The sequence below is a fragment of the Sceloporus occidentalis genome, unplaced genomic scaffold (genome assembly GCF_023333645.1).
Source record: "Sceloporus occidentalis isolate IW3139 unplaced genomic scaffold, rSceOcc1.0.p SCAF_11, whole genome shotgun sequence".
Taxonomy (NCBI): Eukaryota; Metazoa; Chordata; class Lepidosauria; order Squamata; family Phrynosomatidae; genus Sceloporus; species Sceloporus occidentalis.
In genome coordinates, this window is record NW_028316991.1 from 11019146 (window position 1) to 11082500 (window position 63355).

The 63355-nt window shown below is 41.2% G+C and overlaps 3 protein-coding genes across 4 annotated transcripts; 2 read left to right on the top strand and 1 right to left on the bottom strand.

The window, feature by feature from the left end:
- The first annotated feature begins 16221 nt into the window (after window positions 1-16221).
- On the top strand, window positions 16222-20249 carry LOC149305560 (G1/S-specific cyclin-E2-like). The gene is made up of 11 exons (XM_089477575.1): window positions 16222-16235; window positions 16427-16511; window positions 16809-16865; window positions 17242-17396; window positions 17841-17976; window positions 18094-18240; window positions 18358-18453; window positions 18804-18938; window positions 19219-19330; window positions 19876-20033; window positions 20136-20249. Exons 1-11 carry the CDS (start codon window positions 16222-16224, stop codon window positions 20247-20249), a joined length of 1209 nt encoding a protein of 402 aa, XP_089333701.1.
- A 1776-nt stretch (window positions 20250-22025) lies between these two features.
- On the bottom strand, window positions 22026-42119 carry LOC149305561 (integrator complex subunit 8-like). Its single transcript, XM_089477402.1, has 27 exons — window positions 41990-42119; window positions 41388-41562; window positions 40100-40240; window positions 39506-39577; window positions 39217-39268; window positions 37782-37964; window positions 37558-37665; window positions 36863-37012; window positions 36216-36316; window positions 35366-35507; window positions 34498-34568; window positions 34097-34272; window positions 33577-33710; window positions 33319-33429; window positions 32351-32552; window positions 31991-32112; window positions 31260-31441; window positions 30044-30077; window positions 29541-29597; window positions 29401-29462; window positions 28455-28573; window positions 26227-26330; window positions 25667-25717; window positions 24898-24971; window positions 24005-24069; window positions 23458-23501; window positions 22026-22142 (listed from the first exon to the last, which is right to left on the bottom strand). The coding sequence occupies exons 1-27, from the start codon at window positions 42117-42119 to the stop codon at window positions 22026-22028; spliced, it is 2979 nt and encodes a 992-aa protein (XP_089333528.1).
- Window positions 42120-42916: 797 nt separating this feature from the next.
- LOC149305562 (NADH dehydrogenase (ubiquinone) complex I, assembly factor 6-like) lies at window positions 42917-60692 on the top strand. Of its 2 annotated transcripts, XM_089477399.1 has the most exons (9): window positions 42917-42945; window positions 44270-44369; window positions 45132-45254; window positions 46072-46128; window positions 47727-47829; window positions 48500-48633; window positions 55619-55720; window positions 59667-59723; window positions 60564-60692. In XM_089477399.1, the coding sequence occupies exons 3-9, from the start codon at window positions 45168-45170 to the stop codon at window positions 60690-60692; spliced, it is 669 nt and encodes a 222-aa protein (XP_089333525.1). In that variant the 5' UTR covers window positions 42917-42945; window positions 44270-44369; window positions 45132-45167. The 2 variants fall into 2 exon arrangements, with proteins under 2 accessions (XP_089333525.1, XP_089333526.1); XM_089477400.1 differs by lacking the exons at window positions 42917-42945; window positions 44270-44369; window positions 59667-59723 and having other exon boundaries at window positions 45138-45254.
- The last annotated feature ends 2663 nt before the right edge of the window (window positions 60693-63355 follow it).

The window sequence follows — 63355 nt, forward strand, 5'->3', positions numbered from 1 at the left end:
CTTTGGGGGCTTAATGCAGTTTTATTAGCCTTGAATAACGTTTGAATTCCTTTTGTAACTCCATTAAGAGCCAAGTTACATGAAATGCCTTACTCAGCAGTGGGGAATGTAAAGGGCTGCATTTCATTTCTTGCATTTGTGTTAAATTCTTAACCCTTTTGCTGGCATCAAACGGGTTAAGGAGGCTTGAACACATAACAACCATCTTCAAACTTGTTCAAAACCATAACTATTTAGTGTCCAGCGATGAAGAAGCTTTCAGAACCCTCATCATAAGCTTTGAATAACTCATTCAGTTATTCAACACACACGCTAACGCCGTGTTCATCACGCTGCATTCACTGTCCGCTATAAAGAGCCAGCTCGGGCCTTCTTACAAGAGAAACCTGTGGGGAATGAGCTTTTTATAATGCATAAATATGATTAAGACTTTGTATTTAACCTCATTCGGGTGAATATCCTAAAATTCACAGTTAAATTGTCCTAGCTTTGTCACAAGTCTTTTTTTTTTTTTTTGTTTCATCTGTGCTCAAGCAGGGGCATTCTTGAAACAGATTCCTTAAAGGGTGGAGATATATATCGTGTGAACCCCTGACTAGCGGTATACGTCATGCAAATCACCATTATGCCTGCAGCTAGTCATGGAGAATTGGAGCTTGTACCGTGTGTTTAACGTCAGGTATGCTCCGCAATGGAGGGCCGCAGGAGACTTCTCAGCGAAGGTCAGGGGTTCTGGTTAGAAGCATTATGTGGATTTTGGGGCTAATGCAAGTCATCACCCAAAGAGTATGTGTTCTGTTAACCATCACAGTATAACTGTGTTAGGAGGTGATCAGTAGATGCGGCCACCTTTACTGGATGTATGAGAAACGTAAACATTTTCCACGCCTGATGCTTATTCTGTGTACAATCATAGCTTGTAACATTAGGATGTAAGAAGGGTTTACTTTGCGCAAAGTCTTCTGCAATTGTTCCATTTTTGTTAAGATTTGATCCTAAAGACTTACTACGTGCAAACCTTTTTTCTTCCAACGTAGAGATTTATGGCGTTCTGCGCTTCTGTTCTCAAATGGAGTATTTTAATAAGGTCAGTCCGTTTTTTAATATACATTTTACTTTTAAAGTGGCGTCAAAACTACGTTTTGACGTATGCTTAATTAAAAAGCATAAGAAATGTTTTGAATCTCCCAGAATTAAAGGAGCTCCTTAATATGGCGGGGGGGGTGCGGGGGTTAAAAAAAATTTAATAATAATAAAAAAAACTTATAGTAAAGTGTAAATAAAAACACGAACGTATTAAACAGTAAGTACCTGGCATTTACCCGCATTCACCAGGGCATTCGTGTTGTGCTGGTAGATTTGGCACAGGTTGACCACTGTAACCAAATCTGTCAGACATAGATCTCCATGTTTAGTTGTGTGTGTGTAGTGTGTTACATGCATGCCATCATAATGATGACTCATGCGCATGAGATGTTGCTCATAAATATGGCTTTTTAGATGAGTTTAAGGTTATACAAAGATCACACACGGTTCCTCTGTGTAACCTCCTTTTATTTTTGTGTCTGGATGGTGGAATGTGGGGGGTAGACCTCCAGATCCGTGCCACCGTTTAGAATGATTTCGTATGTCTGTAACAATTGTTCTCAGGGTCGATATAATGCAGCCGAACATTTGAAATGATTTAGTACTTAAGTTGAGAGCGTTTGTGGATATAGATATAGAGGTGTGTGTGTGTATATATAGATATAGAGGTGTGTGTGTGTATATATATATTACACATGGTGTTTTATATGCATGTTGTGTACATTTTTGGTCATTTTGTTACATTTTCTGTTTTTGCTTGGCGATTGATATTTTTATGGACTGTTTTTGTTACCATCACTATGGTCTTCACAGCAGTTTTAAGATCTTTTTTTTTCCCCACTGCGGGGGTCATAGAGATCTTGTACGTTAAGGTTCAGAGTTATAATTGATTGGCTGAGCTGTGCCGGAAGATGGCACCGTGTATTCCTGTATATATATAGTAAATATAAAGAACATGCAGGACGTCTGCATAGTTACACATTTCAATATATGTAAAGTGATATGTAGCATTTATGATGATATCATTGTTAGTTGTATTTTGTTTAGACTGCATGTCTCCGGCTCGGTACATGCCGTTGCTGGTTGCCGCTTTTGTTTGCGTTCTTCTGGTGCTGCCCTCGAGCCTTGATACTGCAGTGCCTTTTCTTGTGACGAGCTAGAATTAGCAAACCACTAATGGAGGAACCGCTGGCCTCCGGTTGCATGCCCTGGACCCTGCTCGAAAATGTTGGCAGGCGCTTCATGTTTGACTCCAGGTTAGAGCTTTGTGGCTAATCGAGTCTCCGTATGGTTTTCCAACCTGTGCCTGTTACTCATGGCGCAAAGTATGTCAAGTGTGGGGATCCGTGTCTGTTTCGCTCCCTTGTATAATAAAGTTTGTTGAATTCACCTCAGCTGTTTACCTGAGGCCTGAAATACGACCCGGCCTTGTCTTATCTGTACAGATTCATGCCAGTCCCACGGTCTGCAGCGCTTCTATTCCATTCATCTATCAGTCAATACATATTTATATCTGCTTTCTATATCAGATGTATTCTCTCTAGAATGACCGCATCGGCCATGTTTTCCAGGAGACGTATACTTTTTACATATTGCTGACCAGCCCAGGTAAAGTGCTGTCCTGCAGTATGTGGGATGTACAGACTTATCCAAGGGAACTAATTAGTCGGATATACATCCCACATACTGCAGGGCAGCACTTTACCTGGGCTATATGTAAAAGGTATATGTCTCCTGGAAAACATGGCTACTGTCTTTCCAGCGGCGGCCCTGCCGGTTCCTGAGTGTCGGTCAGCCACCACGTTTTGTTTTGTTGAGAAGTCTGTTGAAGAAATGTTATTGCCCCCACACTGGCTTGTTATGGTTAATTGTGCTGCAGACTTCATTATAAACATTACAAAAAGAACGACCAGCGCCAAGATGTCCGGGATTATGGTTCACAAACTCCGAATGAACGGTTATGTTTGAGGTTAGCTGGTACACCCTTTCTGTCAAACAATGTTACAGATAAAACAATAATTATTCGGCGTTCAAAAGGGAAACGGAGGCCGCGCGGTGGTCAGGTTGACTTTTTGTCTTGGCTGGTTTTTTTTTCTAGTGTGTTTAACAATTTTTCCGATGTTTTTGTTAACGGCAAAACGCGGAAGCAACTTTTGGACATAATAGTCCGAGGGGGTCGGTAACATGCAGCGATTACCAGTTCTGGACCGCTGTGAATAAATGTTTTACGATTCACATGGTTGGAGGGAAAATGAATGCTGTCTGCAGATCGCTTCGGTTATAAGACGATTTAAAGGGCCCAAAGTTATTTAAAGAATGCCTCTGTAACCTGAAATTTAGATTTAGAATCTACCAGAGCAAATGATTAAAAGTAACCCATCTGCTCCTCCTTGTGTGTATTCATAGTGTGGCCAGTACTTCATACACATTGCGATGGACGGTGACAACGCAGACCAGTATGGAACCAGTTATATGCCGTATTTAAACCCGATGAACTCTGCGGTGTAACAGTGTCAGACTAACTAAGCAGCACGAGGACCTCCGGGGTTAATATCCTGCCCAGTCTGGGTGTGAATGGAGTCAAACGTTCCTCTAAAACAGCCCGTTCAGCATATATTTCAAAGCAGATGGCAGCAGGGAGAGGGACAAAAAGCCATCTGTATGGAAACTGCAGCTTTGACCCTTTCACTGCCGTAGGGTTGAGACTTTACAATGAGTTCTGCCACCTCCCCCTTCTTCCCTGTCATGCTTTTTTTTATCTTCAGAAACAGATTATTAATGGGGTGTATGAATCTTTTAAAAAAATTCCTTGGAATATCCATCTTAAATATTTACTTAAATAAGTTACTTAAATATTTCTAGATACAAAATGAAAACTGTTAAGTGATAACGGGGGCACGCTGTATTTTCCCAAAAGTATTATCACATTCTATTTTGACAAAAAAAAAAATATATTTATATATATATATATAAATATATATTCTTTTCGTTCATATATTCTGTTTAATGTCTAATTTGCTTCATCGTAATGAAACTTCTCCAATCCGAGTGGCTCGCTGGTATTTGAAGAGTTAAGCCCTGCTTTCTCTGCCATGTGACGTGTCCTCGTGGGCCAGATCATGTTTACTGGTTCCATCTATCATGTCGCGGAGGGCACAGTTGTTTATGGCACCTGCCAACTGTCCATAAACTGGGAATCACTTCTGCTTTGTTGACGAACAGCATCCTAGGTGGCTGGCTGATCGTTGAGCGGGAAAGTGTGACAGCTGTCGTAGCCGTACAGTGGCTCTACACATGAATGAAAGGGATGCCATTCAGCCATGCAAGATGTTGTAGGTCAGTCTGTATGGCGGGAGAGTCTAACTCATACTCGCTTTAATAACTCCAGGCTTTCCTGATTTCTCTAAGTCGCAGTCTTGCTTTTTTTTTTTTTTTAACATTTCTAGTACTGATCTATGACATGCTCTTCGTTCCTGTACGTTTATATGGCATGCTAAGAAGGGACGGTCTAATGCCCCATACAAGGCCCAGCAATGAACATGTATATTAAAGTGGGGGAGGGGCAGAAAAGAGGCAAATACATGGGGGAGATTTTGCAGAATCCCATCCATTTGCAATGGGGAGGTGGGTTAAATTTTAAAGGGGGGCACTCCTCGTCACATGCATTAATGTGTATATGATGGCTGGAGCGTCTATTTTTATCATCTGTATTTAGAAACGGCAGTAATGGCACAAAATGTTAAATAAGAAGCCATCAACGAGAATATTCTATAGGCTTCCAGGTGGATTACGCCACAAGTAGAACTTTGGCCCGGGTAAGTACATGTACCTGTGCTGCAGGGCATATCTCTCAACACAACTATTGTCCCATTGAGGTTATGTCCCTGCGGTGTAAATATTTATTAAGCAAGGCATTATACCACGGCCCAGAATTAGAGTATCAAACACATGCTGTCTAAAGACGGCATGGAATAACCCTCCAGTTGAGGTGGTATGGTGCCAATGCAGTAGGTCACAAATGCCTAAATTAGTACATATGAGTGGATCTTATCAGCGATGCTGTACTTGCAGAATTGGTAACATCTACAGAACTTGGAACAAAATGCAAGTTTTGACATTGCTGCCACTGCTTGCTTGAAAAGTTCTTTCAATGATGACGGCAACGCTGCTTTCGTTATGCAGAAGTCATATTGTTAAAGAATCGAGGCTTGTGATTCTCATACACAATCGGTCTTGCTGGAATCTTTGTGGAAGTCTGGCTGTGCATTTCACCACGAGCTGTACGGTTACATCATAAGATGATTTGGTCCGTGCTGTTAAAGGTATTGAAGAGGTAGGGCCATGACTGATAACGGCTTAGTCCTGATTCATAAATCACCAGTTGGCGGCTATTAAAAAAAAACAGGTGAAACCTGAAACACCTGTGTGCGTACTTTCAATGGATTTTTTGTAAAATAATGTTTTATGCAAATCAAAATGTGTATACTGTGTAGACCCTCAAACTTTTTTTTTTTAAGCACTTTGATGCTAAACTTCACATTCTTCATTTTTGTTCATCGAAACGTATGGCCTTCAGCGCTACAGATGGTGAAGATTTGCTGCTATTCTCATGTCGCGTCAATATGACGGGTGTAACGAGAATCCAGAATTCTTCTTGTAAGTGGATAGTGCAGGTATTTCTAATGCAAAATGAGTTTGTTTTTTATTTGTTTTAAAAAAAATTGTGCTTGTACTAAAGCTCTGTTGGATTCCTGCCATTACATGGTGACTGAAGTTTGGTACATTTCTAGGGGACTTGTCTTGAGCCAAAAAGGCCTTGACGGCTATTAAGTTTGAAAACTTATCTTGGACAAAGAGCTGAATTCACTAGCCATGTAGCATCTCCAAGGATTCCAGGGCGCGTCGCAGTCAATAGTTTCTCTAGAGGAGAGAAGCGGCCTTAGTTCCTTTTCCCAGTGACCTCTGTGGCCTGAGCTTAGCCTCTTATGTGGCAGCCCGTGCAGTTTAGAGAACGCTTGGTATTTAACGCATAGTAAATTTAACATAGCGATCACAGCCTGGCTAATATATTCTCTTAATGACACTTTTTGCAATGTTGTTTTTCATTTTATTTCCAGTTGGCATATGTTCTACTTTATATATATATATATATATATATATATATATATATATATATATATATATATATATATATATATATATATATAATTTTAAAATTATTAATTAGTTAATATTTTATAAATATTGCACTACTTTGTTATATGCCATTCATACCCTTCCCTTGCTTATTTGTGAGCAAGGTTGTTGTCAGCATGATTTCCGTGCGTTACAGATGGGCAGTACTATACCTACACTTCTGACTGTAGAAATACAACTCCCAGTGTGCCTTGCCGCCTATGAGCCAACATTACCCATTTACTGTATGTGGGTGAGTTAAAGGGGGCAAGCAGGAACAGTCTGGCCATGTGGCACACGGGTCAAATGATCGGTGGGCTTCTGGCTGACTGTGCCCAACCCTTGCCCCAGTCTAGCCTCCAGTGACAAATTGGGTCCTACAGTGTGCAGCCAGTGGGTAATCATGCGCAGCCACACAATACACGAGCATAAAAGAGTTGGGTGCCGCCGCGCATAACTAGCTGCTGGCCATACTGGGACCATCGGGCAACCTTCTTGGTGCCAGTCCTGGTGACAAGAAGTACTTTTTGAGTGGTTTAAGAGTATACGGTTTGGTATTTTGTGGCTTCACTCTTAATACCACGTAACCACCCCTGGATCTACTCTTACCAGCTGGGAGATTTTGCCTTATCAGTAATATCCAGCATTCACTGTCAACTGAATCAGGCCGTCCAGCCATATACGTTTTTATATTTTATCAATATATATAATTATAGAGAGAGAGAGAGATGTTTCAATGGCTCTTCATTTTTTCTTTTAACTATAAACTTTAAGGAAATAATAAGAGTGGATGATGCGGTCACTTCCTTACCACATGTAAGATTTCATGCAAAGTAAATATATTTTATATTGAGGTTCTTTGTTGGTACAGACTGTTAATGGGACACAAATATTGTATGATTGTGTTTTTGTTCTTCTTGTATCAGTTATATCCTTTATTAACTTGAGACTGTTTTTATATTGCTGAATGGAATATATATAACACATTTTATTTGCCTATTAAGGACTTGAAGATTTAAAAGGGACAGTTCCAGTACTAAGAACCTAAAATCTATGCATTAGCGGCAGCTGTTTTCTTGAGCCATGTCCTTTTTTATGATATAGTTTATTGTAGGTTTTGATTTTCTAAGAGTGTGTGTATGTGTTAATTGTATGGTTCAGTGAGATAAAACAATAAGTGGGAAAAAAATAAAAAAATACAGCACTTTGCCAAAAAAAAGGTGTAGCATTATTTAAACTAACACTTATGGATTGTTAACTGTTATACATTTCCAGTGTCCTTTTTATGTTATGTTACTCTGTATCACAATAAATAAAGTATGTATCAATGATTGTGTGTAGGTTTTTTTTTTCATAGGAAGCTGGTCATTTGGGTAACAATGTTGTGATTTTGGCTGAAACGTCTGTGTGTTATGTGCACCTTTATGGTACTTCTGACAGGTCCCAGTGTCAACTGCTGTTACATTATGGATCATTATCTCTGTGTTTTATAGCCCCGAAGTGGACTGTTTTGGGGCTGGTTTGACTTCATGCTCACCCAGTTAGCCCAGGTTGTAAGTGCAAATGTCTGACCAGCAAGGTGGCTGGGCCAGTGTCCCCTTACTAGTTGATCAATGAGCCTGGGTAAGCACCATTTACGTTGGGGTCATTCTAATTCTACAAAGTGTAGGACTGACCCATAATTTATTTAAAAAAAAAAAAAAAAACAAACCCCAATAATTTTATATAGATCCAATTTTAGAAAAATAAATTAGGGAAGAGACACTTGAGAGATCTGAGAAAATCCGGCATGACTCAGGAAAAACTAAATGTTTTTATCTGCTAAACGGTAATGGCAAGAACTAATTGGGTTAAACTCCTATAGAATGAAATTCAAGACAAATTGTAATCACTAGTGTAAAACACTGGTTTTGAATATTAAAGGCAGCTGTCTCTGAGCAGATGAATGATGGGGTGTGTGGTGGGACTGCTGGAACCCTGCAGGGGAAGAGGCTTCTTAAGCTTGGCATCAGGTGGCCACATACAATAAAGGTTGGGCCAGCACTGCCAGCGCAGATCATGATTTAATAACGTGAGTGTTGCCACTCGTCCTGGTTTCACTGGGATAGTCCCGTAGTCATGGACTTACCTCTTTTTATGTTCTGGAAACCACTGGCCTAGTGGCAAATAGGATGCTATTTGTGGACAGAGGTGGGGTTCACCCGGGTCACATACTGCTGCGTGACCCCACAGTATTATGTGCAAGCTGTGTTAAAGGTAGACTGAGGCTTCACTTAGGGTGAGTGAGTTCCATGGGGGTGTGAGTGTCGTGTGTGTGTGTGTGTGTGTGTGTTAATGTGAGTGGGAATGTTAGTGTGGGAGTGTCTGTTAATATGAGCGTGTGATAGAGTAAGTGTGCAAATGTATCTCACCTGTCTCTCCTGTGTTCTTTTCACTCATCCCATTCCCTCTATTATTTTCCCTTCTCTCCTTTTCCTCCTTTTTTTGGCTTTTTTTTTTCCCCCCATCTCTTCTCGTTTTTGTCCTCTCTCTCATCTTTCTTTGCTTTTGCTCTAGCTCTGTTATCTTGGCCCAGTCTACAAGATGAACACCCCAACTCCTATCATACTACCTTTTGGTAAACAAAAGTATGGCTCGGTTATACTCCACCAGGCACTGACATTGACTAATCGAAGGCCTTCACTGGCATTGCCATAAATAATCACCTCGGTGTAATGTTTGAAAAGGAATATCACCCAAATGTTACATGACTGCCTACAATGGCAGCCTCCAGGTCATGCAAATAATGGATGTTTATTGGAACAAAATAAAATAAAAACATGTTTTCTTCAATATTAAAGCACATTACTGGATACAATCCCTTTTAAAAACTGTTTTTCCTCAAATAATTTTTTCCTATGAGATTAAAAAGGTACATGGAAACTTAATACAACATATTCTTATTTTATACTTTACCAATTACATTGAGAATTCAAGATCTAACAGGATTGTGGGCCTTCAACAGTCTCTACTACCTCAGGTCCCTTCACTGATGGTGCCACAAAATGAAATACATGTTTTTTGTTGAGTAATCAGTTCTGGTAGTAAAAAGAACATGGTATGATGTAGGATACGTAAACTTTTTGAGAATTACACTATAACGAGTTAACATTTTTCCATACGTTTATTCTATATGTCTAATATAGTACCGCAGTAAGTGATACTGAGAGGCAGAGACATATTTACCTTTGGTGCTGCCCTAGCCAAGAAGAAGGGAAAAGAATTTCAACTAAAAAATGACCTGCAATTAACTGATTTTGGGTATAAAGGATAATTTATGAAAGGTATTAATCGCAATAAGTATAATTAACCAGGAACAAGATAAATTAAATAAGTAAATCACAGTAGCTATACTTCATGCAGCACGGGCAGAATTCTTCAAATAGGCAAACTATCAAAAATAATAGTCATCAAAAATTACTAAAGTGCCTTGGCCACATTCCAATGGATCATCAAGTAGAATTCTTCAGATACACATAGTGGAAAATCAAGAGAAAATGTGATCGGAAATCAATGAAATGTCTACATAAGTTTCCAAATAGTCACCTAAACAAGCAATCAGTAAACATGCCAATTGGCCAACGTCTTCCCACCGGTCAAACGTAAGCGCAATGGTGTACACGGCTCCAGGGGGCAGCCACCTGTACTTTATGGTAATATAAATATAAAGAAAAGTGGTTGGAGGCAGACAATCCAGTAGTCTCTGAGAGTGAATTACCAATTGTATAAATGGAAAGTATCTGAAGTATACCCGGTACCATGTAACAAGCAAGAGTAAAGTCACCAGATTCTGTGTACACCTCGGTGGTCACTCATCGCAGCGCTCTAATTCCCCTTTCAATGACTGTAATCCTCACTACAGAGTGCTGGGATATGATGCTTTGTTCTGGCGCTTTGTGTCTTAAATGCTTACGTCGTGTAAATGGGCTGATTGGAGAACAGATCTTCCCTGTAAACAGTTCATTTCACTGCAGTACACTTAGGTGGATGAGTGGTTGTGTGACAGCGAACAATTGTCTGCTGTGGATATTACTACCGTTTTAAAGAAATTACTGATTCCAATCAACCTCTGGTGAGCTGGCTCCATTCTAACCGCTGGTTTCGAGCTCCCAGAATAACCTGACATCTGAAGCTAGGACAGTACAGCCGCATGGTGTGAGTGCGCGTTGATCCTCCACGTTGTCTCACACCTATTGCTAATAGATTTATAAAATCAAGCACTTAGAAAAGATACAAAGGCAAGCATTGGCAGAACGATGGGTCGAACTGACTTTAAACGTGGCACGTTTCATAGGATGCCACCTTTGCCACAAAAAGGTTGGTGAAATGTCTGCCCTGCTACATCTGTCCCAGTCCACTGTAAGTGCTAATATTGTGAAGTGTAAGTGTCTAGGGGTAACAGCTTATCCACGAAGCACTACAGCACTCACACTTACTGAATGGGACTGCTGAACTGCTCCACACATAAAAATTGCCTATCCTCTGTATCATCGCTCTCTACAGAGTGCCCCTAAACAGCCTGCCTGTGCAACCTCTTTCCCTTAAACAGCCTGCCCCCAAACACTTAGACATTCATTCACTCATTTACCCACCCCCTTACCTCACCTGCAGGTTTCTCTGGTCTGGGGGTTGGCCAAACAACACTGGTGCCGCGCTGAAGTCTATGCGGCCCGATTGCCATCTAACCCGGGCCTGCATCTTACTGCTTCCCCTCTTTTCTCGCACAGGGAAAGCAGGAACCTGGAAAGCAAAAGAGAGTTTCTTCATACAGTGTGAGCACCACAGCGGTAAGCTGTGAGCCCGTGTTAAGCAGCCATTGGGCCACATAGACATCAACATGGCCCCAGTGCTGCTCAGCAGGCCCACCAGGCAACCTCTTTCCCATTAGGCCAGTCGGGCCCTGGTTTCCATGGCTAAGCAGCTGCACACAAGCCGAAGATTACTGTGTAATGCAAAGCATTGGCTGGAGTGGGGTAAAGCACGTGGCCACTGGACTCTATATCGGTGAAAATATATTTTCAGTAGTGATGAATCACGCTTCACTATCTGGAAGTCTGATGGACAAATCTGGGTTTGGTGGATGCCAGGAGAACGCTACCCATCGGAATACATAGCGCCTACTGTGAAGTTTGGTAGATGAGGAATAATGATCTGGGGCTGTTTTTCAGGGTTTCTCATGAAGGGTAATGTTAACGTTACAGCATACCAAAGACATTTTAGACAATTGTAAGCTTCCAACTTTGTGGAAACAGTTTGAGGAAGACCCTTTTCTATTCCAGCCCCAGCGCACAAAGCAAGCTCCATAAAGACATGATTGGATGAGTTTGGTGTGGAAGAACTTGATTTTCCTCACCAAATATTTCCTGGGCTACTTTCCATTCCCAGTCCGGCCTTGATGGAAACCCCTGCCATGAAGCATGTGCTGATAAAATAAATTCAACACAATGTAAATCTCAATTGTGACATCCACACAATACATATATTTTTCTTGTCAAACAGCTAGAATAAGTATAGCAATTTATATATTAATACCTCCTCTCCCATGGACGTGTTCTTCGTCAATCTCCTATTAAATAGTTCCTTAATTCTTTACTCTGCCTCTTTCATATTTATTTTTTGCTGGGAACACTGAATTTTTATGTGACCCATAACATTTCCATATTGGTTAGAACAACAAAAAATTTAATGTTTTGATTAACTAAGGTGTGCGATTACCCGTGGTTAGTAAATTTGCGGTGGTTTGTACAATATTCACACGTTGAATGGTTAAATATGTGTTTCTACAATGAAATCAATGTTTGTCAATGAAGCAGAGTGAATTTGAAGCAAGTTGCATTAGCCATTTTCAAAACCAAGGGAGCAGTCAGTCTATTCTGTTTGCTGATGTTAATGCTACGGAGTAACACAGAAGCTGATACTTGGCTTTTCTTATGCCACACAAGCCTTTTAAATGAAAAGCAGCTGCATACGTAAATTCAAGCGGCAGCATTTAGATCACGCCTCGCTCCAGAAAGTCGTGTTGTTAAAGATGTATGAGACAAAATTAACTTGCACTCACTAGGTCTCCTTTGTTAAACTCATGGTGTGTGGTCTCTGGTTAAGAACATGAGTTCTTACACGTGGAGTCCATTGTGCCAAACCTTTCTCCAAGAAAGTGAATAACGGATTCCCCTGCCTTCTCCTGGGGTCACTCTCTCATCCATTGTGTCCCTGGCCAAAAAATGCAGGAAGGACAGATCTAAAAACTTGTCCTACTTATTCTACAAATCAAGCCCACTTACACTATGGCGTCTGTGCCACGCCAGCACAGCCTCCACAGACTGATTTAAGAATGCTGTACAGCATAGCAATGCAGCGAGGATGGCGGCCCTGGAGGGGGAGGCCAAGTTAAATACACCTCGACCCGCATTCAGTCCAATCCATCAACGTATATTGTTTGTCTTCAATTAAATACATTTAATCAAAAAGCGCAACATCACCGTCACACATGCACAACTGCAACTGTGCAATGATAGCTGTGCGGTCTCTTTATAGATATATACAGACACAGGTATATCTATACACACACAGATATATACAAAACCAATAATATGCTATTGCACTCCAAACCAATTCTGTTATAGCCTGGTATATGGATAGTTACCAGCACCCTTTTTCCAATATATATATATATATATATATATACATACATATATTATTTATGCCATATACAGTAAGGAAGCAAAGGTTTTAATGATCCAGCTCTAAGCAGCTGATCCCTTTAGAATATATAGATATATGTGTATATATACATATACATACACAGGCACACGTGTACCTATATACACACAAATATATATATTACTTTTGCCATATACAGTATCTGTATAAGGAAGCAAAAGCATAAAGGATCCAGCTCTAAGCAGCCAGTCAGGCGGCTCCGTTCGCTCCAGCTGACCGACACTTCCTCTTGTGGCTGTCCCACGTGTTCCTCCTGCTGAGTACACCGCATCGTGTTTACATTCTGCAGCCGGCCACGTTGTTCTCATTCTCGGCTTCGCTATTGGTTGACGCTTGACGTAAGCCCCGCCCGAGCAAAGGGGCAGGGGCGGGGGCGCGGCTAGTATTCACAGCTGCCGCGGTTTAGCGGGAAATTCAAAGCAGCGATCTGCAATGCAAAAAGAGCGGGTTCACAATCCCGTGAGGGGGGGAAAAAGCCGCGGGCGCGTTATAATCACAAAGACGATAAATCGCCGTGTTAATCGTGCTGCTTGGTGCACGGATGGCACAGCCTCCCTGGGTTTGCATTCACCCCCAATGCGGGAAATACGCATTTATCTGTCTCTGCATTGTTTCAAGCCACGGGACGGTGCACTGCAGCGACCTTTGGATGCAGAGAAGCCGGGAGTGCGGGGGGGGATCCTCGGGGCCTATGGCGGGGGAAGTTTAACCATAACTATCTTTTCTCGCGTTAGCTATTTCACCGCCACGGGGAAACGCCGTTACGTTTCACACCCCTGTGGCATTCGAATGGTTAATTGGCATTCAGGGATTGCCGCCATCAGATACTTACTAGGTTTGGCCTCAAATGCGTTACTTGTGAGGGAATCTTGGGGTGAAGCCGTATTGCATAATAACATCTGATGCCTGGAGGTGATGGGAGTTCTCCACAAAATATGTTTAACCCATTAACATGAAGGTGTATATATTCTATATGACCAGGCCTCAGGAGCCCAAATATGTATGGCGCAGTGCATTACATTTATCCCCCAAACCTCGGGTGTATTGCAGTGTCTGTAGATAAACTTGCAATCTAGCTTTGGAACCCGGCAAAGTACTATGAGCTCCCCCGAAGCTTGCAGACTTTCCAGTGGGTTAGATAACCCGGGAGTCGGCTGTAAACACTCCTGAGCATGAGGCCTAACTCATCTGAGGTAATCCCGGTTAAATGTTAAGATGTGGCTTGTGGGGGTGAGTGGGCCTTGTAACATATGTTGGCATGTTCTTTTGAGCTCAGGGGACATGTGGGGCATATGTATATAATATATATATATATAAAACAAAGTAAATACGTGGTTGTATGAGGGCAGTTCTATATATGCTCATGTTACACATGCTTGGAATTTATGTTGGAGTTTATTAACGTCATTACCCGGCGTGTATCACCCCTTGCATAGTTTTACTGCACTTATTAGGTATGATTACGTCGCGCTTTTTTTTTAGTAGCCATATTAATTTGCCAGCTCTTTCCCCCACCATATGTTGTCTGCAAATCCTGCCTGTCCCCTGTGGCTGCGGCTCATGATTCAGGGAGCAGCCATATTTATTATAAAAACGGGGCTCCCCATTTTATTTTATGACGGTCTGTGGTTCCCATCCCCCAGTAAACTTTCTTGGCCCTTCCATTTCCTTTCGTCACCTTCCCATGGTAATGTGGCTCTAGGTGAGACCATGTCATACCCCCTCCCCCCTGCTTTGCCCTGGAGTGGGGGAGCCCGCAATGTGTGCCACTGCGCATGCGCTCTCCTCTCCTCCTGTCCCGTATAAAGAGGCTTGGCGCCAGCTGATCAGCTGAGACCCGCTTGGTGCATCTACAGAAAGTGTTCCTCTCTGGTGAGTACACTCAGCATTGCTGAGGGCGGGTGGCCTTATTGTTTTAAAAATGTGTAAAAATATACTTGTATCTAACTTTCTAATGGCTCTACGAATCCATCCATTCACACTAGTGCTTGTTTAATACAGTTAAAGTACTATGAAAGTAATTTATAAGGAGGGGGTAACTTTATCCACATGTGTGTGTGTATGTATATATGTATGAAATCATGCGAGTTATGGGGGATGGTTTTTTTTTTGAGGTACCCTTGGATTAATATTGCGACTACGATTGTGAATATATTTCATTCATGTAAACGTCATCACAGCAGTGCACAGAAAATAAATATTTAAACTGTTTGGCAAGGAGAGAGTTAAACTTTCGTGGGGAGCTGCTTTGATCCCCTGATGTGGCTGGTAATTCTGGGCCACCCTTATAACGTACGCGGGCCGGTTATGGACAGCCGGCACCCCCGAAGTGTGTGTTTTGGAGGGAGATCGTTTGTTTCATTTTTGTAGAGTCCGAATGACGAATTTCGCTCCTCCCTTTAGCAAACCCCAGAGATGAGGTTAGCCCCCCTAGAACTATATGCTGGGCAGCCCCGATCGCCCCTGGGGTCCGCCTGGAATAGGCAATTTTGGGTGCAGGCAAGCCACCCCCACTCCTGCCCCCCTCCCAAGGCTGTGGAGGGAAGGCTGGCCGGTTTGGGCGCTGTGCAGCCCGCTTTCACTAAATTGGCGCGGAACTGCCTCACTCCAACACACACACATCTGCCCCCGGCTGCTGAGCTCGGGATCATAGGGTATGTACACCCAGGGGCAAGAGACCCTCAGCCGATCTCCCCAATCCTGGAGTATGTGCACCCCATCTCCCCTTTTCGGGCTGCCGGGGAATGGCGGGAGGGCAGGTGATCGCTTTCCAGGGGGTCTCCCTCTTACAGCACAGCCCCTCTTGTTTTCGGTATATTTATGCGGATTTTGCTGTTATTTTGGGGGGATTTTAGAAATGTGATTATTGAGCATATTTTTCTGTCCCATGCTGCAGGCGGCCGGGCTGCAGTACCCCGACTGTACACTAGGGAGCCCCGGCTCAAGTCCTTCACCTCTATAGACTGTAAAGGTGTATTCTGAAAGATCTGTAATATACTTCATTGCTTTCACATATGTGATCAGCCCAGGCCTGTGTTTACTAAACCGGGAGGATTTTAAGTGTTTTTCTGGCCATCTGGTAAACAAGCCGGTTTAGGCCCTTCTAGTCCAGATTAAAAATCCCTTAAAAGCATGTTTTGTTTGCCGTGTCACTAATTACCCATCTGTGTTTTCAGAAATTCATTTGTTTTACGCTGAAGAATGTCAAGAAGAAGGTAAATTCATTTACACGTTCTATTTCTGAATCTATTTCCCTGCTTCTGCCATTTTGTATTCAGTTACCCACCATAATATGTAGGGGGGGGTGTTATCCGGGAAAAAATAAAATTATCAGACTCTGGATTTGTTAATCTTGCCTCTTGATAACGATGGCCTGTAAATTTCATTTTGGTTTTTTGCCAAGCAGCGGCCGCATCCAAGCAAAGCATTGCGAATCACACTGTGAAAATGAATGTCCGTCTGCAGTTGCAACAAAGAAACGGAAAGTTGAGGTGAGCTGGAGATTTGTATACTTTTGTAGCATTGAGTGTAAATGGATAACAAACACAACAAGGTGTATTCTAAACTCCCTGTGCTCTGCAACAATTATGCAATTAATAATAATATAAATAAGAGTAGCCAAAACCTGGGACAAGTGTGGCCTGATTCTTCTGGCTGTGCTTCTAGTGATATTTCTACAATAGTTCAGCATGTCCCTTACATTGACGTGTGTGTGTTCTATTTTAACTTTCATGGAATTTTTGTATTTCTGTGGTAGATAATTCTCCTGTTCGTTTTTTGTGTTTCAGGAACTTGAAACTATTGAACATCAACAGGACACCAAAAGGCACAAATACGAAATCCAGGTAAATGCTTTGTGTCCCCCCACCCCTTCGGTCAGTCGGTTCAGATGGAAGATCCAGGGGGGGGGAAGCAGAGCTTATCTCTTGGCAAGTGGCTGAGTGACTTGCCCTTCGCTGTTGGGTCTGTTGCCAGTGACTATTATATATTATATCCCAGACCCCTAGCCATTTCACCTTCAGAAACTTGCGGGAGAGTATAGTGGAAGGCATTTCTTTATTCCGGTGTTGGTTTTATTAAAGCATGCAGCCAGGAGCATTACGCGTTCCGCTATTCAAAATCTTGCTCAATCTGCCTGATATAACAAGTATTTTAATGCTTGGAGGTACTTCTTGTCTTTTTGTAACCAATTTCTCATGAGGCATTTTTCTTTATGAATAGGGCTGCTGGTCACAGATAACTTCAGGAACTGCAACGCCATGTATTCTCATAGAAACCCCACAAAAAGAAACTGCGGTCTCGCCAGACGTCTCAAAATTTGCAAGATACAGATTCAAGAATCTCTTCATCAGCTCGTGTCCTCTGCCAGAGCTAAGGTACTTTACACACAGCATAGCGGACTTTTATTCTAGTAATGCCGCATAATTTAGCTCAGGTTTAACTTTTATCTGTAATCACACCTGTCATAAAAGCATTTTTGTTCCTTGGGAAACATGTATGCAGTGTTGCTTTCAATTAGGCATTTGTAAATTCAGATAAAATACTGATCTCCAGTTTAGTTCTCTGCGCCATAAACCACGCAGATGTGGTATCTATAGAAGCCTTAAGTTACGATTTTTCATAACAGACTTGTTGGAGCTCTGTACCTTAATGAATTGCTTTTTGGCTTACTATCCGCAGAACCTATTTGTGAATTTTGTGGCAAGCGGCCATAGTATGTCATGTTGAAAAATGTGTGTCTTTGGTTTAGATGAAATGGGTTTCCTAGTCTTCATATAGTTTTCTTTAAATGTTATACGTATTTTATTTCCTTCATCTAGCTGGGGCATACCTAAAGATGTGTGGGCAAAAATGTTAGGCAAAGAAGCGCGATACACTCATTCCAGTCAAGTGCTGCAAAACCACCCGACGCTGAACACAGACATGCGGTCGATTTTAATGGACTGGCTCATAGAGGTATGTTTACTATCCCTGCTCATCTACAGCAAGCCTGTGGGGGGTTTTCTCTGTATTAGATGTTTGAGTACACTCGTTAACGTTGCAATAACCTGTTGTAACTGTCTTCCTATTCAGGTGTCCGAGGTCTATTCTCTGCACAGAGAAACGTTCTACCTAGCCCAGGACTTCTTTGACAGGTTTATGTTAACACAGAACCTCGTGAATAAAAGCATGCTTCAGCTCATAGGAGTCACCACCCTGTTCATTGCTTCCAAACTAGAGGTGAGTTTTCAGTTTAGTTATGAGAGTGCTGCTATGGAGGATGTTTCACCGGAGCATGCTATATCATACCGACATAGGGTGAAAATGTCTAACAAAAATATATTTCCCCTTCTTTAGGAAATCTATCCCCCTAAAATCCATGAATTTGCCTATGTGACAGATGGTGCATGCTGTGAGGATGATATTCTTCAAATGGAGCTCATCATACTCAAGGTATGTACTGGTTTACAGATCTCACACCTGTCCACGTGGATATGTGTACAGCTGCTGCTTGCACCACAGGTGTCTTGGAAAGTGGACCCAGTGGATTTGTAGCCGCATGCTGACCAAAGACCACACGGCCGGGCTAACAGCAGCTGTCCAAAGAACAGAGTATCAAGGCCCTTGGCTGCACCTATCCCATAGTCTGCCGTTTTGTGCGATCCCGGTTAATGTGAACTCGTGGCTTTCAAAGACTAACAGCTTCAATCTTCTGTAGGATTTATTAAATCAGCCTCTCGGCACTCTCATAACTTTTATGGTGCATTACTTTACGTGGTTTTTTTTTTTTTTTTTTTTTTTAGGCATTAAAATGGGAGCTGTGTCCAGTGACTGCAGTTGCCTGGCTAAATATGTATCTTCAAGTATCCGTGCTCAAAGAATCTCCAAAACTCTTGCTACCTCAGTATTCTCAGGAACAGTTCATCCAGATCGCCCAGGTGAGTGCACGGGGAGCTACCTCCCTACTACTTAGGACCTGGGATCTGGAGAAGCCATCCATACGCTACATAAAGATACAGCAGTTATATTTAAGTGTTTATCTTTACTTTTTTTCTCTTCCTTTGGGCATAGTCTTATTTTGTTTATACACTGCTGATCTTACTCTGTATATTCACAAATGAGGTTAGCTAGTGTTTAACTAGTCAATGTATGAGGAGCCTGTGTGATGGATGTGCTGTGTGGAACTTACTAATCGGTGTCTCCTGTCCTCTGTCGCAGCTTTTAGATCTCTGTGTTCTGCACATTTCTTCGCTGGACTTCCAGTACCGCGTTTTGGCCGCTGCTGCATTATACCACTATACGTCTATGGAAGTAGTCGCCAAAGCAACAGGTACAATTTGAAGTTCTCTTTGGATACAGAACTCCAGAAGGCGTCCACCTCTTAAAATACCCCTTGTTTGTGTAACTGTCTTTCCAGTTGCTTCTCGATAGCACTTGATGATTCCCAATACCCCTTTTCTACTGGTGCTTTAAAAGCTACACACTTCAGGATGCTAACAATTATTTACTATTGAGTTAAAGCGGAGACCTCAAGATGGCTCTTGACAGAACCTTGCCGGGGCATGTGCTCAATGGATCTCATATAAATAGGCGTAGCAACGGCTGATAACACGAAGGCCGCGTGACCGTTGAGGCTTTGCTAGCATATGTGTGATTGTCTGCCGTTTCAATCGATGAATCCCGTGGGGGTCTTACGCCTTGGCTTATTCTTTGATTTTTTTTTTATTTGAATAAACCCCAATGGCATTATATTAAGCAAAGAGAGCTATCCCTAGATTATCTAAACAACCTGAATAGTATCTGTAGGGTGCACAGTTTAATTCATAGCATAGATTAAATTGCTGGTTATAACAAGCCTGTTTTATTTATGTGCAGGGCTGGAATGGGAGAGCATTGCGGAGTGTGTACAGTGGATGACTCCTTTTGCCAGGGTAGTAAAGAGGAGCCCTCCTCTAAAATTAAAAACTTTCAAGAAAATTCTTCCGGAGGATCGTCACAATATCCAGATTCATGCAAACTACCTCGACATGCTGGTACGTCTATTGGAGCAGTCTCTGCTTTTCCTGAACACATTTCTATTCTCTCTTACTCTCTCCTTCGTGTTCTGTTTATTTATCTTTTATTTTTATTTATAGGATGATGTTGAAGTTAATCCCCCTACAACCACAGTTTTGCCTGTTGGACAATCTCCTGTGTCTATTGGCGGTATTCTGACCCCTCCTAAAAGTACAGAGAAGACTTCTTTTTAGTTGGACCTATTTCTGACTGGACATGTCTTCGCTGGGTCCTTGCAGCTTTTACCATCTGTATGCTGGAGACGGAGAATCCCCTTCAGTGCTGGAATAAGCCGGACGCGCCGCTCTCCAGATGTTAACGCAGGAGTGCTTGTCTTGCACTCTTAACTTTAGTTTACTTATTTATTGCATTAGCTCCCTCCTAATGCAGGAAGCCAGCTAAACGTACAGCCTATTTTAATAAGGTTATTTTATTTTTGCAATATGGATTTTACGAAGAGCATATTTTAATGTCTGGATTTTTATATTACTGTAAGTGGAGGGGGAATTTTCTTTTATATATTATAAACCGTGCAGGTGGATAAATGGGATCAGGTGCGGCCTGGTCTGTTCAGACAAGTCACTGGGAGCAATGCACATGAATTACATCAAAAGGAGGTGCTGAACCTGTTTCCTTTTAAAGTTGGATGGTGTCTTACCTTGGTGCATGCATCTGAAATGCTAGGATGAGAATATGAAACTCTGCGGCTTCACTTTGCATTATAAAGGCACCAAACCCGTTCCTTTTAAACTAAAGTGTGTGTGTTTACATTGTTGTATCTTGTTGGTAATACATTGTAACATTACTACTAATCAGAGGAAAGAAAAACGTGACGCAGACAGCAAAAGGCCATGTCTTTGTGCGTTTACAACCTAGCTTGCCGACGGGCTTTGGCCTTCGAGATACATTGAGACGTCAGTACAGAGTTTTCATATCACTCCGTATGCTCAGCATGTGCCGCTTCAAATGGTTCGTTGCTGGTGGGGAACGTTTTCAGGTTTATTTGGTAATGGCAGCGCCCCTTATTTACGTACCTATTTACGTTCAGCAGGCATGGAGCTTGCATATTGTAGTGCGACCTGGCCTTAACCTCACAGTATTTATAGAAGTCTCGTGCATACGCATGCTGGCTGCTGCTTTCTTCCTGCATCTGTGATCAAACATGGAGTTCATTTTAATTCATAAGGAAGGGACATTTTTAACCATGGGTTTATGCTTTTTTTTTTATTTCATGTAGAAACTGTCTGCTTGTAAACATATTTTGTTCCTCAATTTCAATGTATGGGGAAAAATTACATTGTATTGAGTATACAACTAAACACCTCAAAACATTGGGCACAATGTTCTTTGTGATTTTCCAGATGGACGATTTCTTGTGTTCTTGTGGTTGATCTTTCCTCCTGCAATACAAGAAACGTATTTTCGAGGGTCTGATTTCGGTGTCTGCTTCCCTGTCCTAGAAAAGGCTCAAGAAAATTAGAATCTGCCTTTCTGGAAAGCCTATGGGAACAGATGAACGCATACTTCAGCTATCCAGTGTGTGAGACAAAGGGTTAATGCGTAAGGGGGCTGTATTGGTTTTCAACTGAGTAATTTGAGCTGGAATCTTGGGAAAATATTTGACATGCTCTGCAGTAAATAAAAGGTTAATGAAATACAATGTCTTAACCAGCTTTTATACTTTGATGAAGGTGCCATAGCAATCCCTCCCCCACCACCTCAAAGGGGCCAACTAGCTTTTTTTTACTGACTTCTAATCTGGGACTTTTTATCCGACTGGCAGCCATTGTAAAAAGGTTGAGTATAATGTGTTGTGAGATGTTGTGTATGTTTGTAAATAGGTTGTATAAATGTGTAAATACTTGGCCTCTGCGAGGAGGACCGTGTGCACAAATGTAAATAAGTATTAAAGCTAAAGAAGGATTTTATTTTTTGGTCTCTGTGTAACGTATAAAACCGTACAGGAGATGCTAGAAGTAGAGCTTCGCCATCGCCTGGAGAAACGTCTTCTTGCGTCTCTGTGCGGCAAGTTGCAGCACTTCCTCGGGGTTGCTGGAATTCAGCTCTGGTTGCCCAATAGCCTTTATCTACAAAGAGAAGAGATCGTGGCTCAAAGTAGCCTCAAATAGTAAATGCCTGCTGCTTATGGTAGCCAGCCTGCGTGCGGCGTCACAACTTTACTAGAAGGGGTAGAATAAGGAAGGTCGCGGTTGCTACAGGAATATTAACTTTCACAATGAAGCTGAAGCTTCACTCTGCATAATCTGGGGCTGACTGTACTTCATGCAGGAACTTAACCGAGTCTGAGCTGCAACTCAACTCCTTCAGAAGGAAAAGGCGGCGTGATCCGCCATCAAACCAGCGGGACGGGGCATCGGGATTCACAATCCCTCCACCTTACAATTTAAATCACCAAATTGGAGAACGGTCTTAAATGCTTCAGAATCTATATTCAGGATGCAATTTGATACGTAACGGCGTGTATTCGCTAACGTGAGAGTTGCAGTTTCATTGTCCTGACTTCACTTTACATTATAAGGAGGCATATGCAGTGAGTGTCGGTGCCCCTGGATAAAGCGTATTTAAACTGGTGTGCATTATAACAGACAACGGATTCTTCCGTAACGCAAAGCAAACGTGCCCTCTTTATCGAATCCGTATGTAAATATAAGTATGGGGGGGCCAGTCACTATACTGGGTGATAAGGCTCCCTGGCAGGTCATTGCTCTGTAGGCTTATGGGGGAGAGCGATGATGCCATAGAGGACGGTCAGCGTGACGGACCTGGGGCCCCGGGTCAGGGCTGGGGGATCGCCCAAGAAATGCAAGCCCTTGCTTATGAAAAAAACACGCATTACACGGGTGGGATGTAATTGCCCCAATTACCTCTACACGTATAGGGGCTTCCTGCTCACAGCACACAAACTACACGCTATAAAACCGCAGGGTGGGGCTGCCCTGTAAACTGCACCGCCGCTGTGTGACCCTTACGTCATAACTCATTCTCCCCGCTGCGCACATGTATGCGGACATGTAACCCAACACGCAACTCACATGTTCTGACTGAAAACCCATTTTATCACAAAAATGTCCAGATACGACAGGTGCGAGCGGGCACTCTATAACCGTAAGGGGCTGGGGTGAAAATACACTGACTTCCAGAAGGCGGTTTTTACGCTTTTGTCCGGACAGGCGCTGATGTTAAAAGCCAGTTAAAGTATTACTACTTGTTTACTAAGAGGAAAGACAGGTTGATATTATGTGGCTGGAATATTCTAGCGGATGCTCTGCAGGGGTCATAGATGTCCAGGCAGCCACATTCACACTCCTTGCAGGATGCATGATGGGAGTAGGAGTGCTTGGAAAGGACCACTCGATTGTGACATGGACTGTATGTACTCACCGCAATCTGTCTTTTATCAGTCTCTCCTCTCTTGTGGTGTAGATCTGGAAACAGTTAAATCAAACCTGGTACGGTGTTCTCAGCAGCGTAGCTATTCATCTACCCCGTTACCACCACAACTGCCCCATTACAGGTCACTTCCATTCCCTCTCAATGAGTGCAAAGATCAAACAGCACGAGGTTAAATAAGATGATGCTTCTATTCTGCTTCAGTATTTAAACTACATTATTAACTAGAGGGAGGGCTGGCAGGAGAGTTGTGGGTTTTAACCCTTTCACTTGACCATTAATTACGAAGGGCTAACAGCGGCAAGTTTCTCAGTTCCGGAGGGCTAAACCAGCCCTGTACAATCCAACGAATAATGAGACATCTCACTGATTTATCTACACCTCGTACAGAGCCAGCAGACACTCACTGCGGTTCTCCATAATGTATATAGAAAGCAGGAGCTGAAAAGACTCCTCTCCTGCACTCTCCCCTTAGCGAATATAACCCAAAGTGTGCTATACATATTACATGCGCGTATATGCATTATGGAAAGGATACGTGTTAAGTATTCCAAAATAGTGACATCCCAGATGTATTCATAATAGGAATCCATCCCATCGTGACTGCAAAACAAAACACCGTTAATGACTTTAGCTACATATTACGTGGTGACCGTCTGGAAGCACCTGTAAGACCCAGTGGAAGTTTTCATATGAAAAATAAAGACAATGTATCTCACGTTGTGTGCAGGAACAACGCAACTTCACTGTGAAAAGCTCTGTACCCACGGCTTCGCCCCCCAGACTACAGCCCCCGGTTATTGTAAGATTGGCATCTCCCTTCAATACCGATACATGAAGGCTGCTTCACTTTTTTTAGACTTTAAGGGGACGTCATTTTTTTGCAGCGAAGCAAACCATGTCGCCCTCACGGATGTCCTTCCAGTAAAACTAGGGGCACATCACACCACGGGGCATTATCTGCTAACAGATGAGTTCAAGACTAGCTGCGCGCCATCGCAAGGATCTGCACTGGATAACGGAACGGGGACGAGGCCAATCGGCTCTACAGGATTCTTCATGCTGGGCACAGGGCAGGCCTGGGGATGGAGACTTAAACATTATATGGAAGATCTGTATGTATAGTAGTTACCGATACGATGTAAGCGATTTGTGCCTTTGGGGAGCTTTATCACTAATATATATATATAATTTTTTTTTAAAATAATGAAAATAAGGTGTTCTGGTTACAGTTAAATGCATCGCTTGCCTTAACAGTCCCTGTCGTTGCCCACCATGTCTCCCACACCGTGATTCTTAATGTTTACTATGATGCTGCCCAGGATTTGGGACATTTACTTTGTCTTCCTAGCGACGGTTAGATATTTATCTTGGCAGCGGGTCATACTTCCTGGTGATTCATAAGTAAGTCACCTTTCTTTTTGCCATTACCTGTTCTGTTCTTGTAAGGCTTTAAAGGCGGTTTTGTAGTCAACTTCTCGGAGAAACTGACACAGTATCGCTACCTGTGAAGCGAAAAGGACGAAGAGAATAATTTTTTACTCGTTTGGCATAACTTTGCGGCAGAGACAGTATGAAGCAGGCATATCAGCATCACCCCAATCATGGATAGGCAACTAATCATCACCAGAACGGAACAGACCTGCAATGTACGACTGACGTTCATTCATTTAAGCACGAATTTGCACGATCGCACAACGTATTCCGCCCATCCCGAAAAGCTTCTTCCATAAGAAAGGCTGAGCAGATCCTAATTTAATTTAACATTAATACGGACCGGCTTAGCCCTTCTACTAAAGACACTCCAGCCATCACACGCACTTTAATGCGGGGTCTTTAAAATTTTCATGGGGTCTTCATTGAAAATGGATTTTGTGGATTCTGCAGACTGCGCGGGACAGGTGTTCAGCTCTCTCTCGACACGTGAAATTCTAACATCCGATCTGTAGATCAGTCTATTGCGAGTTGAAAAGGCTCAGCAGAGCTGGCAGTTTACATGTTTTAATTTTACCAAATCTGAGCACACAAACAGCAAATCAAAGGTAAACCTTACGGCTAGCGAAGCAGCTCTGTTTAATCTCAGTGACTGTCACAACGTATTAATAGTCACATGTCACGTAAGGATAGGGAGCTCTGCAGAGTACTCTGATAGAAAACATTAAAAAGTAAAAAACACCAACTAAAAAAAAAAAACACTCACTTGCGTGTGGCAGTTCAGCATTGAGCAACATTTTATCATCCTTTTTATCACCTGTATGAAAACACAAATAAGTAAACAGAAGAACTTTAAACAGAGGATCCGTAAGAGAGAGTATTTAGGTGGCAGGCGGACAGAAGGGGGAGGCTGCAGCCCCTCTGCTGCATTAGGAGGCAATCAGCGCAATGTGCAGTCTGACTCGCTTATAATGCCACTCGCCCATTGTGCTGTCAATCAAGGAGATGGTGGAGGAGACCTCCGACTTGGACGGCCTTCGTAGCATCTTCTCTTACACCGCCTTCGGAGGAGGAGGGCAAGGCCCGGAATAGAGGTCGTCAGGCTTGAGGAAGGATATCGGCCGCTAGGGGGGGCGGCCCAGGGCAACCTCCTTAAATACAGCAATGGCCACCAGTACCAGCCTCACCAGAACATACGTTCCAATTCCTCTCCCCTTCAGGAACGCTGCCAGTTTGATGAACACAACTAATGAGTCGGGGACAAACGGTATAAGGAGCTGCAGAGACTTGGCTGTCCCCTGTAGAAATAATATATCGGGTACTGACCTGATCCGAGTAAATTTCGAGTGGAACTTCTTTAGTAAAGAAATCCGAGCAGACGGCCCCAGCCTGAAGATAATAGTTTAAGGCAGCGCTATACTCGTTGGCGGCTGAAGAAGGTAAAAGACACAAAAAAAAAAAAAAAGGACTTAAAACAGAATACATCAGACAGTTATTTGGGTCCATGTATGTAAGTGTAAGTTATACTTAAAAGGAGGAGCGTCACATCCTTAGTTTTTAGCATATAAAGACTACCTATAGCTCGTGTTTCCCTCCAATCAGTGCAGTTTTAGAGGCATTTAGGGTAAAACTAAATAACACCCACCCCCCCCCCCAAAAAAAACATAGCTTTGTGCCAAAAGATGGCAACACTAGCAAATTAGCCATTTGTATATGTTCTAGCTTGGTTATCTTAGCCCCATATAGAAGACAAAACCCCCGACTCCTATTCATGCTGCCTGTAGTAAACATCAGAATGCCTCTGTCTTAATTACTCAGCCGGTCACAAACAGACTTTATTTGTATTGCTGTAAAGAATCGGCCTAGTGTAGCGCTTGTGGTCAGTCGTGATATCTTGGCTCAAAGCTGGCTTTAGTATGGCTGCCTCCAGATGAATTTCCAACCTACGCCGTAGTGGACTGTATTTTATGCTTCAGGAGAATGTATTTTTCCCCTTGAAGTTCTCTGCACTCTCTTCACTCTACCCGTACAAATCTGGTCTGAACTAATCAAAAATACCTTTACAACATTATGTGCTGCTCCCATTTAATACATTTCCCTCTCTCAAATAACGAAAATCATGTTGTTTGCGCCCAGAATTTATTCAGTGGGTTCTTAAGTATCTAAAGATCTGGCACAGAGCAATGAAATGCTTTTCTACATAAGCTTCAAACAAATCCCTTCATCGAACGCATACGGAGGAGATAAATCAGGGACGGCAAGTATCAAAACATACAAAAGGGATATATTGGCTTCCAAAAAATAGAGATCACTTCTCTTAGCTCCCAGTAATCATCAGCCCCCAAACGCTTCGAATAAATGGAAGAAGAGATACAAACCAAGAGCCCTCTTCCTCCCATTGGAGGCTTCACCTGGGAAAAGGTCGGCATATATCGAGGTTGTAAATAACTCGGTACCATTGTGCATTTGAAATTTAGGTTTAGATCTCTGGGAACAGCGCCAGATCTTTAGATACTCGGTATAAAAAGTTATATTTATGCAACCATTTAATACATTCTGAGTACAGCCATAACCGGCCTCATCAGTTTTCTGATGGCGTTTCTACACAGGGACATATACACAGCTGTTTCGTCACCAGGTGGTTGCGCAATCTTTCCCGGATACGTGCCTCGAAAGCAAAGCTTTTCTCAGGGAATCGTATGGTTACGAGGCTATAAGATGGGCTGTTGGTTCAGCCGTCTCTCGCAGTCACAAGTAGCTGGATCTGCTCTTTAACATCGGTCGCAGTCGGCTTTGAGGAACTAAGACAATCAGACTTCGAGCAGCCGTTCCCTTTTGCTGGGGACATTTATATGTATACCTCTGTCTTGCACAATGCATAATATCTATATATATATCTATATATTTATTTATTTATTTTTTTTTTGAAGGACTGCCAGATTTTAAGGGCTGCTATAGTCACCCTAAATTCCCAGTTATTCAGATCTTGCCAGAGTAGCTATAATGTTTAGACAAGAAATAATAGCGCACGAGAGGGTGAAATCTTGAACAGAATACCTGATTTGAATTCAAACAAATGTCATTATAAAACCACTAATCAATTAGAACTTCACTCTGCCTTACTGGCAAAATAATAAATACAAAAATAATAAGACCAAGAACTAATTTCTGGGGGGGGGGGGAATTGAATAAACAAAGCCTTGTGTGGGGCTGCCAGGCGTTATAACTACCAAAGCGCAACTCCAGCTCTCTGTGCAGCATTACAACCCAGCAACAGCTGTTTAGACACGGTGGTCTTCCCATCCTCCACCGACAGCCAAGGTGAGAGCCGAGCATTCAAACCGAGCGTCTTATTATATAGCGGCCGACAGTATAGTAGTATTTAGTAACGTCAAACACACAGTCGCTGAAAGGGACTGCAGAGGGAAGCATGTAAGGAGCACAATAAAAGGACCCGATCACAATATTAGTACGTGCAAAGCCCTTGACAAACCAGCAGCTGGAAACGCTTGCAGACATTTAATTCAGTTTGACACGCAGATGACGAAACATACCGTAATATATATCTGCCTGGATACTGAGCCACGAGTAGTTGTTTGAATTAATCGTTAGAGAGTGGTTTACCAGTTCCTTCAACGTCACCGAGACGGCGTCAAAGTCTACAGACTGGAGGCTGAAAGCAGAGAAGTCAGATGCGTACGTTATATACTTTCAAATAATAAAAACACAAAACTTCCTACCGTTACCCGTTTCTCGCCATTAGGCTTAAAGATCCGCCACTGTAGGTAATTTGGCAGGAAAAAAAGAAAATAATCGCACAGCATAAGGGATTTGAAAGGCGAGTATGATTGTAAAGAATTATGGAGACCACCAAGGCAAGCGTGCTGTCCAGAGAGGGACTCGCTCCTAAAACAAGGGGCCGTTAGAACTCGCTTTGTACAGAGAGCTGCGTTTCGAAGCCGATCACAGCAGCCGCAGACAGGACAGCATTTCGTGTAGAGTGGTTGTCCATTTGTTGTCTACATCATTGTTCTTCAGGCTCTCTTCCCGTGACTCCATGCAGTATTTATGCATTTATAAATAAAATATATATATATCTTAAGCTAACGCCCCCAATAAAAAGCTCACAGGGGAAGGGGGTAATTTTTGACTTGTGAGCAAGTTTTTTAAAACACATTTGGAAGACCGTAATCAATCAGGAAGTTATTTTTATCACTTAAGATCTTCTTGGTAATCACAATTACAGGGTTAAATGCTACTGTACAGTGCAGTGAGGGCAGGGACCCAGTGCAGTCTAGTGACCCCCAATATAGGGGTCCGACTCCAAGTTTGAAGAACCCTGGTTCATACAGTAAAAAGTCAACTGAAAAACAGTGGCAGATTAGTAAGCGAGTGAGATCCACCCGTGGGTGCGCTATCCAGCGGGAAATCTGCTGCGGAACACGCAATAAACGGGAACGTTAAAAAAAAAAACCTTTAAACGGAGGAAAGAGCTCTTACTTTAGTATGGAGCATGGCCAGATGGAAATGTGCTCCGCTGTAATATCATTTACGATATCCTCCTGCGGGAAACAAGCGCAAACTCAGTACAAAAACCAAACTCATTTGTTATTTTGAAATGAACAAGATAGTATACTGACCCGGAGATTATGGAGCTTGACAAAGAGGGACATCAATGTGGTTAAAACCAGCGGTTCCTGAAAAAGAAAAGTAAAAGCATTTTATAAAGTTTCTGATGGATCATCAGTAGCCCCCGGAAACAATCTAAGCAGTTCAGGTGTGAGTGGGGCTTACTTACTAAATGAGGCGCTTGCATAATAAGTGAGAAAAAGATGAAAGTTTTGGCACTATATAAATAAAAGATAATAATAATCATCCTTAGTATGCATCATTAAGGGTCTGCTCCTGCTATCAGGCTTATCCTAACAAATCAGGGATATCCGATTGCAAACTCTGCCCATGGGAATTAAATAAAAGAAAATATTTTGGAGGGGAGGGGTAGTAATAAATGTTGATAGAATGCTTTTTATGTATACATGATATACATCTCCACTATGATATGTACTAAAAAGCTAAAATGTGGACATATTCAGAGAGAAGGATATATATATATTTTTGTTTAAATATAATCTTTAAGACTTACGCGGAACTTCTTTATGAAAGAAATAAGCTCGCTCCTGGAAAGAAGGAAAAGAAAGTAATTAGGGAGAGACCGTAGAGAAACATTATGATGTTCCAGACTAAGTAAATTCATATAAAAAAGGATAGGATCAGCATATTTGAGATTATACGCATGCGGCTGTATGCTCCATATTGGGGATATTTTAGGGCGTTTGCGGTGTCTGGCCTTTTCAAATGTATTGCGTTCAGGGAACGGAGGTGGACATTTCTAGGTGCAAAATGAATAACTATTTCTGGTAAGGGTTTGGCATTCACGACTACCAGGAATGATGTTTCTATTGCTGCATTTAATTATTAAACACTCATCCACATCTACCAGACATGCCAGAAGGCTTGTTGTTCCTTCAGAAATCTCAGGGTGCTGCCACAACCACAAGGGATTCTGGGTAGGCGCATGCAAATACATGGATCCCTTGAAAGTAATTGCCCGCTGTACAGGACAGCCTTTAGACAAAACTTGGGTAAGAGGTGCAGTAGCCAGATCACCGCTCATGGACAGCTGTTTCGTCCTTAACGGGACTCGTCAACATGAGGTTGGGATACTGGCTTACTATTTAAAGCTTGGGGAAGCACGAGAAATACCAATAACAAAAGTTATGGCATTCAACGGATCCATGTATAAAGTGGATATAGAGGCAAAAGGGGATCATTGTTGGCCTTATTTGCATGCGCCTACCCAGAATCCCCTGTGGTTGTGGCAGCAGCATGAGATTTCTGAGGGAGAAACAAGCCTTCTGGCTTGTCTGGTGTCTGTAGATGAGTGTTTAATAATACTTCTACTACCCCTTAATTTTAGGTGGAAGGGTTTCCCATCACCTTTACCCACCATAACTTGTGTTATTTGTATTTAATTAGTTCAGTGTTAACTTTAAAATGGCTGTTCCACTTCTGCTGCTAAAGACTTTGGCCACTTTACTAATACATTTACTTATAAATGCTCTGCGCCATCATATTTACGGACTTTCTGTCCAGAGTTGTCTAATCTACACAAAGACAGATAATTACTTAACCCAACCTTTTATCTTCTGGCACAAACAGTAACTCCACTCCCTCTTTATGTAGGAAAACCTGTTTGGATTTTCATGCAAAGCCTGCAGTGTACATTATTCAGAAAGTAAGAGTAAATAGAAAGTCAGGTTGGCGATCCCATGAAGTGAGCATTAATGGCGGCTACGCACCGAAACATGATACCCATTGTGGAATCTCTGTTCTTGATCAGGCTAATCCTGCCATCAGTGGCTCTCTTGTGCTGGTTGGAGACCGTGCAGATCAGCACCACCACCTCCCATAGTTCTTTAGCTGTCCTCCGGCTATCCGAACCAGACAGCTCCTTGCATGTGGCCGCCAATAGCTGTCCCAGCTGAAACCCAAACGTCACATGCGTTAATCTATCACAACTATATAACAAAGCGGCTTCTTAAACATTCAACAGAATGAACCCTTTCCTTAGCGTTTAAATAGATTTGTTTATTTGGAATAATAGCAGAATAGATTTTTGCTTTGCTACTAGCCCTTCACACCTAAATCACACACTTAACCTTATTAGTATCTTTATAAAGCATGACGCTATTTTGGGAATACAAGGCCAGGCGTGACTTAGGGTCTTCCAGGGAGAACAAAATCTCGACAAGCCATTTGGCTTTAAGCTGTAGTCACTTTAATTTTTTTTTAATAACATTTCTGTCATTTAACAAGTTCAACAAGCAACTTGGCAACGCCAGAGAGGGGTTTACACGCATACCCCTGAAGCCTGGAAATATGCATATAGGTGGTCATTTTCCTTGAATAGGGTCACTAAGAAAACAAAAAGTATACTAAACTAACTGGCGAGTTGGAACCAGGCTTAATGTGTCCGGTTGCAGGCTTACAGTATCTGGAGCTGACTATATAAACCCCCTGAAGACCTTACCTTTACGTAAGGATTATTCTGCACAAGGGATGACGGCACATGCAGCGTCAAGTATTCATTTTCTCTCCAGTTCAGCATAAAGGCAACACATTCTTCTGCCACGATCTGTCGGAGGGGAATGTCTGCGGGACAAACAGACAGATACCATCACTATCGTTAAAAAAAAACCTCAAGAAACAAAAGCAATAAGGATCAGATCAGATATCAGAGTTTATATTCTTTACAAAAACATGTTTGATCCCGGAGACAAAAATAAAGTCTTACAGCGGTGGCAATGGATGAAACCCGTAAATATCCAATGGTTAAAACTTATTTTTGCAATTCAGGCAGAACTTTTACATAAGTTTCCCGTCTACTTACCAGGAATCCTCATTTCTAGATACCCGCGTACTCGGCTGATGAGTTCCGGAGGAGGACGCTCTCCAGAGTTACCGGATCCAGCCTCGTGGGTATAAATGTCCAACAGCAGGATCTCATTGAGCATGACCTGCCGCAGCTTAGGGGAGAACTCTGTCACCAGCTCCAGACAGGCAGACAGCAACTGCTTGGCATGCGGGAAATCCTGAAAACACACACAGACACGCATGTCGTTTCTTTACAGAGCGCCGGCATATTCCTCAGCACTGAACAATGGGACAATCTTGACTTACAGAAGCAAGGTGAGGAGGACCCTGCCCAAACAAACCATGTCTGCAATTACACACGGCTACAAACCAAAAGATGGTAAATAAGCTGAGAGTTCCACGTAAAGCTAAAGCACTATATTTTCAGTAACCGGGATTCAATGTAACGATTAACATCCTATAGCAAAGAGAAATTCCTGAAAAGCTGCTGTGTTGGAAGCCATCAAGTATTGACTTGGACCCCTCTGCTTTAAAAAAAAATGATAATCAAAAATCATAGAAATAACAGGATAACTAATTTATGTTCTTGGACTATCTACCCAAGGCAGAATAACTGGACAGACAGGCAGGGAGGGCGGACAGCAGGGTATCAGGATCACTGAACACCTTTAAGTATAAACGCCCCATCAAGCACGCTGTACAAACGCTATTTAATTCTGTTGCATGTACGGTGGTCTCTTGATCATTGTCTCACGTTTTACTAAATGCTAAAACGAGTAATGGGATCTACACACAACAACTGCAAGATCTGTCTCCCATGGGTATTAACTAACATCGCAGTCCTAGAGCCTAACCAGCCGTTTGTTTATGTGAGAAGGGGGATGGTATTAAAAATCAATGCTTTCTCTTAAAAAACCCATTGTGGAAGTGCTTGTTTTTGTTGCTGAAATCTAGAGCCACTAGGTAAGTTAACACACAAATTACCTTAATTGCACTACAGTGTAAGCCTTTAGCCAAGAGGATATAAATGAGGTCCCGCGTCAGTTTATCTTTTATATTCAGGATTATTCCGCTGTAAATAGACGGGACTTCCCACTGAAAAGATATCATAATGAAAAATAAAAGTGTTTTTAGCAAAGCAACTTAATTTAATTGATCACAAAACAATGAATCACACACACAATGTACCGCAGCCTGCATAATCCTCCCCCAGCAACAGGGTTGGAGCTGAAGGGTTCCTACCTTGCAGGACACTGTCCAGTACTGGCTATCAGACGTCATACCATGCAGCTCTATCAAGATCTGTCGGACTCTCCAGGGGTCCATGGTGAGGATGAGTTGATGTTCCAACTGACCAATGTTCACACTTCCAGAGGCTGAAACGTCAAGCACAATAAAGAGATATATTTAACCTTGGTATGGTTAGTATGGAAGCAGACACAATTTATCTCCCTTGGGCACGTTGCTAACCAGGCAGATTATTATAAATGACCAGGCCTTGGAAATAAACACATTTTATTATAAAATAATATACAAACTAATGATATAGATACAAGGTGCTGGAAATGAAGCATTAAACCGATTACCAGGCTGACTGCCTTGTGCACTTTAATGTATATAGTGCCAAACAAATACAAACCAGACCAACCACAGAAATCAAACGCAATTCTAAGAAAGAAAAAAATTGTTCAGAAGGAAGAATAATTACCAAGTTAAAACTAATTTGCAGACACACTTATAATTATACCCCATAACATCTCACCTGGTACGTCATAGAAGGAGGTCACAGGCTTGGTACAAAGATTGACCCGTGAGGTTCTCTTGCGTATCTGTTCCACCAACATCTTTCTCTCATCATCGGTCAACAGCTTTATAAAAAGCTCATGGGAAGAAATCATGAAAACAAATTGCAGATCCTCAATGCCCAGGCAAAGGTTCCTACAGAGAAGAGCAGAAACCTATTTTATAGCATTAGGACATCATTCTCTCCCTATAGTGGTATATAATGCGAATGTGCAGGAATTATAATTTTTTTTTTTTTTTTTACATCGAATAGCTTTACATTTCATCAAAGTCTAAAGATAAAGAAACAAACTCCCAATCTCCATTATGATATGATGGCAAGTTTGTTAAATAAGGAGCACAACAAGAAAATACACTTACTTTAAAAATGAGGCGACTGCCCTTTTCTCGGATTCCGTGGCTTGTTCAAATTTGAATGTTCTAGTAAATACCTGATGGATTAGGCATCAGAAATGGATTAATGACATGGAATATAAAATACTCGTATACACTGATTCCTTCTCAAACCCTAGTATTAACGGATAAAACCATTAATTGTGGTGCAGCCAAAGAACATGAATACTTAAAACTGAAAAATGAGTATAAGCAATTTTAAATATCATTAAATCATAAGTAATGTGATTTTTTTTTAGTTTAATTTAGCCTTACACATACCCCTGAAACATTTCATCAGTTGTAGCTTTTTTTTTTTTTTTTTTTTTTTTAAGGTTCATCACTATGCACCCTGCAGTGACGTTTACATGTAAACCTCGGTTAGGTTTTCGGCATTGCTTTTATGTGATGAAATCTTCCCGAGACCCCTACTATAGAATAATGCATATTAAAGTACGCTGTGAGTGACCCTAACACTCTGAGTACTTTAATAGGCATTCTCCATAAGCCAAAATAAAAGAAAGACTTGCCTGACACAGAATTGGCAGTCATCCTGCAAATCTTCTCTGGCAAGATCCGACAAGATGCCTTATCACAGATTGACAGGACAGTACTTCCAATGAAACTCTTGTAACTGACTGACAGCTTAAGCAACCAATCAGGGCCAGGAAAGTGCTCCCATAAAGATCAATGGAAAGACTTTACACATGTGCAAAGGCTGGAGTGTCCTTTGGTAGGGGACAAGAAAAATGTCTGCTCTACTATGGGGGGGGGGGGGGGGGATTAAAGAGAGAGGAGAGAGAGAAAAAAAAACCCCAAAAAACCCTTTGTTGATAAATAGACGATTATGTCTCACCTCGAGAAGGAAGTCTATTTTCTCTTTACTGGGTTTCATGAAGAGCAGGTAAAACTGAACATTGACAGGTCGCTCTTTAAGAGTATCACGAACCGTGTTGCAGGCACAGATTTTGAAACAGATCTCTGATAGAGCCTCATTCCTGCGGGGAATCGGACATTTACTCTTGAAAGGAACAGGATTATCAAAACATTAACAATATATGCGTTATATTAACAGTATGAATAGAATCCTAGCTGATCTTGAATTTTAGACACGAAGAGTTTGACTATGGCTTCAACTTAAATCGCCATTTAATAAAAAAATGAATAAATTGAATCATTTTCTGTTATTGTCCATGGATGACAGGAACCGGCATAGAAGAAAACAGCGTGAGCCAGCTGGTCATCCTTGCCAAGAGTTGTTATTGCTGGCTTCCCTCGGGAAACCAGAAATATGTTCTAAATGCAAGGGAAAAAAAATTGTAATTTAACTATACAGAGCAAAATATTTAGATTATAGGTATAAAAAAAACCGGAGAAGAAACAAGCAGCGGAGGCTACGTAAGAGCCATTTTTTATTGATTGCTTGAATTTGGGGTTATGGCCTTAAAGAGAGGCAGGCAGAGAATCATGGGAGTTGGGGTCCAACAGCAGCTTGAAACCCATTTTTGCCATTGCTTTCTTAACGAGCATATAAAACTGTGAGATCTTATCACTATAATAAAAAGCATTTTCTTCACGTTTCTGCTGAATACCTTGCTTTGAATCGGGCATTCTCTTTCATGTAGTCCGTACAAATAATAACAAAGGATTATAATTATCCAAATCTTTTCTGTTAATCGCCTACAACGTCATATGCGTGTTTTTACCCTTGTTGTACTTTCTGGAAAAGCTCTCTTAAAACGGACTGTCTGAACTGGTCTGGTAAAGTGCCGGTCAAGTTATCTTCCATGAAAATCTTTAGTACGCCCTTAAGAAGCCGAAGGGGAGAAAAAAACCGTTAAACTCATTTATAGACATTAGAAGATGAAGCTACTGACTAGCTGGAGGTAGAACAGCAGAGGGGCGAGTTCTGTATAGGGTTACAATGCTGGCCTATTGCCTGAAATCTTACATTAGATGTTTTACACAACTACAATTGACGTAATATACACTCTCATTGCTGCATTTAAAAGCCATGAGCCACGTCTTCTGGTGGTCAGCTCATTAACCTGAGCGTTGAATCATTTCAGCTCACAGAAGTGGAAGTCGACAGGTGGAAAGGCCTTCCGGAAGCAGCGGTAAAAGTAATGCCATATGGAAATTGAGATATCTAAGTTAAGATAACTAAACAACTGCTTTATTGTATTGCTCCAATCTTCCTTTGGACTACAATAAAGTAAAAAGCCTGATAAATTCGTAAACAAAAAAAATAAAAAAATAAAAAATCTGAAATGAAGGGGAAAAACCGATCCCAGATATTTTAAATGCCCGTTCACACGATCCAAACGGTGAGTATGTCAGCGTCCCGAGTCACCTGGTAATTAGCGGCCTTCATGTAGCTGTGGATCAGACTGTAGGGTGTTGACTGCTGGACAGTTGCCTTTGAAGGTGCGAGGACCCCGCAAGCCTGGCAGTATCCTGCTAACCTCTTCTCATCTATGGAGAGCTGGGACCCCGTACCAATCTTTAAAAGAAAAAAAAAAAAAGGCATACATCAGCCGTAAAGGAAAACTGGATTTTAAAGCAACGGAAAGATTTACAAAAAATACAGGAAATGTATGAAAATTAATTTACATTTATATGCAGATATTCTTGTCGCTCCCCTATTACAGTCTATTAATTATCTTCAGAGACTGCATTTGATAGCATACATCTTTTAAATAAAGCAGATTAAACTCCACTTTGTGTAAACCAGCATTTTACATCCGTGCCTTTTTTATTAAAAATATATACACATATATAGATACACACATTTACACTGTGGATAAGTGGAACAGCATTTCAGCAGAAGTAGTAGAGGCCAATATGAGGGGTGAAATTGCAATATGCATGGGATAAAATAATATATATAAGTGCAAAGATCAAGTAAGATTAGAGGTTTTACAGTTGGTTGAAACAAATGGACAGACCAAATCTGCCATCCGATTCTGTGCTATTCTTACACTGCATCACTCAGTCAGCATTTAGACCCATTTCCTATATATTTAAGAGTTTATTAAATTATTATACCTTTGAAAGAAGTTGCTTAGTATTAAAAAAATGGTCTCTGGCTTTCTCGTAACTTGAAGGGTTTGTGGGTCCTTGTTGGAAATAACCTGTTCCAAGGTCATAGCAAACCTGCAAACAAAAAAATGAATTGTTATTAAATCTTGTGGAATGGATGCATGTTATATGCTGTATGGGCTGGGAGAAGTGCAGAAGATAAATGTCATTGTACAACATTACACTCTTACCTGGCACTGCATTTCCTCACAACTGATTTTGAAGCCAGCTGTTGAATTCTCAGTCTCTCCATTGACCACACCAGGCTCCAAAGCCAACAAGTCCAAGGTCCTCATGGTATGGATAAAGAAGTCTCTTTTAAGTTTGAGACCTCCTTCTAGCACAGTCATTGAATCCTCCAATTGCTCCTTTAGCTGAAGGGAGAAAAACAACCGCTTGATATAAATAGTTTGAACAGCCGGAGTCCTGTTTAGTCTCCACGAGGAGCCAACATTGTTTAAAAAGGTAGGCGAGCGGTTCCCTAGATCTGGATATCATTCTACGTTACACACACAGATCAATATTTCACAAAATCCACTGGTTGACTTCCACACAGCTTGTTGTTATTGACTAGGAGTCCAACAAATGGCTAGAAGGCCAACAAAGTGAAAGGAAAAAAAAACAAACATAAAAAGATGGCAAACAAATCACACAGGATTATATGCAACATGAACCCCCAAACTCAACCCTTGACTTACAGTATCTTCAATGTTACCGCTGCAACCCTGTGCACTTTAATGCATATCAAAGTTGAGCGGTAGAATATCCTTATATTCGTTTGCCCCTTCCTCCAGACCTAATAAATGTATCTCTCCTGTCTGTGCTATACCTACCACCAGCCAGCTCCAGCCCTGGCTCAGCGACCGCTGGAGGGAAGGGTCTAAGGAGACCCTGGGGTGCATGTGTGGAAAGCGCTGCCCTAATGGTTTTAATGGCAGCCCTTTTCAGACACTGACTAGCAGTCAATCATTGGGACAAAAACATCAGGACACTGAGGGATGGGAAGCTGCAGCTTTTCCATAAGGTAAGTACATTTTTTTGCCCATCTTTAAAAAATGCATATAAAAAGAGATCCCTGGGACAGTCGAGTGTCCCTTCAGCAACAACACCTATCTATCTGAATTCATACAAGAAAATCCATTAAATGTACAACATTTTATTATCTTGATAATGCTAATGTTTGGCATCTTGGAGAGTTACAGGGGATACATTCTCTGTAAAGGGACTGGGAGGGAAATGATAATAAAGCAACATACATAATATATAGTAATGTCAATCTATACATTTATATATAGAGATTGGTCTGTGCATCAGTTGGTTCAGAAAGTGATTCAAATTTACATTTTTTTGAGTGCTTGTGGTGGGATTAACGGTGCCTGAGAGCGGCACCAAAGTTCCAGTACTGGAAAGAGTACTGCACTTTGGTGTGTGCAAGTGGTTTTTTTAGCCCTGACTAGAAAACCTAAAGAAAAGTTCCCCCAAGCCTGATTAGTCCTACTTACTGCATTATATCCTCAAATAACCAAAACTCATAGGACATAAATACTGAACCATGCAGCTATGGAAAAATACATTGAGAGTGTGCAGAACTTGGTTGGAAAAAGATAAAAACACAAGTCAACTTACCACTTTCAAAATGCTTTCAGTGAGTTCCTTCTCTTGTTGAATTTGATTCATTCTGGCAATCAAAACAAGAAAAATAATGATACAGGTTCATAAATAATACCTTATGAAGAGTGCAAGTGGGTATCAAGAATATGAAAAGTGCAAAAGTAAGCATTTAATAATATAAGTAATAATTTCAGTTTACCGGGATGAAAAGGTTGGCTATATGGGTATACAGTTGCTTAACACATCATTTTAATATTTAAGTGTATTAAAATGTAAGAAATGTATTGGGACACACAGTACTTACACACTAGGCTGTAGAGGGCCTTGCTTAACAGGTTTTACTGGGAAGCTGCTCTGAACGATGGTCCTGACGGCCCTGGAACAGACGAGACATGCCAACAAGACAGCATTTAATGACAAAAGACAAAATGTTTTCCGGTCTCTATGGCCAACAGACAGCTTTAGGACCTCCTCATGGATGCTGTAAATGATAGACGTTGTACAGTTTATTAAACCCTGCACACATCCTGAATACAAAATGATAGCCTCTCAATACGTGCCTCTTGAGTCAGATTTTTAACAAGCATTCATGCACCAGAGTGACCACATAATTCATACAGATATCAGGCTATTACCTCTATGGGTGTACGAAATACATGGTTTAGAAAACGGCTTCATTTTAAGAAATTATGCAGTGACAATACATTCCAGCAGCATGGCCTGTCTGTGTGGCTCTACTGTATATAATGCAAAACAGATAGTCCTCCCCTTTGCATCTGCAATGTTCATTAATAATTCCCTTCCCGTAAATACTCCAAGCTCCCACTCCTTGCACGGGTCCACAGATAGCCCTGTGTGTCCCGGCTATCATTAAACTAGGTGATTCTGTCCACCTTACCATCTGTTATACAGCATGACCGCCATAGTAGTGGTTGGAGGTAGGCTGGCGAGGTCCAGATCCACATGCTTTGTTCCTGGAGGCACTTTACTTACACACAGCAACTCATTCAGCAGCATGTTCAAGACAGGGACTGATAAACTGAACAGAACAAGATTGTTGAACAGAGAAGCTACTTTGAAAACAATTTCTCTATATTTAATAGGTTAATAACATGTTGAAGGCCTTAGGTCCTTACTCCATGCTTCCCAAACAAGTCCTTAACGACTAGCATTTTGTGTCAGAAGACATGGCAGCAATAGTGTGTCATCATAAATTTAAGCTATGTTAAAAGTAATTTACACAAAATACAACTAAAGAAAGTAAATATGTTTTTAGACATTTTGAAAATCTAATTAGAGACTTGGGCAAGGATTTCTTCATCTGGGAGTAAAATCAGACAGAAGCGTCCAATACGGGACTGCCTGCAGCTTATTAGTAACTATATCTGAACAAAAATAATTTACACAACACAAATACAGTCTAAAATGTAGAATCAGTAACTATAATAACATGTGCATATAATGCAACCACTGACCGGTTCTAATGTCTGATAAAAGTACTCTAACTATTCCGGCTGGTAACAAATAGCCATAATTTTCCAGTTTTATTCAAATGTCAAAAGAAAAAAAAAAATGCTTAAGCCACGTATAAGACTCTGAACATTAAGAGCTCAGAATACTCAGGGAACCAATAAAAAAAAAAAGAGACGCTCCAGCCATCATATCCACTTTAATGCAAATAATAGCTGAGAGGTACATTTTCATGGTGTCCCTTCCCCCACCCCCAGCTTTTTTCTGTGCAGGTGATATGTTTGCCTGAACACATTTCCTTGCACACGATATACTTAATGTCAGTCAGCTCTGGAGCTGGATCAACAAACCCTGCGAGCGGGGAGCTATTCAGATTTAAACGGAGGGATTCCCTGCCACAGACTGCATATTAAAAGTACTCATGAAGAACTTTATTAAGGCTTAAAGGGACTTTAAGGACAGTTGGATGAATGAGTTGCTTCTGTTTGCAGACAAGATTTGCAAAAATCATTGTGCTAATTGGCATCCAATGTGTACTATAGATGCTTTATTCACTAAACTGTACTTCTTACATCACGAAGGGACCAGAATTGGTCTTTATCAATAAAAGGGGAGTTGATCAGAGGAAGTGAGGCGTTGATCAGAGAACCCCCACTGCTGGAGTTCAGTGCAGTCAAAACTCTCACGGTTTGGGGCTTAGCCCATAACTTTCTTACCTTTTTTCCAGAATATCAAGATCCCATTTTAAATAAGCAGCCACCTTCAAAGCCAGCAGTTTGAGAGTGCGATTTCTTTTGTTGTCAATTGGAGGCTGGACCTGATTCTGCTCATTCACAGTGGGTTTGGATGCCTGCTCCAAAAACTGAATGATCAGTTGAACGGGAGGTGGATCTAGGATCATAAAACAGAAGAAGCAAAGATTGAAATAACAAAAAAGGAGAGCCTTAAAATCCCAGAAAAACATGAAACAGGATATTAGTGCTAAATAGAAAACCGTATCACAATCCGATTAAAAGTTGCCTAATCACGGAATACTTTAACAGATGTCTGCTCTAGCAACCAAGTACTGGATTTGTTTAGCACAAGAGTTTTATTTGAAGGCTTTGATATTTAAAAGGTAAGATTTTTGCGTTCCCCAAGCCACTGTATGCTTCACTGCAGTGCTGGGCATGCCATGAATAATGTCATCGGTCAGGTATTTTATACCTATTAACATAACAATTATGATTTTATATATATATATATATATATATATATATATATACACACACACACGTGTGTGTGTGTGTATATAAGTGCTACCGGGGCATATAGCTACCAGGAGAAGCTTTCATCAAGTGGCTTTCCAACAGGAATTCATCCAACAAGAATTCAAACCACGAAGTTTGTGGTGGGGTGCACGGCCGGCTTGAAGTCGCTGCCTCGCGATCTGCAGCTTCTGCACTCATCTTCTTTGCCGCTCCTTTATCACCACCTTGGTTTTTCTTTTTCATTTGGTCAGATTTATCTAGCGAACAATGAAAAAGACCCAGATCACATCAAAAGAATACAATCAACCATTACTGAAAACTCTGTGCATAGGCAGGTCCTCAGAGTGGACTCCACTTTGCCAAAGGTGCTAAAATTGGCCCCTCTACTGCACCTAATTCAGTTACCTTGGTAACAGGGTAAACAGATATATTCCCAAGCATTTTTCCCCATGACAGACATGCTAGAAAGGCTACACTGACACCTGCCATCCCTATCAGGTTAGCAGCATCAAGAGTTGCGAGGTTACTTCTTTACCCGGAGTGCTTAATATCGGAGGGAATACCCGGTAAGTTCCCACACATGCTCATAGCAAGTAAGGGCATACAAAAGCTGTCAGTGAGCTCCATTCATTAAGCAGTAAGAACGCGGGTGTACACATAGAGCCAATATTATCACAATCAAATACACAGCAACAAACCTACAATAAAACAACACAAACCACCCACCGTGTGACTCCGGCAAAGAAATAAAAGGTTTCATGCGACGCTTTTACAGAGAGCGGCGCTCGTTTCACACGTCACTTGGTCACGTGATGTCAACATGGGCGCAGGGTTGTGACGTACGCGATGTCACGTTCAAAACTTTTACACCAATAGTGAATGGACTCCCGGTCCAGCCCCCCGAGCGGGGTGACATTGCTGCTATGGCCGGGAGGACCTTGTTGCGGGTTCGGGTCCCGCTGAACAGGTGGAACACCAGGGGAAACAGCGGGCAGGTGGCCGGCTACTGCTTGGAGCTGGTCAGGTAAAACACGCCGGCCCGGTGCGCGCCAGGGAGCGGGATAGCAGTCAGTGCGGTGGCGTTTCACAGAGAGCGTGGCTATTAGCCAATCAGCATTACATACTATGCGTTCGAATACAAGCCTTAATACACTCTATGGACAAAAGTATTGGGACACCTGGCCATTACACCAACAGCGACATTTATGACATTGCATTCTAAATACATAGACAGCTTCCACTCTTCCACTCATCTGGGAAGACTTTCCACAAGATTTAGCAGAGTTTCTGTAGGAATTTCTGCCCCTTCATCCAGTAGAGTGTTTGTGAGGTCAGGCGCTCGTGTTGGACGAGAATGTCTGTGTATTTAGAATGCGATGTCAAAGTCCCTGTTGGTGTAATGGTCTGGTGTCCCGATACTTTTCCTGTGAGGGGTGGTGTATCAGGTGCTGTGAGGGTCCCGGCTGGGTCATGGTAGCCATGCTAGGTGCCTCACGGCACTCCCCTCGCCACAAACCTGCAGGAAGGCATAGAGTGCTGGATTCACAATGGCAGAAGGTGGCTCGCGGCAGGAGAGTAGAGTATGTGAGTGTGTGTACTATAGTGTCAGAGTTAGTGTGTATGTATAGTGTCAGTATGTCTATTGTATTGTAGTGCCGGATTCAGTGTGTATGTGTGCGTAGTGTTGTTGTGTAATTTTGTGTATGTATAGTGTTATACACGTGCACGCACATGCACTGGCTAAGAGTGTGAATTTTCTTTTCTTGAATAGAATGTATGTGTATTCTCAGATCCTTGAAGTCCATCAGTCAAAGTTCTGTTTTGGCCCCGTTTCCTTTGCCAGCACTCTTTGGTATCCGGATCCGCCTGTCTCACTTTCCTTCCCTGATGTCGTCCTTTTCCATGAGATCAGAGCATTTGGAGCTCAATTGCAGAAGATAATGTGTTAATGAATGAAACATTTTATTCTTTTATTTATAGCCCTGCCTGTTAACCCACCTCTTGTTATACTCTACCGCGTAAATGGTCCCTGTACGGGAATCTATGTTGTGAGCTATTCTATACCTAAATGTACCCACACAGCTAGTGAACTAATATCGTCAGGAGTTCACGGCTTTATCCGGATGACAGGGCTAAACACGTATGATTGAATGGAGACAGGATCAGCAGGTGACAGGACAGGAAAGCATGAAAGAGAAAATATACGGGAAACAAAAAGCCACAAAAGGTGAAATATTGAAAGCATGTCGGGGCAGAAAGTGAATGCATGTGGATGGAACTGATGGTAAGTTAACTATGATATAGCTACATAATTAAAACTGATTAACACCTTTATTTTACATACGCAGGAAACGTGACTATGAAGGATTTCTGTGCACGTTGTTGTTGCCACCAGAATCACAAAGTTCTGTTTTTGCTCTCCGGGCATTTAACGTGGAACTGTCCCAGGTAAGTGTTCTGTCACATGCATCTGATGGTGTGTGTATTACATATTCTTCTTCATCAGACAGAATATACATTAAAAGCAAAATGGGGAACATTTTTCTACGGTATATCTAAAACTCACAAAATAAAAGTTTAGTTCATACATATATATTTATAAAAGAAAAGCATCCCAGATTAATACAACCTTTTCGAGAGGAACTGGAATGGCCAAAGCAAATAAAAAGATTGAATTGCCACATTAAATGCTTCTGTATGAGTTATACTGGACCACTTAAACCAGGAGCACACATCCCAAGTCAAGCTGCGATACCCAGAATACTCTGCCAGTCTTATTATATATAAGTTGTGAATTGTTGATGCGCCATAAAGCACCTCTTAAAGATACGTCCTGAGTTTACCTGGGAAGGGATGGCAGTGACTGAAAGAAGCAGAATGAGGGCCCGGCACGAATACCTCCCTGCATTAAGAAATGCTTGTCACATAGGAGCGTAGTGTAACGGCCACCAGACAGTGCTGCAGAACAAGAAACATCTACAGTCCATGGTGAGTTCTTCTATTCCATGTGTGCACGCTTTATTGCCCAGCTGCAAATATTAAGCAGAGAAAAAAAATCACAGAATATACAAGTCGGAAATGTTTAACTTATGGGGAAGATGCTGTAGCAAATGTCCTGCTAAATGTAGATCTCTTAAAATAATGTTTGTTTTCTGTAATGTACAACTTTGGCTTTCGTTCATAATGAACCTTTTCCCATCCCGGTGGAAGGTGAAAGACTCGGTATCTCAGCGGGATCTCGGTGTGATGAGGATGCAGTTTTGGAGGGATGCTGTCGATGAGATATACAGTGGCAATCCTCCACACCACCCTGTGGCTGCTGAACTATCTAAGGTACTTTACTGAAATATAAGAATAATAATACTTTTCAAAGATAATAATTGCTTTAAGAGAACTGAATGGTTTCATACTCCGTGTTCTGCTTGCATGCTTTTGCTGTGATATTAATTTGTTTTTTTGAGCTTGCATTATAAAGTTATGGCACTCCAAAATATGGCAATACAGACTTTCCTGATTTGGTACTATAAAGAATCCTAAAGCCGCTAAACGGTCAAAAACTGGATATTCAAGAAGATTTATGCAATCCAACTGCTTGGTAAATGCAAGGTATAATTACACAGCAACCGGAAAGGGGATTATTGGTTAAATCATGGCCTGGCCTGAGTAGACCAGACACACATTTGCCTCAGGGAAAGTTAGATAGTCTATACAAGTTATAACCAAGATAAGAGGGGTGTACCGCCTTACCAGGCAAGTGGATAGATAGTTCATCCCCTATCCTCTCCGTAATCCCTTGGTTTAGTGAATACATGTCTACGATGTGTTTTTTGTTATGGATATAGCTATATGGTATATGGGATTGAGTCCACCCAACAGCTGTATGCTGCTCTTACATGGACTTGAATAGAGGCATTGGCCTTAGATTGTGGCATAAAAAGGAAATCTGGAATTTGACAGAAGATTTGAACTATTCAGCCTGTCTAGTCCTCCATTTCTTCCTGATGTAAACGCTCGGGTATGGAGGATAAGGGTGCGACAGTTTCGGGAGTAATGGTGAAAATCTGTACTGTCGCATACGTTAGAGAATGAGAGCTATTAACACCTTACTATTTTTTTGAAACAGTAAATTGTGGCTTCGCTCATCTTTCAGGCTGTACAGAAGCACAAGCTGACTAAAAGATGGCTTGCGAGGATTATCGATGAGAGAGTAAGTATTGGATCTCCAGGTTCTGCTTCTTAATTTAGATTTGGCAAGTATTTAAAAGACATGCTTTGCTTTTTTAACTCTTTCAGCCTCTTAGGCTCATGCTATAGACCAGAGACTGTAGATGATTAATGTGATGTCAGCCAAATGTTTGACAGAGCATGGAACTGAAGTCTATAGGTGGCTGGCCAGAAGCTAGCCGTCACTTGGTGTCCCGAGGTTGAGATACGCATGGAACATTTTAGACTTTTATTGTCTTCACCCAAGAGCGACTTGTACACAAAAGCAGGAGAACATTTGTTTACCAAACTGATTATTTTGTTAAGTTGTTACTTACAACTCCGCAAATACACAAACGCGATGCACGACAAGCAAAAGATTTCCAATGAATACAGGCATAGAAATTAGGTATTCAAATGGTTACTTTTAGTAGTGGGACAGAATTGTTTTTGCTTTTCCCATGTCAATTTAAAAATAGTGGGTTTTATAATGTACTGTATGTGCCCATCATGAAAATGACATTGAATCGTGCACAGGATAAAAATTACCAGAAAACTAATGGGGGGGGGTTCACAATATGTATAGTTTGGAGGAAAGGAGAGAGAGAGAGAGGGGATAAAACAAAGCACAGGAGGGAAGTTTGAAACGAGGAGAAATGTTAGAACAGTCGACACATTTATTTTCTTTCTCGTAAAATTGATCACGCTACGGTGTCTGTCGCCACACGCGTATTGGACGCTCACCCTGGCATCCCGTGGTGTCACATACAAAGTAACCAATAAACTTTATTTCTGCAGGGTCCACCTGGCGTGACCAAGAATATGTATGATTATAATACGCATTTTATATGTTATAGACTGAGATATAATGAAAAGGAGGCGTGGGTAAATAAATAGTAATGCTGCCACCTGCTGGTGATTATGCGTCAATGTAATTCGATCCTGTAAGAACGATCTTATGGAGAAATGACTTCTGTTCTTTGTTTACTGCGGAGTGTAGCTGCATCTTAACTGGTCTGTTCACAGACATTTGCTTCCAGATGGAACAGGTTTGGCCCTGGCTGATAATGCGAGCTGTAGCTTCATCAAAAGCTTTGAAAGGAAAATGTGCATTGATAATTCTCAGTCTTCTTGATAGCTGTCTCTGTGTTCTAGGCAACTCTCAAACCCATCTGTGCAGTTCATGTGCTTTCAGGCCGGAGTTCTCTCATATACAGATGTTAATACAATTTGGGGCAAGAGCAAACAAATTAAGATGCCTAGGAACAGAGTATGTAGAATTATACAAAGCAAGGCATAAGTGAATTTATAAGAATCCCAGATTCATTTGTTTCCCATGGAGTAACTTGCCAAACAGATGCCTTTATGTGCCATGAACATAAAAAAAGGGAGAAAAGCCCCTGATTTTCTTTATATACACAATGAAGATGTGTGGGGACTTCAGTATATTTATATTTTCTTAATATTTACATTTTTTTTATTACCAAAGCAGAACTTGCCGTTATTTTGAACCCTTCCCCCATACTCTTTTAACCGCTTCTCTTTATATCCCTGATTGTGATTCACAACCTTCGAATGTATTATTGTGGCCTCCTTTGATAGGAAAAGAATCTGAATGACCGTGCATATCGCAGCCTCACAGAGCTCGAAACCTACGCAGAGAACACCCAAAGCTCCTTGCTCTATCTCACTTTGGAAACTCTCGGTGAGTAAATCCATGTTTGTATAATCTGCTGCCCGTAACACCTTTTGATCTCGCATACATTGACTTAATTACAGGGGTGCGTTTATAAACCTTATGTTGGCTTTGTGTGCTGACCTTAAGCCCCCTTTTGTGGGTTATTCTGTGCTGTTGGGTTGCTTCCCCTGAAACACGGTTGCTCATTTATTTATTTTAAGGTTTATATTTCTCTATATTATATTAATCAAACCTTGTGTTTAGGGTACTAATGCTTACGACAAAATAAAAAATGATTGTGTGTCAAAGGTAAGAGTAATTTAGTTATTTCCAGTATTTGCGTAGGTCAATCTTCCATAGATGCATTCAGTTATTCAGCATAATATACATAAATTATCCTAAATTGTTTTAAAAATGAGAAAAACCATCACATTTTCCAGGAATGTCCATCGTGCTTAGTAGTCAAGCTCAAGTCTGTTTTTGATGAGCTGGTCCACATCACCACATTCAGCAAAGTCGCAGATCTCACAGATCTACTGAATCACACCTGTCACTTGATCACTTTTGTTCTTAGGACCCCCTTTGGATATGGAGGTTCCAGAACCGTTTATAATGCTCTGTGTATGCTGATACGGTTTTTAGTTACTTGTTTTGTTCACATGCTAATCATGCGTTCTTTTCTTTTCCCGTTACTCAGGCGTGAAAGATATTCATGCGGATCACGCAGCCAGTCACATTGGAAAGGCTCAGGGAATTATTACCTGCTTGAGAGCCGTACCTTATCATGGTAGCAGACGGCAGGTATTCCTTCCTGTTGACATATGCATGCTGGTAAGTGTGTCGGGGGGCATTCATAAACTCCAGCCCCCCCCCTTTAAAGGTTTTTAACACATAGCAGGGAATAAATATAGAATCCTGACTTCTCTTAACACTTAATAGTAAAAGAGACCCCCGTCGTAATTTATTATTTTTATGTCCAAAATGGTTTCTCTTTGGATTACTTTAATGGAGTAGTGCATTGGACGTTTGCTCAATCATTTTGTTCTTTTCTATAGTTTGTTTCCATGGCAACGTGTTGGTATGTAATTTGAAATTTGTGAATGGCTTTAATAATAGCTACTTTGTGTTCATTACTTTATACCCTTTTAGCTTTTACCTTCCTTCAGTAGGCCAACATTTTTTTTATTTTTTTATTTTTTTTTTTATGAGCAGCGAAGGCCATACACTACAGCAAAGTCCTTCTGGTTTAAGCTAATACATTGTAATTACCGATGCAGAAGGAAGCAGTCTTGCTACTCTAAAAGATCACCCGGTGATTATTGCATACCGTTCTACAGTGCATTACCTGTAGTTATATGCTGTACATTGATCTATGATGGGAGGTTCATGATGGATATGGAGGTTCATTGATCTATGATGGGAGGTTCATGATGAATATGGAGGTTCATTGATCTATGATGGGAGGTTCATGATGAATATGGAGGTTCATTGATCTATGATGGGAGGTTCATGATGAATATGGAGGTTCATTGATCTATGATGGGAGGTTCATGATGAATATGGAGGTTCATTGATCTATGATGGGAGGTTCATGATGGATATGGAGGTTCACCAGTATTTTAGTAGCTCTTCACAGCATAACTAAATGTTAAAGTTCACAGATTCACAGATCCCGGTTTAGTTCTCGGCAAGCATTGTTTCAATGAAAACGTGTTTACCTCTCTTCTGCCGGGCAGCCGTTAAAGCTGCACGTCCACACTCTCCTAGTACGTTCTCATCCAGAGGTGGGGATCGGAATTAACAACCACTATGACCTTTCTTTGCCAGTCGCGTGCATCTGAATAAGTGGGGCTCAGGTTCCCCGCAGGCAGAATCCGTATGAATGGTAGGAACTGTTTTAATTGTGATTATTTTGTGTCCGCCGTTATGCTGTGAGGAGCCATTTATAGGTTACAGCCCCAGGCTCTTAGTTTTTGATGAACTATTGTTGTGCCTCCCTGAATCTTTTCGTATTGAGTTGTGGCATTCTGGTTACCACCTGCCCCGTGGATTACGTGTTTTTATCCATTTGTTTAATCTTGCCCATAAAGATGCTGTTTCACTTAGAAACACTTTAGTTGCGCTCTCTGGGATATCACGAAAATAAACAGTCTTTCAATCACATAAAAAACAGAAGCCTTTCAGACGCTTTTATGGACTCTGTGGGCAACGTACAGTGCCTGCTTTTGTGTCAATTGAGTGTTTCCTGACAAATTATGAATGAGAGAGAATTTTATATGATTAAAGAGTTATTTCTGTGAGGATGTAGGGATTCAATGGTACGAGCAACGATGTTAAAACCACAGTATAACGCGTCTAGTGCAGCGTTATGAATATCCCTTGGTCTCTGATCTTGTGGGCCATTTCTCATGTATTTTAAGTCAGCTTTCAATTCATTTACTGCAGTGGAACATTATTATTATTATTATTATTAACTATTATTATTCCAATACTTTAACCAGCATACATTTGATAAAGAACACAGTACAGAGCCAAGTTGCTTTTCTGCAAACTTAGTTTAGAGGGTTTTAATTATTTTTGATCCTCTCTCCTCTCCCTCATTTCTTTTTCCTGTGTTGCTGTCAAAATGTTTCTTATAAGCACATATAGAGATATACACATATAGTCTATGTTTAAACTAAGACTTTATCAGAATGATTCATGTGATGTACTTATTCTTTATCTTTCTGTTAAAGTAAAACTATTTTTGTTCCAAATTGCGTGCTTACCTCTAAAAGTTTTATACCAATGTTTTCCCTCCCCATGTTGAGATAGGAAGGTATGGAATTTTTTTTTTCCTTTTACCCATGGATGCCTTTGTTTTCTTAAAAAAAAAACCATCTATCTATATCTGAAGCAGTTCAATAATTAATACCCTCATGAAAAAAAAACAGTGCACTTGGTAATAAAAACTTGACGGCTGATCACTCCCATCTGTTTCTTGAATGCCATAATGACACAGAGACTAAACCTGCTTCTTATCTCCCATACATACAGAACATTATATATACGCTATGCTTTCATACGAGTGCCAAATGGAAAAGCATGAACGCATTCAGAGATAAACATGCACAATTTCTTACTTAAGAGCAGGTAGAGTTTGATAAGAACCAGCATTTTCAAGGGCATTTATTACTATTTATTTTAGTTTAAATTCCCTTTGACAAGAAACTATAATTTAACAGCACATTTCAGATTTGTTTTTGCTTCAACTGTAAATCAGTGTTTGCATTTTACCGATACGGATGAATTCATTGACTTCTGTAATCTTATCACTTTGAAAACATATGACAGATGGAGCGTTGGTTCTTCGAAGTCGTAATGGTAGATTTCTGGAAACTCCTTTGTGTGTGTGTGATATATATAAAATGTATGGACAAAAGTATTGGGACACCTGACCGTTACACCAACAGGGACTTTGACATTGCATTCTAAATAGACATTAATATGTAGTTGGTCTCCCTTTGGTGCTATAACAGCTTCTACTCTTCTGGGAAGGCTTTCCACAAGAGTTTCTGTGGGAATTTTTGCGCATTCAACCAGTAGAGCATTTGTGAGGTCGGGCACTGATGTTGGACGAGAAGGTCTGACTCGGAATCTCCGTTCCATTTCATCCCAAAGATGTTGAGGTCAGGACTCTGTGTTGCCCGTCAAGTTCTTCCACACCAAACTCATCCAACCATTTCTTTATGGACCTGGCTCTGTGCGCGAGGGCACAGTCATGCTGGAATAGAAAAGGGTCAAACTGTCCCCATAAAGTTGGAAGTGTAACATTGTCCAAATTGTCTTGGTATACTCAAATACTTGTGTGTCATTAAATTCCCAAAGGACTGATGCCAGAATATGTCATCTAATCTTGGCCTTTGAAGGCATTCCAACATCAAGCCTTCCTCATAAGAATGCTAAGGCCTACGAAAACCACTGTTGGACCTTAATGGGTTAACACATTAGAGAGAACAGGGATCCATAAAGCGAACTGTGTAAATGGCCAATAAATGTGATGGCTTTTCTAGGTGCAGAGAACGGTCCCACCAGGGCTGTCCCGCAGTAGGTACTGATTGACTGCTGCTAAGAGCTTCAGCCTGTAGGAGGGATATAGTCCTTTTACTATTCTGAAAATACTTAATCTCACCGAGTATGGAGGACAGGCACAAGAGCCACAATCTACCCAAGGAGACAATGACATGTGTTGCATTATTTCTATTCTGTCTATAGTCGGGTAATAATCACGCATTCACTGGAGCTTTCTGTCTGTGATATTAAAGTACACAGTGCGGGTCAGTAGCAGAACTAGTAAATATTACATATTACAATCCGAAGCATGAACAATAAACGTAATCATATAGCAAGAAAAAAACCCTAAAAAGAAATGAAAAAATTGTGTTCACTTGGGACACTGACCTCTCAGATTAACGATGAAATTGAGTTTTCTGTCATTAACTTGACTAATTCGGTCTCTGGTTTTTTTCTTTATTATTATTTACCGCAATAATGAATATTTAATGGGAAAATAATGAATCTGTCCTTGTATAACTTTAGTAACATAGTTCATAAGGTTGAAAAAAGACCAAAGTCCATCAAGTTCAACCTGTATACATATTGTGTCCCTACTGTGTTGATCCAGAGGAAGGCAAAAAAACCCTTATGAAGCAGATGCCAATTGCCCCATACCAGGGGGAAAATTCCTTCCCGACTCCAAATATGGCAATCAGAATAAATCCCTGGATCAACGTTCTGTCCCTATTAATCTAATATCCATAACTTGTAATATTATTGCTTTCAAGAAACACGTCCAGGCTCCTTTTGAACTCTTTTATTGAGTTTACCATTACCACTTCCTCTGGCAGAGAGTTCCATAATCTCACCGCTCTTACTGTAAAGAACCCCCGTCTGTGCTGATGTAGAAACCTTCTTTCCTCCAACCGTAGAGGATGTCCCCTTGTTATAGATACAGTCCTGGGTATAAATAGGTCCTGGGAGTGATCTCTGTACTGTCCCCTTATATATTTATACATAGTTATTAAATCCCCCCTAAGCCGTCTTTTTTCCAAACTAAATAACCCTAATTAGTAGTACTATATTTAGTAGTATATGTGAACTGGCCTTTATTTGTTTGTGGGGCTTATCCAATCACCCAAGCTTCGTTAGTGCTATTTAATAAGGGTTAGAAAAAAATAGGATAAACTATTGAAGAGAGAAACTTCATTTTTATATAATAAGATGTGCAGTTCTCGGAAAATCATTCCCTTCAACTTCAGAATCGGTTGTAATCTGAAGTCATGAATCACCCTGAAATGACTAATTATTCCCCAAAGGAAAGTTCCAGCTGCTTAAAAAAAAAAAAACAGATGTGCCTTTTTTAAAATTATTTCCATTCTCTAGTTCAGACCTGGGCAAAGCACGGCCCGCGGGCCACATCCGGCCCGCTGAATAGCTCGGACCGGCCCGCAAAGAGTGTCCTGGTGACTCACCAATGAGTCCGGTGTCCCCCCCCCGCCCCGGTCACTTACCTTAAACTCCTGTGTTGGAAGCGTTTGTCTCGGGTGCCAGCGCTTTACGCTGGGCGCCGGCATATGACGTCAGACGCCGGCGATCAGCAGTGAAGCGCCGGCACCCGAGACAAACGCCTCACGCTTCCAACACAGGAGTTTAAGGTAAGTGACCGGGGCGGGGGGGGAGATCCTGAGAAGGGGGGGTTAGGGAGTTAGAGGGGAGATACTGAGAAGGGGGGGTTAGGGAGTTAGAGGGGAGATACTGAGAAGGGGGGTTAGGGAGGGAGGTCTTACTGTGTGTGTGTGTGTCTTACTGTGTTTGTGTGTGTGTGTCTTACTGTGTGTGTGTGTATCTTACTGTGTCTGTGTGTGTCTCACTGTGTCTGTGTGTCTCACTGTGTCTGTGTGTGTCTCACTGTGTCTGTGTGTGTCTCACTGTGTCTGTGTGTGTCTTACTGTGTCTGTGTGTGTCTTACTGTGTCTGTGTGTGTCTTACTGTGTCTGTGTGTGTCTCACTGTGTCTGTGTGTGTCTTACTGTGTCTGTGTGTGTCTTACTGTGTCTGTGTGTGTCTCACTGTGTCTGTGTGTGTCTTACTGTGTCTGTGTGTGTCTTACTGTGTCTGTGTGTGTCTTACTGTGTCTGTGTGTGTCTCACTGTGTCTGTGTGTGTCTTACTGTGTCTGTGTGTGTCTCACTGTGTCTGTGTGTGTCTTACTGTGTCTGTGTGTGTCTTACTGTGTCTGTGTGTGTCTCACTGTGTCTGTGTGTGTCTTACTGTGTCTGTGTGTGTCTTACTGCGTGTGTCTTACTGTGTTCATAGCTTATTCAGTTATTGTAATAAATATTTTAGCCCATTTTTTAGCTCAAAATATTTTTTCCTTTTTTTTCTCCTCTAAAATCTAGGTGCGTCTTATCAGCAGGTGCGTCTTATAGAGCGAAAAATACGGTATGCACTCCGAAGCCTTGTTCATTTTGTTCACTTCTGTGCTGTGCTAATAGTTATTCAGGCCTTACTTATTCAAGCACCTCTACCAATGACGTAGGCTTGAATAACTTTATTAAACAGCACATAAGTTAACAAAATGGACAAGGCTTCGGAGTTTGTAGTTTGTAGAGGTCTGGCCCTCTAAAACCATTCCAATTTCTCATGTGGCCCCATGGGAAAATTAATTGCCCACCCCTGCTCTAGTTAAATCAGCCCTATTTAATGCTATTCTGCTCATTGTCATAGCTACCAAAATGCTTCTGCTTTGTGATCATAGAATATGGTATTATATAGGTTAACGTATGCGGAACATTGATTTTTTTTTTTTGCTCTTCCAATAAACTTTATTTTCAGGCCTAGAAATCGCTGTTAATGCAGTGATGTGAAACCCAAGGACATCTCTTACTCATGCTAAGCTCGTTTATGGGAAAGCGCTCGCGTCTTGCCAGTTCTAGCATTGTCTGTTATTAAGGCTTTTTTCACTAGTAGACCTTCAGCTGAGAAGTTCTGTCTGTTACCCTCTGGATCGAAAGCTTCCTAACAGGGTCCTTATGTATCGGATAGAGTGTAGGAGTCAGACCACATGCAAAAAGCGTAGCGCGACATAAATTGTACATAAAGATAATGGTGCTAAAACACCATACAGCTAATACACAACCATCAAAAACATTGTTTCCAAATACTAAAAGGCTGAATAATTGTAAAGGCAAACGAATGTTACTAGTTATCAAAACTATGATAATAGCCACCGCTTCCACTCTACTTGGCTCCCTGTTGCATTAAAATAATACATTTAATTGTTTAATGTACCAGCGCATTTTAATTCCTGAACACTCACAGCATGTTAGGACAGTGTCCGCTTAGCCTTTTGACCACGTTTTATGTTATTCCATCAGTCTTGGATGTTCTCAAAGAAGATTTGGGGAGCATTAATTGGCCAATTTACTGGTTTTTGGAAACTATAATTACCTTTTTGTTCTGTCCAGATGTTTAATTAAAGCAATTTTTGCATTTACCACAAACACATTTTCAATTTCCCCGCATAATTTCCCAAAAGCATCTCGTTAATGTAGACATATGAGCGTCATCATCATTATTATTATTCTCAGAGATTGGCTACTGTAGGTGCTCTTCTAGGTCTTCGGCTGTAAAGCAGGGCCCCTGTCATCCCAGCATCATACATGACCTAGGCTATGTATGTTGGGAGTTGTGCCCAGAAGCATGCCAGCAGTTGCGTTCGCCAGATTGGGTCTTAATAGCTACCTTAACCCTTGTGATGCCTTTGTTTGTTTTTCATAGCATGGTGCTTCGCAGGAGGATTTCATTCGAGGCAGCCAGGAGAAGAATGTCAAAGATGTTATATTTGATATAGCTGGCCAAGCGCACGTCCACTTGGAACATGTAAGGTTTTTTTATGAATATTTTTCATAAAATGCTGAACTATGTATACAATATGACTCGACTGTATCATGGGAGTTGTCACCCAGTGTGAACTGGTGTATTTTCCTTCATTCTCCCTTCAACCAGGATAAAAAAAAAAAAAGAATTCTGCTTATGATGGTGGTATTACTTTCAAGGGTTCCATGTATAAAGTGGATATAGAGGCAAAATGTGATCATTGTTGGCCTTATTTGCATGCGCCTACCCAGAATCCCTTGTGGTTGTGGCAGCAGCATGAGACTTCTGAGGGAAGTCTGGTGTCTGTAGATGAGTGTTTTTAATAATACTTCTACTACCCCTTAATTTTAGGTGGAAAGGTTTCCCATCACCTTTACCCACCATAATTTATGTGAAATGAAAGCAAGCACATACATGTATGGACCATTACTGGTTCTAGTAAAGCTTAGTTTGTTTAAAGACCACTCTTCTTTTTCACAGCTTGACTATAATATGTATCCTATGCAGAAACGGAATGAAATAACATTTCACATGTGCTTTGGTCTGACGTATGTTTTGTGTAAGAATAATATATATTGTTGCGATGTTGCTATTGTCCATTGAACCGTTCTGCTCCAGCGGATTGAGATTAAAAGGTTGTTTCGTGATACAGAGATCTATAGATCGGGGCTCATCAGAAGTAGATAACGTGTTTGAACTCAAAGGCTCTTTATGTAGTTCTGGGCAGCCTGGACCTATACATTCAAGACTCTGCCACGGGAAAATCCTGTTTCTACCTTTTATCTGCCTAATTATTTGCTGTTGTCTAGAAGCAGCATGGAGATTATTCTAGAATACCAATTTGCTTAACAAGGTAACATAGTAACATAGTTCATAAGGTTGAAAAAAGACCAAAGTCCATCAAGTTCAACCTATATACATATTGTGTGCCTACTGTGTTGATCCACAGGAAGGCAAAAAACCCTTATGAAGCAGATGCCAATTGCCCCATACCAGGGGGAAAATTCCTTCCCGACTCCAAATATGGCAATCAGAATAAATCCCTGGATCAACGTTCTGTCCCTATTAATCTAATATCCATAACTTGTAATATTATTGCTTTCAAGAAACACGTCCAGGCTCCTTTTGAACTCTTTTATTGAGTTTACCATTACCACTTCCTCTGGCAGAGAGTTCCATAATCTCACCGCTCTTACTGTAAAGAACCCCCGTCTGTGCTGGTGTAGAAACCTTCTTTCCTCCAGCCGTAGAGGATGTCCCCTTGTTATAGATACAGTCCTGGGTATAAATAGGTCCTGGGAGTGATCTCTGTACTGCCCCCTTATATATTTATACATAGTTATGAAGTCCCCCCTAAGCCGTCTTTTTTCCAAAGTAAATAACCCTAATTCTGATAATCTTTCTGGGTACTGTAGTCCTCCCATTCCCCTTATTACTCTGGTTGCCCGTCTTTGAACCCTTTCCAGCTCCACTATATCTTTCTTGTACACTGGTGCCCAGTACTGTACACAGTATTCCATGTGTGGTCTGACTAGTGACTTGTACAGTAATAGAATTATTTCCTTGTCGTGGGCATCTATGCCCCTTTTGATGCACCCCATGATTTTATTTGCCTTAGCAGCAGCTGCCTGACACTGGTCGCTACAGGTAAATTTACTGTTAACTAAAACTCCTAAGTCCTTTTCCATGTCAGTCGTCCCCAGTGTTTTCCCATTTAATACATATTCCCAGCCTGGATTTTTCTTCCCCATGTGCATAACCTTACATTTATCTGTGTTGAACCTCATCTGCCACATCCCAGCCCAAGCCTCCAACCTATGCAGATCCATTTGTAACCGTGCACTGTCCTCTATTGTGTTAACCACGTTACAGAGCTTAGTATCGTCTGCAAAGATTGATACTTTACTATACAATCCCTCTACAAGGTCATTAATAAATATATTAAAAAGAATACGACCCAAAACTGACCCCTGTGGTACCCCACTAGCAACAGTTACCCACTCAGAGTATATACCATTAATAACCACCCGTCCGCACGATGCGTTTTACCTCTGCCCCCCCCCCCGACTTACCGGAGCAGACTCCCGAGTGTCTTGCCGGCACATCCGCTGAGTGCCGGCACCGGAAGTTGTATACGCGTATTGCGTAGATGTCCCCCGCCGGCCCCGCAAGACACCCGGGAGTCTGCTCCGGTAAGTCGGGGGGGGGGGGGCAGAGGAGGACAGTGGCAGCATATCTCGGGGAGGGAGGACAGTGGCAGCATATCTCGGGGGAGGGGGGGAGACAGAGTGGCAGCATGTTTTTTTGGTGCTTTTTTTAAAGAAAAAAACTTTCTTTAAAAAAGCATCAAACTTTTAGGGTGCGGCCTATATACGGGGGCGGCCTATATCCGAGCCAATACGGTAATATTACTCCTAAACAACGAACATGCCTTGTGTTCCCCAGGTGGTAGTTAAGCCCTAAAATATATACATTACATTTGAGCTTTTACCATTCAAGCAGCCAGTGTTGAGGAGCATAGCTGTGTATGGAGCCAGAAAATCATAAGGCTACCCCAGAACTATATATCTTAAACTAGCTGCAAATCTTAAGGTCTAACCTTAAAGTGTGTGCGTATATATATATATATATATAATATATTGTGACCGTGTGAACCCCAGGGAGATGATTAGCATGGCATCTGAGTACAGCTGCTATGCAGATTATACATATGGGTCCCTGGGGTGGAGCAATTGGAGAGCAGGGTGGGCCAATGCTCCATTTCCCCATTCTGTGGAAACTCCATGCCGGGTTTTCCAGGAGGCAAGAAATCTGCAGCATCCGGTCCGGGATTTCTATGAGGCCGGCGTCAGGCACAGGTGCTGGGCATTAAAAACCCCTGGAGCCTGATACTCAGGGAGACTGTTGGGGGAAGAGGAAGTTCCCTGTGCTCCCAGGGCAAGGAGAGGCCCTGAAGAAGACTATCCCTGAGCCAAGTGAGGCAATACCTGCCTGGACATTTTGTGTGCTGTCTGGGGGGAGGTTTTCCAGAGCCTGGCGTAGCTGGGTCTGGTTGGGAGGTTGAGGTAGTGGGTGATTAGGCTGGTCAGTTTAGACCAGCATTGTTCAGTTAGAGAGGGCTCCAATTGGGAGCTAGGTTTTCTTTTTATGATTTGGTTTTTGGGGTTTAAGTGGTTAAAATAAAGCGCTGTTTTGTTTAAAGCTGCTGTTCCTGACTCTGATTGCCCTAGAGGACTGTGCTTAGGACCCCTAAAAGTGACATGTATGGCCCTCATGCTATAGGGTTTGTCACAATATATATATATATATATATATATATATATATATATATATATATATATATATATATATATATATATATATATTTTGGATCATGTGAGCTGTAGTCCACAATAGGTCATCTGCATCTGTTATTTAAAACAAACATGTAAGTGTGTGTTTTGCCTTGGGCTGGTTTACAATGTACCTGTAGCGTGCACAGAAGTTCCGGGTAGAGGATATACACAGCATGCCGAAGGATTTTCACGCACCCTATGAACCCCACATGGAGTATAACTGTTTGTTTTGAAAGTTCAACCCTGACATGTTTCTTTTGCAAAAAAAACAAACAACCCCCCCTCATATCTCACCATAACGCCACATAAATACTACAAAAGGGCAATAGTGTGTATTGATGTCCCTGACTTAGTGTATCATTTAAAAAATGTGGTTTTGTGAAGCCTTCGATCTGGTGCACGATCCCCAATATTTTCATGCACTCTACACAAGGTTAACACTGAAAAATAACAGACTTGGTTTTTCTTTCTCAAACACTAAACGGCATCATGGAACTGTGTGCGCACGTTGTTACATTCATTCGCCGGTCCCTGTATTGAGAAATGTCACAAGTCTAAGAGCAGCTGGCAAAGCATTCATTCTTATCGGGGAACCATTCATTCTATTCACGCAGGCTCGTTCATTCAAGGAGAAGGTTCAAGGAGGAGCTTTCCCTGCTTTCAGCAACACTGTGAGTATTTAAATGGCACCTCATATATAATTGTAAAGATCATTTGCTGCAGGACAGCAGTTTTTCTCTCCAGCAGCTCTTGAACCTCAACAGCCAGGCAACCGTCTGTCTTCTAGTCATTGAGGGTCGCAAAACCTGCCAACATTTTAGAATATCTATAAAAAAAATGTAACCTTTTCAAGTGTTTCAGATACCATAAGCAGCCAACATTTTAGAGCCTTGTGCCCTCCCCAACATGTAGGGCTTTAGACCATACTTTACACCCACCCTTGCATCCTCATGCTCAATTATTTATTCTTTTCAAATAATGCCATAAAAAAATTAGGATGAGCACACTTTCTGATTGTGAATCTAGTGAAGAGTTTTGGTGTGGCTTCTCCAGGGGGTATCAGTGCAAAATGACTGAATTCTTATATTGCAAGCGAAAAAAAAAAAAAGTCTCTTGTGATGGAAAAAGTGACTAATACAAAGTCAAGTAAAAAAAATAGTGTATAGTCATGTGAAATACCATACTTGCACTTTACTCATATTAAATTGAATATATCCAATGCATTTATTGCTAGTCAAATAAAAAAACTTAATTTTGAAGCGTTTTAAAACATGTTCAGTACTTGGTTTTTTTCATGCTGCAGATCCGTTTCGGTTATACTGTGCTCTTTAAAACGGCCAGCACTGAATGTAAAAATAACATTACTGCTACCCCATCTAGAAATGTTTAACTTTTAAAGTCACTAGTATCCACCCACACTTTGCCGAAGACTATTCTTTCTTTGTGAACATCAGCAGACACGTGGACTATAATGTTAAAATAAGTTTAATGTTTTTTTTTTTTTCTTTTAGGTCGCTCTTGATAGTTATTTAAAAAAGCTCAGAAGCGCTGACTTCAATATTTTCCATCCAAGTCTACAGAGGAGAAACAGTTTACTACCGTTATATTTGTACGTTCGATCTTGGAGAAAAACATATTAAAATTTATTTTTTAAAATGATTTTATTTTTCACTTTTCATAGTGTATTTTGTCTTGTCTGTTTTTGTTGAATGTTTTCAGTCACATGTAGGGTATATCTTTATATTCCTTTTATATAGGTGTAGAATAAAACTTCTAAATGTTAGTATTGCTTATAAAAGCTAACTACTATTGCCTAGGAACCATTTAAAAGAGTAGCAGTAGGAGGACGAGTAGGGCGTAAATGATCTTTTACTGTATATAGTACCAACAATTCATGCAGCTTCTTACAGTATATATCTTTAGTACAAAACTAGAAACATAAGGTATCGAGAAAGGGGAGAGAGAGTGTGTGGTAGGACTTAATGAGATTAAATAAAATGCCATGAAATTGTGATTTATTATGTGATAAAATATTGGGGATTGCTTCTACAGTGATATAAGATATATTTTAGTAATAAGTATAATTGAAAAAAAAAAATGTCCTTTCTTGTATAATGTATGCTAAAATGGGCTAGATCTTTGTCTAGTTCAGCTAATAGGCTCAATAAGAAGCTGGTGTTGGATGGAAGGCTGGGATTTCAATTACCTGGATAAACTACACAGTCACAAAATCTTTAAAGAGTGACTGAGCTGGCCATGCATAGCAAATAGTTCAGTTAGTGAGAGTACGTTCAAGAACGGTTATCGCTAAGTTAAACATGCCTTATAGAGAGCCATCTGTGCTACTCTTGGTACTTCATAGTTGCACCTGAAAGTAATGCGATGCCAGTAGAACTCTACAGCTGTCTCCACCCAGCACCCATTATATTGATTAAACCCCAAGTGCGCACGTCACCAATACAGCTCTGCTGCATACACTATTACATAGCAAGTACCAGCACTGTTGGTGTTAATGTGTATATTACTGTAGCCGGATTACAGTGACTTTAGTTTTTAGCTGATCATGCCATATATATATTTACAGTGTATCTGTCATGTTTAAAACACGCACAGAACAGAATTACAATTTGTTAATCCATTAAACTCTTGACGACAATTGACATGCTGCCTTTCACAAGATGATGGCGGTTATTCAAAGTAGGAGTTTCAGAAGGGTTCGTCCAAACCATCCTGAGAACTCTGAGCTCCCCTGCAGGTTGAATACAGGTACTGCAGGCAGCCTTGCAGGTCCATGGAGCCCAGCTCATTACATTACATTTATAAAGTGCCAGCAGATTCCACAGCGCTGTTACAGTCAGTGGAATTACTTAAAATCACATACAATAACAAACTGGTACAAAGGAGAAGAGGGTCCTGCTCTTGCAAGCTTACAATCTAGTCGGTGGTTGAGGGGGAAGTGAGACAATAGGAGAGGACTGCCTGGATGAAGATGAGTTGATCTGGTACTGATGATATGTTGAAGCTTCTGATCATTCAGATGACTTGATTATGATGATGGCTGAGAGTATTGGGAAGAGATGTTGTAAATGTTGCTTTCAAAGTTGCGTATGTGGCAAAAAGTCTGACGGAACGTGGAAGGGAATTCCACAGAAAGGTTGCGGCGTTCAATCTAAAATAAAATTAAGAAAACAATAAATAGATCACCAACATAAGACATTGGCACAGTATGGGCACATTTGAAAAAAGTTTTGAAATATGCTACCTGTACTTATTGCCCTATAACGTGCAAAAAAACCCCCCAAAAACATAAGCTCAGGACAAATATTAGAATCAATTTAGCAGGTTTTTGTAGTTGAGAAAAAGATTTTTCAAAATCAGAAAAGATGTGTTCTTTTCTTTTCATTGTTTCACTGTATATCTTGTATAGCAAAGTAGATATGATCATAATAATTGTACCTAAATAAAGCCCTTCTTATCCTGAACCCCCCACATATATAATGTGTGTGGATACACTGAAAGAGAGAACATTTCAGCTAAACTCCAAAATGTCAAAGCAACCATTGCCGAGAAGGGTACAAAAAACCCCCAAACTCCTTAAGGGGTTAAATAAATGTATCATTATGGTAAATAAAATTAAACTTTAATGGAAATATGTACATTTATATAGATATAAATGGCTTCATAATCCTCCAATGAGGATTCTACCACCAAGCTAGTGAATCCATAGGGTGTTCTCATTTATACTTTCCACATCTCATATGTTAGTGAAATTGTCTGGATTTTTATGTTCGTAACTGAAAGGGTTTTTCTTTTTTTCCTCCCTTTATTGTTGCGTATTTAATATTATGTTTCCTTATTCATCCGCAGTATCCTAAATATAGATCTGTTTGGGATGTTGACACAGATTTCATCAGCCCCTGCTTTAACAGATTTTTTTTCCGTGTGTTAAAGGATGAGATGTGCCTTAACAGCTCATTATCAAATGGCTTCGGATAGAATTGGACATAAATGGTATTCATTGCTGGATGGTGCTGACCTGCATTTCATCCCTCAAGCAGTGGCTATGAAGATGGAAATTCCAAATCATATATGACCCTGGAATCTCTAGCAAAGACATATCTACACAGTATTCAAAAATTAGTTTATATGTATGTATGCGATGTATGTAGAAAAGGCATCCATCACTTGGAAGGAAAACTCATAACTGTTAATAACTATTCCATGTGCGGGGATAGATGTAGATATTCTGGAAATGGCAATTATTGGCTCAAGCTTAAAGTGTACTTTGTCGTGTTTTATTAGT

Excerpts from the sequence above, each read along its gene's own strand:
- LOC149305560 (XM_089477575.1), top strand. Across the intron at positions 17,977-18,093 it reads TAATGGACTGGCTCATAGAG|GTGTCCGAGGTCTATTCTCT; the intron begins GTATGTTTACTA and ends CTTCCTATTCAG. Across the intron at positions 18,939-19,218 it reads AGTTCATCCAGATCGCCCAG|CTTTTAGATCTCTGTGTTCT; the intron begins GTGAGTGCACGG and ends CCTCTGTCGCAG.
- LOC149305561 (XM_089477402.1), bottom strand. The coding sequence starts at position 42,119 with ATGAGTGCAGAAGCTGCAGATCGCGAGGCAGCGACTTCAAGCCGGCCG. Across the intron at positions 31,442-31,990 it reads AGAATAATCCTTACGTAAAG|CTGGGACAGCTATTGGCGGC; the intron begins GTAAGGTCTTCA and ends TTTGGGTTTCAG. Across the intron at positions 22,143-23,457 it reads CTGATAAAAGACAGATTGCG|ATAAAGGCTATTGGGCAACC; the intron begins GTGAGTACATAC and ends TTCTCTTTGTAG.
- LOC149305562 (XM_089477399.1), top strand. The coding sequence starts at position 45,168 with ATGAGGATGCAGTTTTGGAGGGATGCTGTCGATGAGATATACAGTGGC. Across the intron at positions 45,255-46,071 it reads TGGCTGCTGAACTATCTAAG|GCTGTACAGAAGCACAAGCT; the intron begins GTACTTTACTGA and ends CTCATCTTTCAG. Across the intron at positions 59,724-60,563 it reads TCCCTGCTTTCAGCAACACT|GTCGCTCTTGATAGTTATTT; the intron begins GTGAGTATTTAA and ends TTTTTCTTTTAG.